Source organism: Rosa chinensis, chromosome 1 (assembly GCF_002994745.2).
Source record: "Rosa chinensis cultivar Old Blush chromosome 1, RchiOBHm-V2, whole genome shotgun sequence".
NCBI lineage: Eukaryota > Viridiplantae > Streptophyta > Magnoliopsida > Rosales > Rosaceae > Rosa > Rosa chinensis.
The window spans coordinates 40,929,792-41,001,880 of NC_037088.1; the positions used below are offsets into that span (position 1 = coordinate 40,929,792).

The following is a 72,089-nucleotide window of genomic DNA, read 5'->3' on the forward strand; positions in this document are numbered from 1 at the left end:
GCTCGGCAAACACTAGGCGGTCCCGGCACTGGGGCATTAACCCCAAAATTGAAAATTTTCAAATCTCAGACAAACTGGAATTCAAGTGTGTACAGAGGTAGAGCTCAAGAAGGAGATGAAATTTCCTACCTTGTAGTCGATAGTGGCCAGAGTTGCTAGAAAATACTATGATACTACTAGAACTCATCGAAGTGTCTGTCCTTCGATTCTCTTTCTCAAGTTGATGGTTGAACAAGGCAACACCATAAAATGTTTCAACTCATCAAGATGAAGCTACTGCTACCCGTCTCGCCTGCAATCATGGCTGGAGTAAAAAAGTTCAATAGTAAACCGCCACCCACAACTAAAGCTTTTGAGCTTCAATTATCCTTCTTCAAAGCTTGTTTGAGGAAAAAAAAAATATCACAAGTACGACAATGGTGGCGAGATAAAGCCTCAACCACTAGACCGACTATGTGTAGTGGCTGAAACGTAGAGATAAGGTTGGGTCAAGACGTAGGTTTCCAGGTTTGTGACAAAGCTGTCATGTTTGTGTTTGGATCTAACCCATCTGGAATTTATCCAACACAAATATATAATCTCCACCGACGGTTCAAATTAAATGGTGTTTAAAATCAACGATCTGGATCTCCCCTCTCTAATCTATTTTTAGTTAAATTTTTGGATAACACCCACTTCCAAAAATAATTAAAATAGCTCGGTGTCCGAAAAATCTTCCAAAACCTCATATGAACACATAATGACATCTAGTTTAAACAAATGGCCTTAAAAGACAATTTGAGAATGATATGGAGAAGAAGAGTTAGAGGCATATAGCAAGCGTTTTCTTTTTCTTTTTCTTTTCTAAGTACTAATTATCTCATTGTATGTTGATCATTTTCTCTCTATTTTGAGTATTTTGAATACTTTCTAGTAATTATTGTACTTTTTGCATTTTTATTATACAACTATATGGTATAAAATTAAAGGTAAAATTGAAAAAATAAAAACCGCCTAGGCTCGTGCTACCGCCCGACTAGCGCCTAGTATTTTTTATAACATTTATTTTCATTCGTTCCATTTGTGATTTGCCTCATGATTAGCAACATGAAATATTGTTAGTGACACGATTAGCAACTTGAGACATGGTTAGTGACATGATTGGGTTCAAATGATGTGATGTCGCGTCAGGCCCATGGTTAGTGACATGATTAGTAACATCAGCTGACAAGGTTCTATAGTGACATGATTAGCAACTTGAGCCATGATTAGTGATATGATTGGGTTCAATTGTTGTAATGTCCTTTCAGGCCCATGGTTAGTGACATGATTTGCGACATGAGACATAATTAGTGACTTAAGACATGGTTATTGACATTATTCAGTTCGATTACTGTGATGTCGTCTCAGGCCCATGATTAGTGATATAAATCATAGTTAGTAACATGATTACCGACTTGAGACATGGTTGTAATGTGATTGGGTTCAATTGTTGTGATGTCATCTCAAGCTCATGGTTAGTGACATGGTTAATGACTAGTTAGTACAACAAAACCCGACCCGGATTTCATCTTGAAACTTGAAACGGGCCAGCGAGGCCCACCTTAGGAAAAGTTTTACAAAAAATTTGGCTGAACTTCCCTAATAGTGGACTACCGAAATAACAAATCTGGACAACAAAACTTAAACCAACATCACAATAACTGCTTTTTACATTCCATATATACATTCAAACTATTCATTCTGGCTAATGCCACATCTCAGCACGATCATAGCCTTTAGAATCCTAAGTACTTAACTTAACAACATACTTAAACAGTTTGGTTATCAGCTCAAGTATAAAGTATTCAATGACTAGAGGGTACAGCCAACTAGTCATCTCGTGCCATCTGGATGGTACTACCAACCAGATGACTCATCAAATGGAATTGCTTACCAGAATATTAGGAGGCGATGGTTAGTGGGTACTGTCGACTAATCATCTCTTGCCATCTAAAAGGTACCGCCAAACAGATGACTTATCAGAGTGTACTGCCGATCAGAATTTATATTCTGGAGGGTACTGCCAACTATACTATTACCTGGAGAATACTGCCGACCAAGTAAAGCATGCATGCAACAACACAACATTCACAATATACCTCTTACTTACATCGTGCTTATAAAACTCAATATCTCGATTAACCATAAAATCATGAAATCTCAAAGATTTAAATCATACTTAAATCTCATGATAATTCAATGCTCGAAAATAATACTACAAGTATAATTTATTTTTAAAATCAAAAGTCCACTCATAGGTAAGCCTCACAGCTATGCGTGTTGCCTGGCGGGATCCTCCTCAATCGAGGGCTCACTAAGTCTTGTACAAGTTGGCAGCGTATAAATAATAAAAGAAAAAAAAATTAAAAATCAATAATTAATTTTCATGTTAATAAAATCAATTAACTTCATAATTTCTCCTAAATTCGGCATTTCCAATCACTTAGGAATATTATAAGTATTCTAAGCTTCACATCGATTTAACATTTCAATCATATAACGATATCAACCAACTCTCAATTTCATAGCATCGCAATTAAATAACCGAAATTTTCATAACAAAAATTCTTCGATCAATATCCATATAATCGAATTTCATAAAACAAAGTGTGGCTAAGGACTTCTAATCATGAACTAGAATTTTTAAACCAAAATAGGAAATTCAAAGTAGTTGCATGCGCCATCCCACCAAACCCCAATTCAGGCCATACCACATACATCATTCTAATCCTTAAGACATGGGAAGAATCTTTCTTACCTGCAACAAAAACCAACGTAACATTGATAGGAGCATTTTATACGACATTTATATGGTTAGTTTTTGGGCCTAGCCTTAGCTGACTTTCAATTTATGTTGGTAAATTTATTTTTCATAGTTGGTTAGTTTTGTCTCACCTTTGGCGTATAATAAGTTTTTGCAGGAATCTTGCAGGTCTGGTCGGGCTATATGCCTGTATCTGTATTCTAAGTGTCCTGTCTGGCCTGGTGAGGCGACGCTCCATGATTAAGTGGTCGCAACCTCTTAGTGGCAGGGTGAAACTCATTGTCGTCTGATTACTTCTCTAGTGGCAACATAGTAGGAAAGCTGTGATTTTGGTAATTATGCTTCGTTGTAATCTAGTTATCTTTCTGGTATGTCCCTACTATGTCAAAGCAATTAGAGTAACTAGTCGTGCACTCTTTGCTAATTAGTGCCTGTTTGAATACATGTATGTTGTAGAGACTCCTGATATCATTTCAAGATATACTCTAGATGGTTATTGTAATCAGGGTTTCAGGCTCAATGTCCCCCATAGTATTCAAAAGTTTCATTAATCAAGGCTTAAGGGTAGTCGCACCAGCCCTTTATTCAAAAAAAAAAAATGATGCAAGAGATAAAAAGATTAGCTTATTAAACAAAGGTCTTTCTCATCAATGTAACAAGCTCAAGAAATGAGGGATAGAAAACCCTCATGTAAACTAAACAAAATAAGTTGTGAACCAATATATAAGAAAAATTTAAATAAAAAAAATAAAAGAATGAGTAAATTTAGTTCTGCAACCTTAGCTAAAATGTTAGCAACCAAATGGCATGAAAATTAAGTCAAGAAAACTATTAGTTAAGCATGGTACATCAGGCTTGATTTTTTTTTTTAATTAGTTACAAGTTTTTATCAGTTCAATAATTATCTCCATCTTTTTTGTAAATAAATAATGATAACCTTATTGCTTATATTTAATACTCGGAAGCATTCCCTTATATGAATAAGGCTAAATTGGGTATCTAAGAGCAACTCCAACAGATTCCCTATATTTTGATTTTTCTCTATTTTAGAAAAAATTATCCTCTTTTGCTCCAACTTATTCCCTATAATTGACTATCCTCATTTTAGGGAGAGTGAGGAAAGAGAAAACTAAATTCCCTAAATTTACAGCAATCTCTAAAATTTTATGGAAGAATTATGCATATTTTAGAGATTTGTTACGTAATTGGCCAAGTATCCGATGTGGGTCTTGGATTGTTACATAATTGGCCAAATCTCCAATGTGGGACTTGTGCCCCAATTTCCAATGTGGGAATTGGATTTTGTCAATTGATTTCACGTGCATACCTAGAATTAGGTTGCACGGGAGAGGGTGTGTTGGAGTGAGAAAATCTCACATTAGAAAAATATAACTTATAGGTGGGTGGCTCACACCAAATTGTACCAAGACATTTGTGATTTAAACCCAACTTGTAATGGGTGGTTCAGTTTGGATAATATATGTACAATGGTAGATCATAGATCACACTTATCTTTGTTTAACAATGTTCCACTGTGCCGTGCAAGAAAAGAATAGGTGATCAATAGTTTTAATAGCTAATTAAAAAATGAATTTAAATTTGTCACTATCTCTTAAATGAAGGACCATTTTAATAACTATGGTATAGAACTTGAGGGATCAACTATCTCATCCATACTATAGCAACATAATTCACTATTGAAGATAGGGATCTAAAAAGTTATATAGAAGATAGGGATCTACAAAGTTATATAGCAATCTTGCTTCCGTGCTAACATTAATTACATGATTCCTTCATCAATTCATGACAAAGACTCCACCCACCATCTTTTACTATTTTGTTTCTCATCTTCAACAAAAGCTGCTCCGTCCTATAACTCTAATATGGAGTTGTATCCTTCTTCAATTAATGGGTCAACAAAGCTCTATTTCCGGGGGTGGATTTAGGGGGTGGCGAGTTTAGGCAGCTACCCAACCTCAAAAATTTGAGATGCCATCGTTGGTTAAGCTTGTACTTACAAGGTTTTGGATAAACATTGTAAAAAAAATGCAAAAAGGATGAAGGTTGTTTAAACTTTCTTTTAAATGATCTTAGAAAAAAAAAATTATTTTTAATGATCTACCTTAAACGAGGTAGGATTGGTCAATTTCTTTAAAAGTCAATCATTGAATTAATGCATGACGAAGTGGTGTTAACTCAGTGGTTAGAGCACCCACTGCCTAAGATCAAGGTCATGGGTTCGAGTCACCATAGGGGTAGGAGTGAAATCCTTTGATCCTCTTTTGAAAAGGAAAAAAAAAATTAATGATCAGTTTTTCCATTAGTTTGTATGTTTTCCTTCGTATTTTTAAGGGAAAATTAGTGTCTTCAAGAATGATGAAAAAAAAAAAAAACTGGTATGTTATTGCTATAAACACCCACACCCGGTATGCAAATTAATCATCTCCTCCACCATCACAGAACCCATATGCTCCACCATTGTCACAAGTATCACAGAACCTGCTCTAGAAATATTGGCCATAAAAATCCGTACCCTGCACCAAAATCCGGCCGACTCCGAAATTGGTGATCTTGACCTGATTCCAGGCATTGATCAAGAGATTAGAAGACTTGATATTGTGGCATATCTATAGCTAGACTGGCTCATTGTGGTGTTCTCCTTCGTCTTCCAATCAATCCTTTGGCGAAAGGGTAGAGATGTGCTCAAACCCAAAAACTGAAGGAAACACCTCCATTCTATTGGCTCCATCGCGGAATCACGCTGTATATTGTTTTGCTGAACCCAACTGCTTAGAATTTAGACTTCCAATTCACCAACTTTTTAGTCAGTTTCTCCCCGATGTACTGGAATTTAGTTGTCTTTGATTTACCCACTCTCAAAGGCAAACTCAAATAGTGGTCATGCTCCTCCACACACTACACCTCAAGAATAGCAGCCAGATCATTCTACAATTCTACAGGTACATTTTTACTACACACCATACTACTTTTTTGAAAGTTGACCCTTTGTCCAGAAGCTTTTGCATAAGTATCAAGGATTGCACGCACATGAAGGCATTCTTGCACTGTTGCCTCACCAAATAAGAAGCTATCATCTGCAAAAAAGAGGTGATGCAAATTAGGGGCCTGTGGACACATTTTTAAACCCTTGATAAAACCAGAGTCTACAGCCTGAGATAATAATGCTGACAATCCCTCTGTGTTGAGAATAAATAGATATGGTGAGAGTGGATCACCTTGCCAGATACCATGAGTTGGAGTAATCCTTGTGGCATGTTCCCCATGGACCAAAATAGCAGGTTTGACACAACTCATAACAATGTCAATCCATTTGGAATCAAAACCAAGCTTTGTCAACACAGCATGGAGAAGGCGCCATTCAAGTCGATCATATGCTTTACTAATATCCAATTTGAGAGAGAAAAAACCTTCTTCCTGATTTCTTAATTTATGCATGAAGTGGGCAGCCTCAGTAGCTAGCAAGGTGTCGTCAGAAATTAAACGACTCAGTAAATATGCACTTTGCAATGAGAAATAATTTGCAAAAGCCATTTCTTCAATCTATTTGCAACAACTTTTGAACTGATTATGTATTCAACATTGTAAAGAGCTATAGAGCGAAAGTGAGAAGCATTAGTAAGGTTAGGGATTTTTGGGATAAGGCACGAGAGAGTAAAGTTGGACCAGTCCAAATATCACCATGATCAAGAAAGTTTTGAATACATAGACATCCATAGCTGCAATGCTCCAATATTTCTAAAAGAACAAGGGAGACATCCCATCAGATCCAGGACCTTTGGAAGGGTGCATTTGGAATAGAGTTGTTTTAATTTCCTCATCAGAATAGGGCTACAATAGTTTCGAGTTCATAAGCGGTGTAACTTTCATTGGAGTGTGTACATACCTCCAACAATATGGAGGATTTGCTACATCACCAAGCATAAGTAACACCCTCTTGGGGGGGGGGGCCACAAGCCATGGTGGGACCCAACCGAGACATGTATCCGGTAGCCCGATGTCCAAGCTACGTCACGGTAGTCGGAAGCGGTCAATACCTCACCGGGAAGCACATTCCCGGCCTTGCCAACATGCCTCCACAATATGGCTTTCTAGACTAGAATAGTGGTTTCTTATCCCACATTGGAAAACATGTAAAGGAAGGAGCCTCTCTCCCCTATAAAAGGAGACTCCTTCCCACTTACTCAACATCCCATTACATCTCATATAATCTTCTTGGGTCGCAAGGCCCAACACATATAGTTAAGCTTTCAAGTGGACGTAGTTGAACCATTATACTTCTCGTCTCGTCTCTCTCTCTCTCTCTCTCTTTATTTATCTTTAATTAGAGACCCCTCGGTCACATACATTAACATTGGCGCCATCTGTGGGAAGCCAACACAAAAGCTTCGTCACGTACCATGAACTTCGGTAAACATCAAATTACGACTGGTCAACTCTGGTCAACACCCATTGGGGCTGGTCAACGCCGGTCAGCGCCCATAAGGCTAAGGTCAGCAAGGTTAACACTAATTAGTCTTGGTCAACCTTGGTCAGCAGAAGTCAATGCTGCACCACAAAAAAAAAAAAAAAACACAATCGTGCCAAAGTACTCTGAACACCCATAGATCTCCTCTGGACAACCATTCCATCTTCAATCATCACCTTCGCTCCGCTGAGCTTCTACGCTGGGCATCAGCGCCGAGCTTTCTCCTCCGCTGGTTCACTGCTGAGCTTTCTCCTCTGCTGACCAACCAAGAGCACCGCTGACCAAAACCTTCACGGACAAGCTCCGGTGACCAGAGCTTCACAGAAAAACCCCGCCGACCATGAGCACCGCTGGGCAACCTCACTGGCATCCTCCTCTGGACAGCATCACCGCTGGGTATAGCATTACCGCTGGGCACGGCTTCGCTGATGTCCCAAGGCTACCACAGGCCAAATCACCACTGAGCTTCGCCGCTGGCCAACATCAGTTAACTCTCTCGCTCTCCATTCGCCGGTTGAACACCGGTCTCCTCACACGTATCTTCACCGCCAAGCTTCAGTCATTCAATCTCACCTCGAGGATGAACAGATACGCAAACGATTATGAAGTCTGAACAAAGCCTTGGGCATATGACTTCCGATCACCAAGCTTCAATCAGCAGCACCGCCGAACTCCAATCACATAAGCCTCAGCAACCAGCTGCCATCTCCCGCCTAGCGGTAAACCCCAGCACAGCCTCCGCCTAGCGAGGCTACACTATGCCAAAAATGTCATCAGACGACAGACATCAGACAACAGAAAGCTGATTTTCTGTTGTCTGAGTTTTTCAGACGATAAATAAATTAAATCTGTTGTCTGAATACACAGAAAAACAATACTTGTTTCATTTTCAATATATGATCATATTCAGACAACATATATATGTTGTTGTAAAAAATTGAAATTTTTCATATCAAACCCAAAGTAATTCCCTCCAAGAAGTTGAAGTACTTTCCCTCTCAAAGTTTCAAAACCCAGGCTGACTAGTCACTGGGGGTGATATTTAGACAACACAATTTCTTAATTGTGTTGTCTGAGTAAGCTGTGTTTGACTTTTTTATGTTAACTCTCCCTTTCTCTCTCTCCCAATTGTAGTCCCATTCTCTCTCTCTCTGTCTCCATCTCTTTCTTTTGCTTTCCCAAACCTTCAAAAACCAACAACTTCCCCAACAGACCACTGCAATCAGCCTTATCTCTACGATGCCTCCGCCTTTTCCTCTTCTCGCTCAACCCTCCATTCAGATCCAGTCCTCGGAAGGAGACGATGGTTTTTCAATTTGGGCGTTTAGGGTTCTTCCAGTTTTGGGGTTTGCCTGGTTTTAGGGTTCTTTTGGTTTCAGAGGGGAGAGAGTCCACCTGATCCACTTTCTCTCTCCCTATCATCCACTCATTCTCTCACGCCTTCTCTGCTCAAAAACCCAGATCTGTCTTCAAACCAAACCCTTGTTGGACTGCCTCCCCTACTCATCGAACTCTTCTTACTCCGATTCCAGCCAAAGAGAGGTCGTCGAAGCTTCTCGCTTTTGGTCGCGTGCTGCACTTCATTGTCGCCGCTATGGTAAGCTTCTCTCTCTGCTCTGAGTTCGTCTGCTTAATTCATTTCTAGACGTGATTTATTAGTTTTTCCATCTGAATACCATCTGTGATTGTTGGCAAGAAGTTGATTACAAAATATGCCAATCGAAAATTCCCACTAGTTTCTCGCCAACCAAATAACAATTCAATCAACTCTCACGTTATACATAGGTTTCATCTTTAGTAGTCAGATTGGAATGGAATTGAACTATACTGTTAACTGTTAAGATTTTTAGATTTTTTACCATGTGGTAATTGGATTTATACACTCTTAGTTTCTCTGCGAACTAGTAGTGCAATAAGCTTTGGTAGTTTGTATGTTCTGTTACCAAATTTAAAAGGAATCTATTGCTTATATATGTAGTATTTTAATTGTGGGTTCTTCTTGTGGGTTCTTCATGATTGCTGATTATTGCAATTTGTCTATTGGATTTTGTTTATAGTTCAAGAGGAAGCTCAGAGAGCCCAAGGGGGAGAATGTCACTCTTGGACCTGCTGTCCGTGATGGAGAGTATGTACGTTTTTGGTGTTGCTCACATCTTTGCCTCGTCAATGATACCTTCATTGTAAGTTGTGCATCTTCTTGAATCTAACTGTCATTGACTTACAGAGTTTGGAGTTGTAAATGAGTTTTGTGTATTTTAATTACAGCATGGGGATGTTCTCTTCATAATGCTATTGTTTGGATGGCTGGTACAACTCTATTTGTAGGTATTATTTTTTACTTTGACAATAGAATCTTATTTGGGTTTTGATTGTTGTCGTGATATATTGGTTTAATGCATGTGAGAAGCTTCCTCCTTGTTGGAAAGAGAAGGCAGTAGAGATTTAATTCATGAACATAGGTTTTGTTGGTAATGAATTGCTTGATTTATGTCTTTGAGTTTCTGTCTCACCTCCCACTCCACACAACTGATCAACGGTGTTTATTCGAGTGTTGTGATTCATCTCGAGTTTTTTTAACAGAAATGTTTCTGGAAAGTTTCATATATGTAGTATGCTTTGAATTAAGTTTTTCTTTAGAGACCGCGTGTTTACTTCGGTACATATTTTCTTTAGAGACCATGTGTTTACTTCGGTACATATATGTAGTATCTCTTCCACTGTTTTGCCTTTCACTTTTTTTTTTTTTGGCTTTTCTTTCCTATTGAGAAACTTATCTGGGAATGGTACATAGCTTTATTTCTTTTCTTTGAGACTAGGGATTGAAGAGAGAACAAGGAGAAGAATTTAGACATATGGGTTGTGAAAGAAGGTGCAAACTAAGTTTGATTCTAGATTGGGTATTAAGAAACTCGGGTACTGAGTCAAGGGTGAGGGTTTCAAGTTTCTGTTAGTTGTAAAATCAGTAGGTATATGAATTGTGAATTTGTTGGTTCTATTGTGCGGCAATTGTTTATGGTTCATGATTCAAGATTGCAATATCCAAAAGGCAACAAATTGGAAAACTGTAGTATTGATATGGTTGAGAAACTGTGAATACCCTGTGTACTCATTTTAATCATGTAATTTTTTTGACTCTTTGAGTGGTATATGTTTCAGGTGGTTTTGGCTAGCCATTTCGTCTACATATTGTGGGCATTCTTCGTGATAAAGGACTGCTGATGAGTTCTCCTTTAGTATTAGCATTTGCTGTTAGAAACAAAAGCAAGCTAAATGTTTTTAGGTAGTTTTTTTTATCATACAAATGATTATGGGTGCTTTTTATTTTGGTTTTGATAACAATGCATGATTGATAATAGGGAAGCAGTGATCTTGACCAATAAAGATTCTCTACTTGGTAAATATTGTTATTGCCTTGTGATCTATGCAAGTACCAAATAGTGGTTTTTGTTATATTGTCCTTTATGAAGTTGATTGATTTTTTTTTCGTTTCTTGTGATGCAAATTTGATTTTTATTAATTTTGTTGGTTACTTGATCATCTACATCCAACAGTCCACTTTCATGTCTGAACTCGGAACCCAAGTCCCCATCTACTTTTGGTAAGGCTCTCTTCCTTTAAGCCAATACATATAGATGAAATGGTTGATTAGAGCACAGTTATGTAATGCATGTGTACCTGGCTGGTTTGTGTTATGTGCATGCAGATTAGTAGTTTATTGTCAACTGAGTTCTTTGCTTGCCCAAATGATAGCTTTCAATATATGTTAATGTCAAGTTGATGTGTTAGTGATATGAAAAACAAAAAGTTCTGGTTTTAGTCACTATGTTAGTGTTCTGGATTTAATGATGTTCTCTTATTGTTTTATATCTCTATGTAAGTAGTTGGTGGTTGGTCACTTGATACAGAAATAACGTAATTACCAGTCTTTGCTTCTGCTTGCTGCTATTGTGAATATGCCTGTTGGAAGAAACATTGCTGGAGGTAACCTTCATGAGCATTCTCTCTCTCTCTCTCTCTCTCTCTCTCTCTCTCTCTCTCTCTCTCTCTCGTACGTTGATTTTCATTGCTGAGGAGTATTGAAGATGTCCAATAGGATGTTCATACTTCTCTAATGGACTATAGGTAGTTCCTCAATGCATGATATTGTGGATGGTAGATGTAGAGATGTTTCGCTTTATTACGTACCTCCTGACTAATGGCTTATATGCTAACCTACTGCAATGAACTTAAACATGTACTTGAAGGTTTGAAGCACGACCTGTACACAAACATTTCTTCTAATCTAGTTCTCATGCTCTGGGTCTAGGGACAAAAATCTGAGAAGTGAGAGGTAGAGGGATAAGTAGGGATAAAAAGATAGTGAATGAAAACTTGACTTATTATTAGTTGAGTAGCTTTGTAATCTTATCTATCTTTTTTTTTTTTTTTTGCTGCTGTTTTATTATCTTTTAAATTATTCTGAGCTGTTTTTGTGGTGCAATTTAACTCTTAATGTAAATTCAGTTTGAATTTAAGGTGTGGTTTTTTTTTCTTTCTTTAAAAAAAAAAAAGAGGATCAAAGGATATCACTCCTACCCCCATGGTGACTCGAACCCATGACTTCGTCATTAAGTAGTGGGTGCTCTAACCACTGAACTACTTCGTCATTAAATTGGGTATATCTCTGTTTAACATCTATTTGGATTATGCTTTGTGTTTGATGCTTATATGTGGGCCTTGTTTTTACGTTACTTGTTTTTGAAGTCGCATTTTGTATAAACCCATTGTGCTTCCTCTTCCTTTGTTCTTTCTATATATCCTTACTCTTGTGTAGGGTCGCCCTCTGGGTCTTCTTTTTGTATTAAAACTATGTATGGAAGTTATGGTACTTTAAGTCTAGTTTAATTTTCAAACTTTCATTGCAGGAGTATGTAATTGTCTTTTAAAGAATGTCAGGCGTAAGGAAAGTGTCTTGCTTCTTGAATTAAGAGCAGGGAAAAGGAAAAAGGAAGCTCGTCGATTGTGTCTGTACTAAGTTTCGCTCTTGAAATATGTCATCTTCGCTAAATTTCTGTGTTTGTGTTGTCTGCAGATTGCAAGAATTATATGGAACAATGGCATTCTTCTCTTCAAAATTTTGATGCCTCAATTAGCTAATATCTCTGGAGGATTATCTGCTTGAAGAATTAGAGCTGTTAGATAATTGACTAAATTAAAGCTTCTGCAACTTGGTCGCTCTAGATTAGTATAGTTGCTCTAGATGGTGTTTTTTTGCCTTACGAGTTTATTGAGCTGATGCTAATTAGGTCTATGTATGAAACAATTGTGGATGTATTTGTTGGCTGTAATGACAGATTGAATAATATATGCCATTTGTGTAGTTTTCAGCTTACATCATTATAGGAATACAAATGTGACATCTGAAATACCATGCAAACACTAAATTAAAGCCAAAATATGTTGTTGGAGCTACTTAAGAACAACAAATTCAGAAAAAATCTGTTGTTATTTTCTCACTCAAACAATAGAAAATTGTGGCCTTAAAATAAAAACAAAGACAAAAATATATAAACTTTTGTTGACTCGAAACGAAAACAACGACATATAATTGTATCTTAAATGAATGTACAACAACAAATAATTGTCTTGTGTTAGTAGTTTAACTAACAGTTAACTATTAGTTATTTTCCCACTCAAACAACAGAAAATTGTGGCCTTACAATAAAAACAAAGACAAAAATATATAAACTTTTGTCGACTCAAAATAAAAACAACAACATATAATTGTATCTTAAATGAATGTACAACGACAAATAATTGTCTTGTGTTGATAGTTTAAATAACAGTTAACTGTTATTATAATACAAAACAAACAGCAGAAAACTGTTATTGTAAGTCATTACAAACAACAGATAACTGTCGTCTGAACTCATCGAACAAATGTCTTAGGTTTAATCAGACAACAAACGACTTGAAAATCTTCTGTCGTCTGATAAATTAGACGATAGAGGAAATCTGTCGTCTGATACCCCCAAGAGACGGCACCGTACTAGACAACAGAATTTTTTTTGATCAGACGACAAATCTCCTCTGTTGTCTGATTGCTTTTGTGGCATAGTACTAGCGGACAGTACCAAGCAACAATAGCCAGCGCTAAGCTTCCGCTTATCCGTCATCGATCTGTTCAACGCTCACACATCACCAATCATCCTCAATAGCGACAATTCTCTTGGCGGTCATCATGCTCCAGCTGCAGTCAGACAAATGAATCATTGCTTATCTTCATCTTCTATCAACATCAACACCCACCGCAGAGTCTTCTGCTTGGCTCAATTACATGCCCAGAAGCAAGAAATTGAATTCATGGCAGCTGTAAATTAGACGTCAATTACCATCACATCATCTCCATTCTTGACGTTGCTTTCAATCTCAATAGGGGAACGGCAATGACCAAATAAAATGGCGACCTCGCTCTTGACTCTGTTCAATCACAGAACACAAGCGGTCACCACTCTAGATATTCAGCAATCACAAAACGCGGCGTTCAATCACAAAAGCTAAGTCCCAATGCTCTCTTTGGTCTTATATACTAAGCAATCATATCATAACACATGTGCTTTACATTACATGTCGCACATAACCATGATTCTATATATAAGCTATCCATCGGATACCTTGGCAGACATGTATATACTCATGCATGAATGTATGTGCTCCATGGTTTAGCAGCATGAATCCACCATATTTTCCTCTTACTGGATATGAGCACCACGTGCCCATATGTTTGCTTAAATGCCACTTAGTCTTACGATAGGGCATGATCACACACATACTACACACGTATGCATCTCGGTGTATTGTGATTTTTACAGCTAGCCATGGACATGTAATGTATATTCATTGCTATACTAAGACAATGATTCATTGGTCACGTGCACCATCACATGTAGTAAAGGGACAGGCGCACCGTGCACATAGTTCTAAATATTGCTACACATGTGTAGCTTCTTTAGCTAACTCAAAAGCTGCCACCTACGTCCTAAAGAAATAGCCCAAACTGGTCCATGCTTATTTTTTACTTCCATTTTTCCATATGCTCACCGCATTGCTCATAGACTAAGCACAAAAGCATCAATACCATTGTTTTGTCCTCTTTGAGAAATTAGTTTACATATATAAGCTACTGCATATATATATATATATATATATATATATCAAAATGATTGTCTCACTTGTGCCATATGACTAATGCATTTACATATAAATGATGCCGTCACGGCTATATATGTCTCAATTATCGTTGCACCTAATGAGTTCGGTAAAACACAAATTTGATATTCAAAATAGATGTATATGCAAGTTATTGTCAACCACTACATTGCTTATACACTTTGCTTACAATTTTGTCAAAGTACATATGCAAATTATTGATATTGATTTTACAAATCCACATATTAATCATCTATTTTGTTTCAAGTAAATTCAACTATTTCTATCAAGCATTCAACCGCAACTACGAGTTATAGGAACACTTTATCCTCCAAAGCAATGGAGCGTCATGTTTGGACAACTCCATCATGATTTGGGTACTTACATCAATTCCAACTCCAACTCGCTCCAAATTGGCATAAGATAAGTCACTATATCTTATCTCTTACACTCTTGCAATTAGAGCCTTTGCCATAACTATACATGTCTCCATGACCCTTAAGCATGCCTACAAAATGTTATTAGCAACTTTACTACAAGTACATGCTACACACATACATGCTTAAATTCACTTTCATGTGACATTCATCTAGAAGCTTGTGACACTTATGACTTAGTTAAACATGCTCGGATAAACGACTTGCTCGGGTTACGACTCGCTTGGGTATCGAGTATGGCCACGACTTACGCTTGGGCCACGCCCCGCATGTTCGCACAGCGCCTACACACTCAACTACACCCAACTTGCTCGATCATGTCCAACATGCTTTATTTAAGCCCCAAGTTCACAAACGCTTCCTACTATGTCACCGGGACTACTCCCACAATTTTTCTTTGGACACCCATTACACTTGCCACTATCTATTGTGCGTGTTATATGGCCATAAGATCCACATATACAAATACCAATATTTTACATGTTCATACACATTAATGGAATATTGAATTCTTCTACCATTTGTCGCTTGCAACAAATCGAATTCTTTTCGCATTCCATTAATACGAGCGGTAACCAATACAACCAGCATTCTACATATGCGCGTTTTTCGTCTTATTGTGTAGGTTAGACCAGTCCCTTCTTGCTTAAGGAGTTCGGGGACTTGTAGGGGCTAGGCGCCTCTCGGACATTGTTTATGCTTGATGACTTCATGATTATAACTCCCCAACCAAGAAGCTCCTCTTAGTCGGGGACTTCGGGGACTTGTACATACCTCCAACAATATGGAGGATTTGCTATATCACCAAGCATAAGTAACACCCTCTTGGGGGGGGGGGCAACAGCCATGGTGGGGCCCAACCGAGACATGCATCCGGTAACCCGATGTCCAAGCTACGTCACGGTAGTCGGAAACGGTCAATACCTCGCCAGGAAGCTACCTTCCCGGCTTTGCCAACATGCCTCCACAATATGGCTTTCTAGACTAAAATAGTGGTTTCTTATCCCACATTGGAAAACATGTAAAGGAAGGAGCCTCCCTCCCCTATAAAAGGAGACTCCTTCCTACTTTCTCAACATCCCATTACATCTCATGTAATCCTCTTGGGTCACAAGGCCCAACACACATAGTTAAGCTTTCAAGTGGACGTAGTCTCCCACTAAGGCGGGAGACGAACCACTATACTTCTCGTGTGTGTGTGTGTGTCTCTCTCTCTCTCTCTCTTTATTTATCGTTAATTAGAGACCCCTCGGTCACATACATTAACAGAGTGGTTCTAAAGATCTCCGAAATAGCTGCAGCATCAGTGCCCTCAGTGGCAATGATGTTCTTGTAATAATCAAGCAGTATATGCTTCACTTCTTCAGGGTCAGTTGTCCATTCCCCATTTCCATTTTTCAAACCCTTGATTGTATTTCTGCTGCGTCTATTGGAAGCTTTACAATGAAAGACAGTAGAATTCCTGTTCCCATCTTTTAACCAAATAGCTCTTGATCTTTGTCTCCAGTATTTTTCCTGTCGTGCAAGGATTTGATTGTGTTGCACATATAGGAGGCATTGCTCTTCATATTGTGCAGGTGAGAATGGTTGCTTCATAATGTTGTTCATTTTGGCTTGCAAATTGTAAAGCTCATTCTTTTGTTGTTGAAACTCTATAGTGTACCATGCCATAAGCTGGTGACCAATGTTAAGCAATTTTTTGCCCTATCTGATCTAACACATTCCCAATAGTAGGTTAGGCTCAATGCCACTGAATGAGAGCAGTGCACCTCTCATCACCATGCCACATTTCTTTAAATCGAAAATGCTTGCTCTGCTTGCATTTGGAATTCCTTTCAGCTTGAACTTCTATAAGAATGGGACAATGATTTGACTTACTTGGGTGTAGCGTGAGAACCCTACTATATGGGCACAAAGTTTGCCACCTCTGTGATTGAAGGCCTCTATCAAGATGCTCTTTTATGAATTTATTGGACCATGTAAAACAGCTACCAAAGAATCCCATATCTAGAAGACCATAGTCTATTAATGTTTGCCGGAACCTTGACATTGGCATGGCAACATGAGGAGGCCCGCTGGATTTGTCTGCCTAACACAAAATCTCATTGAAATCCCCAACAAAGCCAAGCTAAGGGAAATTATTCAGCTACCAAATCCCGCATCAGATTCCATGTCCTAGTCCTATCAGTTCTTGCTGCAAAACCATAAATTCCTGTGAAGCAATACTGCGCAGGGTTTCCCAGTTCACCAATGCTAACATCAATATGATGTGGGGATGAGCGTAGATCAACGCTCATATAAGTGATACTCAAGCATTATTTTGTAGTATTACTTTGTTTTCTTCATTTGTAGAAAATTATGGTCAAGAGAGGAAAAAGATGAAAGAAGTGTCGAATTCAAGCAAAAAGTCAACTTCTGACTAAAGGATGAAAAGTCAACTAGTTGACCATCAGGTCTACTAAGTCAACTTGGCCCAATAGCAAGAAGTCTAAGGCCCAAGATCAAAGATTCCCACAAGTGAAAACCCAAGCCTATTTGTATTATATCTTTGAATTCAAATGTCAAATTCAAAATGGATATAATGACAACAATAATTAGTAGACAACACACCTCACACACATCACACATGTGGATGGAGATATTTATTTGTGTTCACACTAGGCACACACTCACTTACATTTTTACCCTCCGGTTTTCTTTATATTTTCCAAAATGTTTTCTAAACTTCTAATTCTCTACATTTTTATTAGGTTGTTTTAGTTTTTTTTCCCCTTGTTCTTGAGCCCTTAGATCTAGGGTACAAGTCCAATCGTGACCCTAGAACCCAAGAGGGGTATTTAAACACGTTTGCACACACATTGCACAAGCTGAAGACCCGTTTTTCAAGCCCTTAGGCCTTATGCCGAATTTAGGGAGATCTCTTCCCTTCTCACCTCTTCTTATCTTCTTCATCTCCCATTCTTCACATGTAAGATTGCACAAGGAGGAGGCACACACATTTCCGGTATCTAGGCCACCATCTCTACACCATGGCTTGCTAAGGGTAGCAAGAGAAGCCATGAAGTTATGACAATAGCTAGTGACATGCTTTGCCTTGACTTTCATGGATTTCTCCTCTCTTTCCCTCTTCCTTCTCTCTCTTATTTCTTGCTTATGGTGTTGTTTGATGTGTGTTGATAAATACTTGTGTGTGACCTCTCATGGTAGGGTTTTGAAACCTAAGTTTAGTTTTGTATGGTTTTGTTGAGGAATTAATAAAATTTATGTTTATTCATATGATTTGTATACTCTTCCTTTAATTTCTTCACTGTAGATTTATGGTTTAGGTTTCCCCTCCTTAATCTATGTTTGGTGTGTTGGTATTGGAATATTGAATTGGAGAATTTATATTTCAATTTAAATTATGGCATGAGTATGGTGGAATTTGCCCATTGCAAATCTCTATTTCCATTTGTATCTCTTTAGATTGTGGTTCTCCAATCACCTAATTTTGAGTATTATCATTCTTGATTGTCGGAATAATATTATGAATTGTTGGGTAGGGTAATTGTTATCACAAGTACTCTTTTCGAACTTATTATTTGTGGTAATGGTTGCTAGAGTATCTTACAATCGATTGTCGAAACCTAAAGCATTTAATTCTGAGCACTTATGGCCCTAATTAACAAGGTATAAGGTTTAAGACTAGTATAGGGTAGCCAAAATCTTAAGTATTCTCTCTTCTTCTTCTTTTTGCTTAGGGTTTGACTACGTACTAATTCATGACAATCAATTTAGCTTTCTTTTCGATCTCTTAATGCTAAATGGAAATCCGACAAAATATTTGAAGCACCTTTTGAATTAATCATCATCATTCCATATGATTTTGGATTTGGGTTGAGGACCTTGAATTCCATGGTGACCCTTGATGCGATGCACCCCATCTTTCTATCTATCTTCTTTTTATGTCGTAGTTAGTTAGTTTATTTTTCAAATAATGAAAATCCAAAAACATTGTGACTTTCCCATGCAACCACCATTCATTTGTAAATCCATGCGGGGGTGAGCATTATAAGCACTTTTGTGTGTTTCACAGCCCTGTCTAGGCCTTACATGGTGCAAGGCCGTCTATGTGACTTTGTGTGATGCAAAGTCAAGCTCAAATGAGGCTCGGTGCCTTATTTAGCATTTTTTTTTTCTATTCTTGTTTATTTACGCAAATGATTTTCGGTTATCTAGAACTATAAGATTCTTAACTAGCTCGTAATCCTTGAGGTATGATAAACAGGGACATAAATACTTCCCATCTTTGATGATCGTGTTGATTGTTACGCAATAGGCGAATAAAAAACACTCAAATCAATCAGCCTTCCAATTCATAGGAAGCCCCTGCGATTCATCTTCATGAGAATAACAAATGTTCCCAGCAAAACCAAGTATGTGTGTGATGGCATCAATGTGATTTGGCTTTGCTAGGGTTTCTCTAGGAAAATTAAACTAGGTTTCTTCAATTGCACAAGATCAATAAGTGCCCCTTGGGTTTCGTTGCACACAATACCACGATAGTTCCACACAAGGATATTGTCTTGAATGGCTGGAAGAAGGGGTTATCGGCTGGTTTGGGCAGCACTAGGGTTAGCGGTGCTAGGGTGACTCTAGAATCTTTTACGCCTTCAAATATAGCAGAGTTGACACGCGATCTAAGGATTTAATTGATGAGAGTTTTTATTGGGACCTCCTAATTTTGCTCACTAGACTTCCCTTATTTTTTTTCATTATTGAATGACTTATGTGTCCTCATATTAAATTATTGTCATAGTCATAGACAACAAATTATTGAGAATTTTTTCTCTCTCCAAAACTTAACAATAATAGAAATGCTGTTCAAGGAAAACCTAATTTGTGTTTAGCCCAAACTCTAGGTTACTTGACCTAGTGGTAATAGGATTTAATTAGAATGATCTAGAATCCTAATCAATGTAGAATTACTTTCCTTGTATGATTGAGATTCTATGCATTGTAATCCTCTATATAAAGAGGCCCCTATTATCAATGAGAATACACAGCGATTATCTCTCAATTTCTGATTCCCTAAAACACGTTATCAGCACGAGCTCTAACCCTAGCCCTAAAAACAAAAAACCCGAAAACTCTTCTCACCAAAACTGCCGCAAGCTCCTAGCCCTTGTTAGCTATGCCCTATGCTGCCCCTGCAGCCCATGCGCACCCTTGTGCCACCTACTGCCCCTGCAGCATTGCCGCACGCCTGCTGCCCCCTGCAACACAGCAGCACGCTCGTTTCTGTGCAGATCAGTCTGCTTTCACGCGCCGAAACGTCTTGTTCGGAACCTCTGATGAAAATACTTTCTTCATCAAAGTTGCTCATCTATGTCTCTTCTATCTGACCTCCAAATTTCAGCCCTATTGGAGTCGTTTTGAGACATGTACACTATTCGAGGTGGGAGCTGTTCAGCATACTCGTTCCTGTGCATATCAGTCAGTTTGCAGGCCCCGAAACGCCGAGTTCAGAACTTCAGATCAAAATTCTTCCTTCATCAAAGTTGTTCAAGTCTGTCTCTTCTATCTAACCTCAAAATTTAAGCCCTATTGGAGTCGTTTTGAGACCTGTACACTAATCGGAGTGGGAGCTGTTCAGAAGCGAATTTGCTCCGAATTTCAACAAGTTTGATTCGCCTAGGACTGAAGCTCGTCTGCAATCCTACAATAAGGATCGAATACGCTCTGCAATCCTAAGAGGTATGGTTTACCAAAAGTTCCCGTTTTTGAAGTTTTTTTTATTCTTTTTCGCTTCTTTTTCTCGGGGACTTGCAACCTCCCTTCTTCTACCCCCCTTTCTTCATTATAGGGGAGACCAAATTAAGCCTAACTGTGGGGGTTCGTGCTCACTCCAAGCTTAGAGCTTGTTGAGATCTCCAAACTTAGAGTTTGTAGAGAATTTATGATCGACCACTTACATCATTGTTTCGATCTAATCCAATATCTCTTGGAATCAAATTTCTTGGAAGTGACTACGCTCGGAAATTCCTAATTTCTTGGAAGCGATTACGCTTAGAAATTTCATATGTTTTCGTGGTAGTCTATTTCGCTCCGAAACTAACCCTAATTTCTTGTTCTCTTTCAGGATGAGTAACCTGAACAAATTGGACTTTGCTCCATTGGGAACAACTGGCTCTGGATATCACAGGTGGGTTCGTGATATCAGCCAGCATCTCAAGGCTGATGGAATCTTGGATATGATTCTCGAGCCTAGCCAGGACGTGATAACTGTTGAGCAAGCTCAAGCTTTGGAAGCAAATAGAGCAGCCTTAGAGGCAAATAAGGTGAAAGCCATCATCCTAATGACTCGTTATATGGATGATTTGCTCCAGTACGAGTGTATGAATGAAGAAGACCCCAGAAGGCTGTGGGTCTCACTCGAAGAAAGATTTGGCAACGTCCGTGACTCCTTGCTTCCTGACCTAGAAGTGAGATGGCATAGCCTCCACTTCTGTGATTCCAAGTCAGTTCTTGACTATAACTCGGAAGCACTTCGCATTAAATCCTTAATGGAATTCTGTGGTAAAGAGATCACAGATGCGATGTTGATTGAGAAGACTCTCTCTACCTTCCCCGTCTCTGTATTGATGGTTGCTAAGAACTATCGAATCGATGTTAATGCAAGACGGATCACAAGGTTTCATGAGCTCATTGGAGCTATGAATGTCGCTGAAAAGAATGACAATATCCTTGTGAAGAACTATAATTCGAGATCCGTGGAGACAGAGCATATTCCGGAATCCAATTATAGTCGCACCTCTAAGAGAGGGCGCCAAGAGCGAAACCCTAATATTAGGTATACTTTTGGACATTCTGATCCATATAATCGCTCTACTTGGGAAGGTAACCGCCAAAATAGGCGAACACGGAACCGAAGAGGTAAACATGGAAAGAGAGAGGGAGGCAACGCCTCTGGCCATGTTGGTGGCGCCACCAACACTAAGAGCCATCTAAATGACGCTTTCAAAGCGCCTCAATCAATGGAGTTCGAGCAAAGAGATGTATGTTCTCGATGTGGAGTGTCTGATCATTGGGCACACATTTGTAGAGCACGTGAAGAACTTGTCACCGCCTACAAAGCATATTGTGAAGCAAGAGAAGCTCACTATGTGGAACAAGATGATCAAGAAGATGATCTAAAGTGAAGGGTTGGAGACTACAAATCTGGCTGGGATCAATAGATCGCCAATTCTGTTTAAGTCTTTATTTTTCCAAGAGATGTAATAGGCAATTGCCATATACTTTGTAGTAAATGCCAATGGTTTAGTCTTTCTTCAAAGTAGGCTCACCCACAGTAAGTGTGATGTCTAGGAAGGTTTTAAGATTAGTGGTACTTAAGTGAGCCTTGCTCCACCGACATCTCTCTACTCACCTGGTCACATTTATTTTGGAATTACCGAAAGAAGTTAGACGACTACCATTGTTTTGCATTAGCTAGTATTTGGATTAGATTCTCCTAATGGTTAAGAGACAATGATGTACTCTGTTGGCTTATGAATAAAATTTCGAGTTCTTTTCATTATGACTTCATTTTGATTCTGAGCATATGACTTTGTGACTACGATGGCTGGGCCATTAGTATTAATTCAAGGACATGGAATAGTCCAAGTTCCACTTGCCAAATGGCACCTTGATTACAGCTGTCACAGAAACTCTCTACACTCTTAGGGCAAATCGTACCCTATGAATAGCCAACGAATTCCATGCGAAAATGCATGTAGAGAACGGAAATGAGTTCCTTTGCAATACCTCTAATGATTGCGAACAAAGACGCATCTTAAAGAAGTTTATGTGTCTCTCTAGTGGACTCTATGTCACTATTCGAGCTATTAATCCAATAAAAGTTATGAGAGAAGATCTCTTGGATTTAGACACATATTGGCTTTGTCACGACAGGATAGGTCATCCTGGTCATGATATGATGATCCGTCTACTAAAGACTTCACATGGACATCTTTTCTCTCGAGCGAAATGAAGCATGAATCAAAAGTTGATTCCTGGACTAAGTGTGACCGACGCTGCTGCCTAGGGCATTGCCTCCGTCCACCACCAGCCTAGGGCTGGCGTAGTCCCTATCCATGATGCCATGGATGGCGTTCCATGGTGTCCATCATGGTGATGGCGCCGCAGGTGATGCTGCAATCACCAACTTGCTTCAAATAGCGTTTTAGACGCTCAGGCCCAACCAAAATCCTCATTGGTTGCTTCTAAAGCCTCTCGCTCGTTTTTACAAAGCCCGTTCCTTAGGGAACTTAGGACTGAGACTGTCCTCTGCAAAGGTTATGAAAATACTCATTATGTTTCTTACATAGAATCCTTAGGGATTCTGTGGACTAGTTCAACCAACTTGCGGACGTTTAAATATCTCATGATGTTGGTTAACACGCAAACACGCTGGTCACGTGTTGTGCCATTGACCACTTGAAATGCTGCTTATGCTACACTCCTAGCACATATCATATGACAACGGGCTCACTCCCCAGATCATCCTATTCAGTCAATTGGATTTGACTATGCTAGAGAGTTTACATCAAAAGACTTTCGATGGATATTGCAATGGGCTTGATGTTGGACATCACATTCCCATGTACACACCCAATTGGTCTCGCGGAAACTACTACGATGGTAGTCCGAACATTGGTAATGCGCACCAATCTTCTTACATCCGCTTGGGGTGATGCGATATCGCATGCAGCTATGCTAATTCGTCTACGACCTACCGCCACTCAATGTACCTCTGCGTTACAGCTAGTGACTGGGTACACGTCTTTTGTACTTACGCACATTTGAGTGAGCCATTTTTGTGCCAATTGCGCCGCCACAGTGCTCTATGATGGGTCCTTACAGACGAATGGGCAACTACGTTGGATTTGAGACTCCAACAATCGTCTGCCACTTACTGCCCTTGCAAGGCGATCTCTTTACCGCTAGATTTGCGGGTTGTCACTTTGATGAGACAGTCTTCCCATCGTTCGGGGGAGATAAGAACACAGATGTTCAACAGGAACGACAGGAATTGCCGTGGTCTGTCCCCACTATGTCTCATCTTGATCCCTATTAAAGTGACGAGATCACACAAATATGCTGCAAACATGCCTGTAAGGAAGGACGTCCCTATGAGAGGACGTAGCGCCACCCTACATGGAGGTAGGCATGGCGCCAATGCCAAAGAGAGTGGTACTCTGGCGTTACAGGCCATGGCCCCAACTAGGATGCGTGGGAGGCCCGTGGGTTCGAAGGATACATTGGCACAAACCAATCCTTGGCTCATCGACACTCAAAATCCGCCTCATGAGAATCTTCCAGGTTATAGTTATCGTTGGGGGACGCCTCAACGTCAGAACCTATTCCTGAGAATATAGAGCTCTATGAAACTTACACTAGTGTACATGAGACGTGGGATAGAAACTCCATCATAATTGATGATGTAGTTGCGTATTTCGTTGAGCATGGGTTCGTTGAGTCAGATGATATCGAACCATGCTCCGTTGATGAATGAATGCCAACGTAGAGAGTTTTGGCCTAAATGGAAAGATGCGATCCAGGTTAAGATGGATTCTCTAACGAAGAGGAAGGTTTTCGAGCTAGAGATGCCAACACCTCCTAACATAGAACCTGTTGACTAATGGGTCTTCGTTAGAAAGCGTAGTGAGAAAAAGAGATGGTAATCTCGCCTTATGGCGCAAGGCTTCTCACAAAACGCCCTAGAATCGACTACGATGAGACATATTCTCTCGTAATGGATGTCATTGCACTCCACTACCTTGTCAGTTTGGTAGTTTCCAAATAACTGAACATGCAGCTTACAAATGTGGTCACTACGTATCTATATAGGGATCTAGATACGGAATATACATGAAGGTTCATGGCGAACTTCATTTACCCAAGTCAAGAGGTTCTAGACCACGGAGCGCGTTTACAATAAGGTTGAAACGCTCACTAATGTGACTGCTTGATTGGGAAGGGATATGCCCACGCATTTCTATGACAAGTTTCGGATTCTATCGGTTCATGTTGGACATGATCTTCATTAGAAGCCCTTAAAGAGTTAAGGGAAACCGCTGAACACTTGAAATCCGTAGTTTGAGATGAAGGATTTTGGGAGAACACGATTATGTCTCGGTTTAGAACTTAAGCATCGTGTCAATAGATGCTTAGGCATTTTGATAAGGTCAAGCCTTCAAGCACCCCCATGATCGTCCATAGTCTTGATCCTGAAAAGAATCCTCTTCGTCGAAAGGATGATGACGAAGATGTGCTAGAGGCAGAAGTGCCTTACTTAGTACAATAGGCGCATTATTGTACTTATCCCAATGCACAAGACCGGACATCTCATATGTTGTGAACTTGTTAGCTAGATATAGCTCTGCGCCAACGCGACGCCATTGGATTGGTGTAAAAGATATCTTTCGATACTTGAGATGTATGAGTGATATGGGCTTGTTCTATCCCTACAAAGAGATGATGGATTCAGACCCATCACACACCAGGTACGCCGCCAACACTGGCCTGCGTCCACTATCCCCATTCCAAAACGACATGTGTTTTGGAAGGTTTTGCTGATGTTGGGTATCTCTCTGACCCACACAAAGGTCATTCCCAATCCGGTTAAGTGTTCACCATGGGAAAAGACCGTGACATCTTGGAGGTCTACAGAATAGACCCTAGTCGCTATATCTTCGAACAATGCAGAGATCATTGCTCTTCATGAAGTGGTTCGTGAATGTATATGGATTGGATCCATCATTACGCATGTTCGAAGCAATTGTGGTTTGAAGTCTACCACAGATGAGCCTACGAGTATTTAGGATAATGTTGCTTGTTTTGAACAAATGAGGCAAGGCTACATCAAAAGCGACAAAACCAAGCTTAATCAGCAACAACAGGCTCTCCTCGAGATCAAAGTGAATTAGGTTCGATCTGAGGACAGTGAGGCAGACTTGTTTACTAAGTCATTGCTCAAATCCACGTTCGAGAAACATGTGGCAAGAATTGACTTGCGGAAATTATCTGAACTCCCATGATCGTAGTCATCAGGGGGAGGCGCAGACATCAGGGAGAGATGTCTACATGTTCGTCTCGAATCGTGAAGGGTGTGTTGTGCTCTTTTTCCCCTTCGACCGATGTTATTTTTGTCCCACTGGGTTTTTGTTACTCGGCAAGGTTTTTAACGAGGCAACGAGAGAAGCACCGCGTTTGGGCAACACAAGGGGGAGTGTTCAAGGAAAACCTAATTTGTGTTTAGCCCAAACTCTAGGTTACTTGACCTAGTGGTAATAGGATTTAATTAGAATGATCTAGAATCCTAATCAATGTAGAATTACTTTCCTTGTATGATTGAGATTCTATGCATTGTAATCCTCTATATAAAGAGGCCCCTATTATCAATGAGAATACACAGCGATTATCTCTCAATTTCTGATTCCCTAAAACAAATGCAATATAATTATTTTCACATCCTTTTTCAAATCTCATTTCACACGTCTCATTTATTTTTTCATGTAAATTTTTTGAAGAAAGAAAAAAAAAATGTTTTCAAAACTATTTGGTAAATTATACAAGAACAAAATTATGATGCAAGAGATAAAAAGATTAAACAAAGATCTTTCTCATCAATGCAACAAGCTCAAGAATGAGGGATAGAAAACCCTCATGTAAAATAAACAAAATAAGTTATGAACTGATATATAAGATATATCTGAATGAAAAACAAAAGAATGGGCAAATTTAGTTCTACAACCTTAGTTGAAATGTCAGCAGGCATAAGGCATGAAAATTAAGGCAAGAAAACTCCTAGTTAATTAAGCATGATACATTAGGCTTGAAATAGCCTTTATGATTTTTTTAATTAGTTACAAGTTTTTATCATTTTTCAATTATTATCTCAATATTTTTTGTTAGTAAATAATTCTAGTTGCATTAAAGTTCATCTTTAATGCTCATATTTAATACTCGAGAACATTTCCTTATATGTATAAGGCTAAATTGGTTATCTGAAAGAGGTTTAGTTAGCAAATTTTACTTTTCAAAAGTAAATAGAAGGTGTAAAGAGCATGAGAGGTCTGATGAGCAAATATAGAGGTCCCAATAAGAACTCTTAATCGATCTAGTAAAGAAATATGACTCAAATTATAACTAAAAATTGAAAAATGACAATGAGTTTTTCTTGATTTCTTTTAGTAGAACCGAAATTTTTTTCCCCACTCCACCCATTATATGATGCCAATGCATGTAATCTCTAAGGTGCCGATTATTCCAAATCAACAACATGCCACAATTCATCCGCTTTGAGTCTGTCGCTTTTATTGTCTACTTGTAGCAGATATACCTCCACAACCAGCTACCCCATGGCAAATATAGTTAAGACGAAGTGGTTCTATAGTTCTTGTTGCTATTGTATTTGAATGTATGAGATAGCTAGTAAACAAGTTACATGTTTGTTGGAGAGGAAATATCTCACATTAGAAAAATATAACTTATAATTAAGTAGTTGGCTCACACTCAATTGTACAGAGACTTTTTGTGATTAAAATCCAACACCGAATGAGTGGTTAAGCTAGGACAATATCGGTATAATGGTGAGCCACATGCCATGCTTGTCGCTGTTTAACATAGTTTCAAAGCGGGTGTCTCTCCAATCAGGTCTCTAGTTGTCATGGACCCGATATGAGTTCATTAAATTGACCATCAAAAAGATTCCAATTGAATTATTACCAACTGTCCAATGTGGGCCTTGGATTGTTACGTGATTGGCCAAGTCTCCAATGTGAGACTCGTGCCCTAATTTCCAATGTGAGAATTGGATTTGTTATTGATTACACATGCTAACCTAGAGTTAGGTTGCACGTGAGATGGTGTGTTGGAGCAGGAAAATCCCACATTAGAAAAATATAACTTATATGTGGGTAACTCAACCGAGACCTTTTATGTTAAAAATCCAACACCTATATTACGCCCCGATTTTTCAATCACAATTAATAATATAACTTCATCAATCACAAATACTCCGTGCATGATAGTTCGGACACCAACACTTAATACTTAGAAAGTTTTTCTTTTAACAAAGCAACCGATGATATCTCCAACCCACAATGTTAATACAGACTCGTTCTTTAGAGTCACATATTACATTATACCAAGTTTACAAATTAAACTGAAATAACAATTCAATAAGTAAACTCACACACTATGCTCATTACACAACGGAAGAGTGCGTTAGAGTGTCCGCTTTTTCTAGAGTGTGTTTTGTTCTTGATCTTCCATAATGCTAAAGGAAAGAATTACGCATTTCTAAGATCCAAGTTTGCAAGTGTTCGCTTATAAAGATTAACGGTTGTTGTACCTTACAGGGTAGAGCTCCACTAATCTGCTACCTCGAGACATTGTCTCCAAAGAGCGAAATCTACTCTTAAGGTAGTGTTTACATGCCTCAACCTTAAATATTTGTCAAATCAAGTGTTCTCCGCAAGCCTCATCAATCAAAGATAAGTCTTTATATTGTATTATTTTCATCTTATTTTGGCATCATTATAAGTAACATTAGTAATATTATATATTTGTGTGATTTTGTAGGAGAATCAAAATTTGATATACACGTAGCATCTATTGACCAAATTTTCCAACACCTTTTAAATGCAAGATTGAAGTGTTCATCGATTTTTCCAACGCAATTATGTAATGAGGTTCAGGATTCATTAATTAGGGGTTCCTTCAGAACTTTCCGGAATTCATGTGGGGTTGAGATGCGAGATGTTCTACGCCTTTACAGTAATTCTAGTTGATCGACCATATCTATGGCTGGCTTTTGGCTCGCAATTATGTAATGAGGTTCAGGATTCATTAATTAGGGGTTCCTTCAGAACTTTCCGGAATTCATGTGGGGTTGAGATGCGAGATGTTCTACGCCTTTACAGTAATTCTAGTTGATCGACCATATCTATGGCTGGCTTTTAGTAGCTGGATTCTCGAAGTAAACTAATATCAAAGTCTCTACAAAGTACTGAAACTATGCTATATACATTGTAAAGATATTTAGTTTATCGATATTTTTCAATTTTAATTAGTTGATAAGTGTTTCTAAACTTATTTTTCAATCTCCAATGAACATGATATTTCTGATCCATTGTTTTCTTCAAATATTCTTCTTTCAGTTCCAATTCATTGTGCTAATTAAATTTGTTTTCAGCCTTTGCCTTCGTATTTAACTGAATTGGATTTCTAAACGTAGGAAAGAAAAAATATGTATATGATTTTTGGCAAACATTATATACGTCCTACCCTTTGAAATCCAATTTAGTTATTTATTATCACAAAAACGATTGATGGAAATCGTTGTACAGCTTCAAATGTGGTTTGGACCAGTAATAGAGACCCTAGTAATTAATATCAGGGATATTGTAAGGAAAAAACAAGAAAACGTTGGCCTAAGGCTAATTACCTATACTAAAATTGGCTAATTACCTATACTAAAATTGGCTAATTACCTATACAAAAACGTTGGCCCCAAGGCTAATTACCTATACTAAAACATTGGCCCCAAGGCTAATTACCTATACTAAAGCGTTATTAATATGAACTGTAACATTCATATTGATTTAATTATTTGTCCCTGTTTGTTCGCTTATTATGAAGTTGCTATCAGCTCTAGGCGATTTACTATTTTGTCCCTAATGTTGTGTTTATTACTATTCTAGTCCTCATGCCTATTTTGTCTCGCTCCCTCCGCTTCGTTGAGAGAGAGTTTTTTTTTTTTTTTTAAATAATAATAATAACTCAAAGGCACTTCTAGTCAGAATAAAAGGTATGGTACAACAAATATATGGTATAGTATATTAGTATATCTGTGCAAAACAGAAAAGAAGAAGAAGAAGGTAAATCGTAGGTGCTGGGAATCTTTAACAAATACTGAATGGAAGTGATGAGACTATACTCTTCCCAGCCAGTCATTCCCCAAACCAAGTCGCCTTGCTTAAACTTTGCACCCAAAGATTCCAAAAATTTAGCCACGCCGAAACCGCTGATAGGCTGCACATATGTAATGCTATATGAAAAATGATTTCAAAAATATTGTCAACAATTACGTAATTGATCTAAATCTCATAACAAAGGAAGGTTCTTTTTACTCATTTCATACACCCAAATCGTATGTATAATAGTAGCAACAATTGCGATGACCCAAGAAGCTTAAAGGTTTGGAATCTCAATTGAATAGAGAATAAGGGCAAAGGTGACCTTGCCGGGGACTCTTATTGCAATTCACTCGGAGAACGTCCCCTCCTCTGGTAATCGGTGACCTCGATTTGGACTTCTTCTGAAAGGCCATGTTTCATTTCTCAGGCCCGGTATCTTCTCCTTCTTCAGCGCCGCCTGCTACACAAACAATCGCATAGAAATTGACCGGGGCTTCAGCAGATCTGCAGTCGGAAATGGAGGGGGATGCAGTGGCCGCCGATCCATATCCGGCCGACCCTAGACAATTGCCTTTTTCTATCAATCTTCTCGATTTCCATGGTCATTCGTCAAGCTCAATAGCTGTTCCTCCTTTAACACCAACAGTCGGATCGAATTTGACCGGCGCTGTTGCAAATCTACTGTTTCCGAATGGAAATCTTCTATCGCAATGGACTCCGATGAATTTTGGAAATCTGTTCTGTCAGCGTGTGGGCTGTTAACAAATAGAAAGTGTCAGCGCTCACCTGGTGGATAGCAGAAGCTCCGCTTCCATTATACCTGCAATAACAGGATCCGTTTAAAAAATCAATGCTCTAGATTGGATGGCAAATTCTTGTTAGCCCGAGCCAATACAACATGAGTGAGGTGCCATTTAATCTCCAAATTCCCAACAATACCTGCGATTGCAATTCTACAGTGGATGGCAAATCCGTAAATTTAACAAACTATTATGGGCAGATTGTCGTGCACCCTTAACTTGGCTCTATATATGCTGCTATACCATTAGCGACTATACCTCCAAAAAGACTAAAACTTTCAAAACCACAAAATGCAAGCCAATCCCTTCCGATTCACTGCCAAATCAATATTCCCGTCACTGATAAACATACCTACAGTGCACCGACAGCACCGTTCTCCTTCTCTGCCACCCCTCCTCAAACCGCCACGTGCCATCTCCGCTTCTAATCCCAATGACGCCGAGAGTTCTACTCCAATTACCATGTCAACCCTAGAAGTTGTCGATGACTCCGTGGCTGCGTTCCGGGACTACCAGTTTCTCTTTGTCTCGCAACGCTCGGAAACAAACGAGCCAGTGACTCTACAAGTTGTTGAAGGTGCAGTCCCGCCAGAGTTTCCTTCCGGAACATATTACTTGACGGGACCGGGGCTCTTCAGGGACGACCACGGCTCGACGATGCACCCTTTGGATGGTCACGGCTACCTTAGGGCTTTCACTTTCCATGGGGTCAGTGGGAAAGAGGTCAATGTCATGTTCATGGCCAAGTATGTGAAAACTGAGGCGCAGTTGGAAGAGCACGACCCCGTGACCGGTACGTGGCGGTTCACGCATAGGGGAGCGTTCTCGGTGTTGAAGGGAGGACAGAAAGTCGGGAAAACTAAGTTCATCAAAAACGTGGCGAATACTTGTGTGTTGAGCTGGGGTGGGAGGCTGATGTGCTTGTGGGAAGGAGGTGGGGAACCTTACGAAATTGAAAAGGAGACCTTGGAAACTGTCGGGAAGGTCAAGCTCATGGAAGATTGCGATCCGGTGGTGGAGAGTGGGAGTGATGGCCGTGGTGTTTGGGATGTTGCTGCAAGATTGTTGAAGCCGATTTTGTATGGTATGTAATCATAGCAAAGTGATTTGCTGTGTGTTTTGAGTGAAAACTAGCTTATATGATACACGTTCAGTCTTTTGCTGATGGCTTTTCTTTTAAACATATTGGTTAGTTGTACTTGTATCAATGATTAAAGTCTGTTAAAGTCGCTCTCCATTTTACTTTAAAAAGCACATGCATAATTTTATGGTTTGATAGTCCGAAATATGTATATAACATGCAGGAGTGTTTAAGAAGCCAGCAAAGCGACTGTTAGCTCATTACAAGCTCGACACTCACAAAGATCGACTTCTTATGATGTCATGTAATGCAGAAGATATACTATTGCCACACAACACTTTTACATTTTATGGTACGTGTTTAGATAGTTATGATAATCAAATATTTTGATTTTCAAAGGGGTTAAGCAAAAAGTAACCTCTTGTCTTTTGTCCTATTGCAGAGTTTGATTCAAATTTTAAGGAGGTGGGAAAGAAAGAGTTCATCATCCCAGATCACTTGTTGATTCATGATTGGGCTTTCACAACCAGTTATTATATACTATTTGCTAACCGCGTTAAACTTAATGTTTCTGGTAATTATGTCAGGATAAACACTGTTCTTCATTAAGAATCATTAATCTACGCCATATTTGTCTTGAATTCGTGTTTACCCATAAATTAATCGTTAGACTAAACAATTAACTCAAAATTCATGTTAGACTTAACTGTCAAGTCATCTACTATATCTTAGTATTAGTAAGATAACTTTATCCAACAAAATCGACCTGTTATAAAATTTAGTGAAGTCTTGATGAGTACTATGATATAGATAATAAATTAACAGTGCATATATATATATATATATATATATATATATATATATATATAAGGCCCTTCTATTAAGGGATTCCTTGTGAGACCCATTTTTGTTATCTCATTTCGGCATCTCGACCGTTCAGTTTTTTTGTCCTAATGTATAGATTAAGTCTGCAAATTTTCAGCCAAATTGATAATCGGTAAGGTATCAAACTAGTGTAAATTAATGGAAGAACTGAATCTATCCAACCTAAACCATTCATGTTTATAATTTTAAATCTCTGTTTTGGATGCCTTAATGATTATCAATTTAGCTGAAAATTTGTAGGGGTGATCTACTTATATAGACCGTTTTAACGATGAAAATGTGGATATGTGATCGAAAATTAGGTCTAATAAGCTATCCCTTAAAATGACCAAAAAAAAAGAAGGGATCCCTCACTAGAAGGGCCCTATATCTATGTGTGTGTGTGTGTGTGCGTGCGTGTGTAGACACACAATATAACGCCAAGTGCTTAAGTTTCACCAAAATATAAATTGTCCAAATTGTCTTTGGTATAGAAATTCATAATGAAATTATCTACAATATTATTTTAGGAAAGAAAAAAATACAAACTATTCTGTTAGAAGCATATAAAAGGGTCTTCAACAATCACACTGGTATGAGACTAGTCGGTTCTTAATACTCTTTTATATTAAAGGTTATCTATCTTATATTTAAGAGAAGTGGTGTTGTCAGCCATAACTCTTTTTTTTTTTTTTTTTTGACTTTTATACCCCTTAACATTAAATAACTTATATATCTATGCACAAAATTCTATAGGTAAACATTCTATAAGATTGTTTTATATGAGGCTAGTCTTAGATTGATCACAAAAGTAAAATGGCTTCTTTTTGTTTTTTGTTTTTAAATAAAATGAACTCAAATAGGGGAAGGAATGCATATCAAAGAGCTAGTGCTACTGCAGATAATGCGAATGATTAAAATGCAGGTGCAATGACTTCAGTTTGTGGAATCACTCCAGCGGTGACAGCATTATCTGTGAATCCTACCAAGGACACATCTCCAATATATTTGCTTCCTAGGTTTCCTAATGATCTGAATTGTAGTCGAGATTGGAGAGTACCTATTGAAGCTCCTTCACGATTTTGGCTGCAACATGTAGGCAATGCCTATGATTATTTGGATGAAAATGGGAATTCGGAGATCCAGATACATGCTTCTGTTTGCTCTTACGAGTGGTTCACTTTGCAAAAGTTGTTTGGTATTTAACATATCCCGTCTATGTATTGATAATAGTACTCCTTTACTGTAGCTTTAAGTTGTACTAATTTAATATTGCTTCTGTGGTCGACAGGATATGATTGGCGAAGTGGTAAACTCGACCCTTCGATTATGAACTTGGGTAGAAACCACTGCAAAACATTGCCTCACCTTGTTCAGGTTTCTCTCTTAACATACGATGATGTATATATACTAGCTAGAGTTGACAGTTCCCCCGTTTCATTGTTGCTCTGTTTAATTTGTTTTCTTTGGTAACGACTAACGAGTGAAACCCTAACCACCCACGCCCCTCTTCGAGTGGAGAGGGTGTCAACATAGGCCTATATTTTAGAGATATGAAGTCTTTACGTATGTGATTCTAGCTTACCTCAAACAAGCCATAGTGAGTAAGGTGCCTTTTTAACTTCAGGGTTTAAATCTTGTCAAAAAAAAAAAAAAAATTAAAATATTCAGGGAATAAACTTCACAATCTTCTTTTTTACAAATAATACAATAGTAACTTTTGCATTATAAATTGGACATTTGGGTGCGTAATAAATTTAAGTATGAGGTTGCCACGTTTGTTTAGGCTACTGTTTATATATAATTGAGTTGGGATGTTAAATTAGGAGAGGCTTAATTATTAGAGAAGCCTAATCAAGTAGTAAAGGGAAGATACACTCCCGTTTATCATTTTGGTACATTAATCTCAAATTCTATCATATTGATTCCTTAACATTAGACTTCGACACATTTTTCATGCCTTTTGTCTATAACAACGTCAACCCTATTGTCACTTGAGCTTTTTTCCTATAGGTAATTTTTTCTCAATCTCCATATTTTCTCACCACTTCCGCTTGAACACAATCCTCTCTCTCCTTGGGCAAGTAAAGATTTTTGAGAACAAAAATAGGAGGTTGCCATACCTTCCACCTCCTGTTTTTGTCCCCATTCTCATCTCCCTTATCCATGCTTTCTTCATTGTTTCTCTCTTATAATCATGCACACCCCATCCACTTCTCTTCTTACCTTCAATTGCTCTATTCCACTTTTCTTCCTTTCTGTTTCGGCTCACTTCTTCTTTACTTTTCGCCTATTTCTATCAATTTTGCACAAGGTTTGGAGAAGATAAGATGAGATTGCAGCTATATATGTTTAATGGGAGGGAATAAAAAAGGGTTAAACGAAGAGATAAAATACCCATGAAAAATTACGATGTCACATGTCACATGTGGGTTGACGCCATCATGGATGAATGTGCTAAGATTATAACGGGATTGAGTGTTGAAGTATCAATTTTATAATTTTTAAGTTTGAGATACCAAAGTGATGAATGCCCGTTATTTGGGATAATGATGTGATGAGCTATATAAGAATAAGCTTAATGAATGCAGGTTTCCATCAACTTGGATGTCCATGGGATTTGTCAAAGATGTGATGTGGAGCCTTTGAACGAGTGGAACAAGTCATCAGATTTTCCTGTTATCAATCCAGCTTTTTCAGGCTGCAAAAATAATTACGTATATGCACCAAGTACTTCAGGTTCTCGTAGTGAATTGCCAAACTTTCCATTTGACATGGTGGCAAAGCTCAATCTTTCAACTAAATCTGTGGACACATGGTCTGCTGGTAGTAGAAGATTTGTTGGCGAACCAACATTCGTTGCTAAAGGTTCTGAAGAAGATGACGGTTACATTCTAGTAGTCGAGGTAATTCAACTAGCAAATTATCAACCACTCGATTATCAATTTCATAGTTTTAGCACCAACTCCGAACACACACACACACACTAATATACAAGTTCATTCTGAGACGGACGTTTGCATTGCCCCAAAAGTGTGGACGTCGATGTTTCTACTCGGTTCAAGTGCCGACAGCGGCGCAGGTCTTGCCGGACGGAGGTCAGGAGTCGATCTTGACCTTCTTCTTGCTGTTGGACTCGCCGGCCATCAGTTTGCAGTTGCTACCCAGAACCTTGAAGTTTCAGGTGAGGCCGCTGCCCAAAACCTTTGAGCTCGAGCTCCTTTGACCTTGATCTCCATGGTGAAGCGGTCTGGGATGCCCCTGGCCTCCGTCCGACAAGATGCCGGTCGCCATCGGCGCCTGAACAGAGCAGAAGCATCGACGTCCGCACTTTTGGGGTAGTGCGGACGTCCGTCTCTGATCCTCTGTGTGTGTGTGTATATATATATATATATATGATATGATATGATATGATATGATACATATCATATGACAAATATGTTCCTTATATATATATGATATGTTGCTTTTATTGATTGCAGTATGCAGCTGTAGTTCAAAGGTGCTATCTGGTTATCTTGGATTCAAAAAAGATTGGAGCGGCTGACGCACTTGTGGCAAGACTTGAAGTCCCCAAGGACCTAAATTTTCCTTTTGGTTTTCATGGATGCTGGGCCAACAACGAATAGTTTTCTTTTGCCTTGTGGTTTTTTCAGGACACAAGATCCACATGTCTACACCATGCTGATTTGGTGACACAATATGTTGTTTATATATGGGTTAGGTTTATGCCCCCATAATGCTTTTTTATTTTTCAATAAATTTATAAATAGAGAGACGGGCGGTGGGCTCCTGGTTTTATTTGCATAGGTTAGTACATAGGTATTGTGTAAATGGATCCAGGTACCCCAAACACATAAAATAAAACCTCAATATAGTGATACTTTATATAAGATTAAGCTAGGGGGTGTATTGTATTTGGATTTGTGCAGACTTTTTTTAAATGACAGACTTTTTGAAAAGTTCACAGATTCTTTAAAAAGTTGATAAACTGTTATGGATTTCTTAAAACCATTGATTTTAGCAACAGACTTTTATTGATTCATGAAAATCTATATACTTTATTATGAATGACTTCTACAGATTTCCTAGGATGTACAAATATAAAAACAAAAAACAAAAAACAAAAAACAAAAAACAAAAAACAAAGCAAATGCAGCCCAAAGACAGTAATAACTCGTTGCCTCCTTAATGCTCAAGTATCTTCTAATAGAAATTGACTCAAATGAATGATTGTTAGTCTGTCTAGCGAGTTTGTTCTCATTTCTAATCTCCCAACAACATAAATATACAATATAGATCACTTGATGTTTATGGTTAATTATTCTTATCAATTTTGTTTTTGCCGATTAACACATATTATAGCAATATTGGTCAATGTCTTGATCTATAATCAATCAATTGAAATTCAATTGTTTAACTTTTCTTTGAACCATAATATAAATTCAAATTAATGAGAATAATTAATTAATAAGAAAAAATTTAGTATGCCATAGTAACACTGTTCAAGGTCTTAGGGGTAGACCACTATATTTGGGTATTAGGGTTTCATAAATCATTTTTATTGTTATTAGGGTTCGAAGTATCACAATTGAGAAAAAAAAAAAATCACATTCAACAACTATAATGAACATGTTGGGTATCAAAAAACGTTGATATCATAAAAGATTAGAGAAAAGACAAAAAATTAAAGAAAGATAGATGATGAAGGACCAACTTCTTCATGCATAGAGAGAAACTTTGATAGACTTTTTCAAATCTTTGGTCTAGAGGCTAGAAAATTATTGGAGTTTGGTATGTATAGTTAACACTACAAAGTCCATGATTATCCATGATTTTCTAATTCCATAAGTATGAATGATATTTTGAATACCTCTGTACTTTTATTCATTTTTAAAAATCCTAATTGAATACCCCTAGATTTTGGTGGAATTCATGAACTCTTTAAAAATCCTAATTGAATACCTCAAGACTTTCATGGACTGCTAAAAGTCTATATTGAATACACCCAGACTTTTAAATTCTATAGATTTCTTTAAAAGTTCTACTAATTCCATATACGATACACCCCCCTTAGTGATAAAAAATTCTGGTCCCAACTTGGGCAAGTTATAAATAGGAAAAAAAATAAAAATAAATAAACCCTTCAAAAAAAATAAAAAAGGAAAAAAAATCCTCATTTTAACGAGTCATTATATTTTTCGGTCCTGTTTTAAAATTGGGTTTTTGTCCATTTACCCCATTTTTAAAGATTTTTTTCTCACTTACTCCATTAAGTTTTTTTAATTCCCTCTTACCCAAAACACTCTAAGGAGTTATTCCTTAATACCCCATTAAGATTTTTTTTTTGTTTTTATTTTTTTTTAATACCATTTTACCCTCACCTTTGTTACCTAGAGAGAGAGAAACCATAGGGGACTTCGCCGGAACCCGGTCACCGGCCACAGGAATCCGGCCAACTTTCGCCAAATTCCGGTCACAGGATTTTGGTCACCGGCCGCCGCCCATAGGATTTTTCTGAAAACCTCACCGAAAAGGTTTATTGCCCGCAATAGACGTCTATTGCCCTCCAATAGAGGGGCAATAGAGGTCTATTGCCCCCCAATGGACGTGTATTGCCTCAATAAAGAGGTATTGAGGCAATAGAGGTCTACTGCCCCCCAATAGACGTCTATTGGCCCTCTATTGGGGGGGGGGGGCAATAGACGTTTCAATTACCGAAATGAGAACTAATCTTCTTAAAATTAGACAAATAAAACTTTGATTAAACAAAAAAAAAGAGGAAATTACATCAATTCAAAACGTATATTGCCCCTCAATAGACGTCTATTGCCCCCAAATAGACGCCTATTGCTCCCCAGTAGAACTTTTAGTAGCCAAAATAGGAACTAATATTTCTAAAATTAGACAAATAAAACTTTTATTAAAGAAAAAAATGAAGAGATTATATCAATTTTAAAACGTCTATTGCCCTTCAATAGACGTCTATTGCCCCCCAATAGACGTTCAAAACTACTTCTGTCCCATTACTTCAAAAAAAAAAAAAGAAGAAGAAGAAGAAGAAAACATTTGGTAGAGTAACCACGTAGAGTAACGTCCTTGTAAATCAAGCTACCCCATTCTGCATCAAATCGAAACATCTGGTACCCACCTTCACTAGCATCCCAAGACAGACGAAGTGTACGTAAGGTGCCTGACATTGACGGATAACTTATCTGGCATTGTTTCACAGTGGTAAATCAAGTAAAACTGACCCAGCAAAATAAGAGGTTATACTCCTCCGGCGAGATAGAACCAACCGGTGGCGAGAGAGTTGCGTTGAGCGGTCAGACGACGACGTCGAGGCTGCTACGAACTGCGAACTTGGAGCTAGTGGGATTCTGTCCTTGATGTTGACTCTGGTCAGTCGGCGTCCTCCGCCATGGGCCAGACAAGAAACTTCTCTCGATCAGACCCGACCCGGAGATCCCCTCTCCGAACCTGAATTGATCAGAGTTTGACGACTCGAAAGCCTTGAGTACGCCGGAGCCACGGTGCTTGAACTTCCTCTGCCGGTGAAACCTTCTCTGCTGCCTTTGCCGTACAATGGATTAAATTGAGCGTCAGAATAATGCTTGGCTTAGCCGTCCCAGTCCTTCACCGGGGAGAGAGAGAGAGAGAGAGAGCAGATCGGAGAATGGAGGATGAGAGAGAGTGCTGCAGATAGGGGAGAGAGGAGAGAGAGAGAGAGAGAGAGAAAAATGGCCACATGTAATTAATTAATGGGCAAAATACTGTTTAGTCCCTGTAGTTATAGGGTTTCAACATTTCAGTCTCTGACGTTTCAATTTCACCTAAAAGCTCCCTAAACTCTTAAATTTCACTCAATTGGTCATTGCTGTCAACTTTCCGTAAAAAACTATGTCATTTTGTTGACGTGGCACTCCTTCTACAGTAAAATGACTATTTTACCCTCACTGACCAATTTTTTTTTTTTGTTCTTTTTTTTTTACTCTCTTTTCATTTATTTTTTACTCTCTTTTCTCTCTCTTTTTTTTTAACTCTCTTTTTTTTCTATTTGTCCTCTCTCTTTTTTTTTTTTTTAACTCTCTTTTCTCTATTTTTTTAAAATTTGTTCTCTTTTTTTTTCCTACTATTTTTGTTAACTCTTTTTTCAAAACTTTCTTTTCTCTCTCTTTCTTTTTTTGGTTTTCTCTTTTTTTTTTGCCTACACTTTTTTTTTAAACTCTCCTTTCTCTCTCTCTCTCTCTTTTTTAACTCTCTTTTCTCTTTCTTTTTTTTTACCTCTTTTTTATTTTTTATTTTTTTTTTAACTCTCTTTTCTCTCTCTCTTTTTTTTTACCTACTCTCTTTTCTTTTAACCTCTTCTTTTTCCCCTCTCTCATCTCCATCCTCGTCTTCACTGCAAACCCAAGCTAAGAGCGCAGACTATTGTGATCTTCCCGCTACCATCTCGCAAGCCAAAACCTTGCCGGCCCACCACCGTTGGCATGCCTGCCGCTCCGAGCAGGTGCTGGCCATTCCACCATCCATCCATCATCTCCGTCATGCCAGCAAGCACCACCACCCCTCCTAATCACCCTTTTTTAAAGTTGTTTTAATATTTTATTAATATCTTATGAGGTATCATGATATAAATTTAATATTACTATAAAAATTTTAAAACATTTGAAATTAATAAACGGGTCGAATTAGCAGATCGGGTATCCGTTAATCTAGCGGATACGGATTTGGATCGAGCTATCAATGATCCACTGGGTTAACCAAGCGGGTTTGGATTCAATTTTTTTTTAAGTAAACGGATTTGGATTTAGGTCGATCCGATCCAAATCCGGTCCATTTACAGGTCTACAGAAGAGGAGAGAGGTGGAAGAGGTAAAAAGAAAAGGGAAAGAAATATAATAAAAAAAAAAAAAAGAAAGTTTAGAAAAAAGAGTTAACAAAAATAGTAGGGAAAAAAAAAGAGAGAACAAATTAAAAAATTGAGAAAAAAGAGTTAAAAAAAAGAGAGAACAAATTTTAAAAATAGAGAAAAGAAAGTTAAAAAAAAAAAAAAAAAAGAGAAAATAGAGTAAAAAAAAAAAAGAACAAAAAAAAAAGAATTTTTTTTTTGCTCAGTGAGGGCAAAATAGTCATTTTACTGTAGAAGGAGTGTCACGTCAGCAAGATGACGGAGTTTTTGACGGAAAGTTGACCACAATGACCAATTGGGTGAAATTTAAGAGTTTAGGGAGTTTTTCGGTGAAATTGAAACGTCAGGAACTGAAACGTTGAGACCCTATAACTACAAGGACTAAACAGTATTTTGCCCTTAATTAATTAAGTTAAGGGCAAAACTGTCATTTTTCTTTAAACAGGGTGAATGGGAACAAAAATCTGTTGTTGGAGTAAGTGGGATAGTTTTTGTTAATTTTGGTGCCTTTGGTCAAGGACCCTTTAAAATTTGTTTTCTTTAATAATATTTGTTATAGATAGATGACCTTATTTGCATGTATGTTATATATGTTAAACTAGGTTATGCATTATGATTTATAGCAAACTACTTACAAGTGTCTTTTTTAAACATAAGGGCTAATTGTTGTTTAGTATCCTGTGATTTGAGTCCAACATCAATTCAGTCTCTCGACTTTTAATTTCATCAAAAACACCCCTGCATTATCAAATCTCATCTAATAGGTCTTCCGTCAATAAATATGTCAATTGGAGCCGTTAACTCACTGACGAGGCATGCCATTTCAGATCATGTGGGCCCCACCTATCAAGCAAAATTCCAAAATTGCCCCTGCCTGTCTCCCAGCTCCAGATGAACTTGGCTTGTCCCTGCCCTTGCCCAGGCCCAGGTCATAGAGAGAGAACCACCACCTCTTCTGCAATGGCCGCCCCTCGATCTCCGACCTCCAGCTATCCCAAGACACCAGACGTTCTCTACGCCTCCACCTCCAGTCTCACACCATCAAACCCAGTTCACCAATAACATTAAACACCAAAATAAACAAAAAAAGGCAAAAAAATTTCACCAGAATTGACCACCCAGAATCAAATTGACAAAAAAGACAAAAAATCTTCTTCTTCCTTCCAAATAAACCAGTCCTTGATTGCTTCTTTGCTCTGTTTCTTCGTCCCCTCTCGCTTCACGACTCCTTTCCAATTCCATCAAAACCCGATCATCTTCAACTCCCAAAACCCGAGCCCGGTTCACTTGGAAAACCCGCCTCTGGTTTGATTTTGGGCGAAATGGCAATGCTTCTGGACGAGATCGTGCAATCGCTGGAGCTCTGGTTGAAGCTGATCAGGAAGCCCCAGCCTTACGTCGACTCGAATCTCGACCAGGTTCTACTGGTGCTCGGCATCGCCGGCTCGGTCTTGAACGCCGGCTCAATGGTCAACTTACTCTCCCCGGCGCCGCCCTCGTCCTCCTCCCTCCTGCCGCACTAGATCTCACCCCTCCAACCACACCACCAGGCTCACCTCGTACTTCCTCATATTCAGCGGTGGCCATGGCTGCCACTTCATCATCTTCACCACCATTCTGATTCAATTGAATCAAATCAGAAAAAGCCAACCCAAATTTTGTCTGAAGATTTGGTTTTGATTTGAGAAGAAGGCCGTTATTTGGGTATTTAGAGAGAGAGAGAGAGAGAGAGAGAGAGAGAGAGAGCGTGTGGGTGTGGGTGTGGGAGCTGGGAGAGAGGAGGGGCAATTTTGGAATTTTTCCTGATAGGTGGGGCCCACATGATCTGACATGGCATGCCTCATCAGCGAGTTAACGGCTCCAATTGACGGAATGACCTATTAGATGAGATTTGATAATGCAGGGAAGTTTTTGATGAAATTGAAAGTCGAGGGACTGAATCGATGTTGGACTCAAACCACAGGGTACTAAACAGTAATTAGCCCTAAACATAATTATATTACCAATTACTACTACAAAAATTGAATCAGACGACGGTGAAAAACTGTCGTCTGATATGGAGGCTAAATGTCGTATATCGAGGCGCTGTCTGATGAAGGTAGATTGTAGGGAACCGTTGTGTGTAGGGCTCGGCAGCATGCCAACAGCCTGCCGGTAGCCTTTCGACAGCATTAGCTGTGTGTGACTGTTCTTCAGATAACGGGCGACTTTAGAAACTATTGTGTGATTACGATTCAAAGGTCGCTTTATTTTATGGCCGTTGTGTGAGTTTTATTCACACAACTGTTTTTTCATAACATCTATTATCTGTTTTGAGTTCATACGACATTTTGTCGTAGAGAATTGGAAAAATGTATTGTATTCATCTCACCATGAGGTTTATATAGGGTTACATCATGTATACAAAAGGCAATACATAATAGCTATACTAATTAATCGCACATTACAAGTATGTCAATCACATACATTACGAGTCTGTCAATTGCATACATTAAGCAATACCTATTGCATGAATAGTCATTATCATTTACAACACTCCCCCTTGGATATTCCATGTCAATAGTGTTGCCTCTGCTATGCGCTACTAAGTTGCCTCGTCAAAAACCTTGCCAAGTAATAAAAACCCTGTGGAAAAAAACAACCTTGGTCGAAGGAGAAAAAGAGCACAACGCGCGTGAATGTAGAGTAGTCGACATCCTTCAACACTCCCCCTTGTGCTGCTCAAACTCGGTGATGACGCTTTGATCGTTGCCTCACTAAAAACCTTGCCAGGTAACAAAAACCCTGTGGGACAAAAATAACTCTGGTCGAAGGGCAAAAAGAGCACAACACGTCCTTCACTCTTCGAGATCGAACATGTAGACATCATACCTCCCCCTGATGTCAAGGTCTCCTCCTGATTTCTACAATTATAGGAGTTCGGATAACTTTCTTAATCCGATGTTCTTCACATGTTTCTCGAAGGTGGATTTAGGTAACGACTTGGTAAACAAGTCCGCTACATTATCCTCTGAACGGATTTGATTCACTTCAATATTTAGAAGTGTTTGTTGTTGCTGATTGTAAAAGAACTTAGGCGATATATACTTGGTGTTGTCGCCCTTTATGAAACCTAACTTCATTTGCTCAATACAAGCTGCATTATCTTCATAAATGCATGTAGGTTCATCTGTGGTAGACTTCAAACCACAAGTTCCTCGAATGTGTCTAACTACAAACCTTAGCCATATGCATTCTCGCACGGGTTCATGTAGAGCGATAATCTCTGCATGATTTGAGGAAGTAGCAACAAGGGTCTGCTTTGTAGACCTCCAAGATATCGCAGTGCTTCCCATGGTAAAGACATAACCCGTTTGGGAGCGACCTTTGTGAGGGTCAGAGAGATACCCTACATCAGCAAAACCCATCAAGATATCGTTGTCATTTTGATGGAAGGGAGGAGGAGCACGGAAGGTGGCGTTTTGCATTGTGGAGTCCGATCCCACACTTCCGTTATTTCTTTTCTCTCTGTAGGGATAGAACAAGCCCATATCAATCGTACCTCTTAAGTATCGAAAGATTGTCTTTATGCCAATCCAATGGCGGCGTGTTGGCGCAGAATTGTGTTATGCTAACAAGTTCACTGCGAATAAGATGTCCGGTCTTGTGCATTGAGCTAAGTACAATAATTTGCACTTAGATAGGGCACTTCAGCCTCTAATAAGTCTTCGCCCTCATCCCTTGGATGAAACGGATCTTTATCAAGCTCAAGACTATGACCGATCATGGGAGTACTCACAGACTTTGCTTTATCTTCATTAAAGCGCCTTAATAATTTTTGAGTATATGCTGACTGATGGATCATAATCCCATCACTACGGTGCTCGAGTTCTAGTCCGAGGTAAAACCGTGTTTTCCCAAGAGCTTTCATCTCAAATTCGGATTTCAAGTACTTAGCAGTTTCCTTGAACTCATCTAAAGTTCCAATTAGGTTCATGTCATCGACATAAACTACTACAATTGCAAATCCGAAACTTGTCCTCTTTATAAACACGCATGGGCATATTTCATTGTTGACATATCCCTTCCCAATCAAGTAGTCACTTAGACGGTTATACCATATCCATCCGGATTGTTTCAATCCATATAGTGAGCGTCTCAATCTTATTGAAAACGCGCTCCGTGGTTTACAGCCACTTGACTTGGGTAATTGAAGTCCATCTGGAACCTTCATATATATATATATATATATATATAAATCTAGATCCTCATAGAGATATGCTGTAACCACATCCATAAGCTGCATGTCAAGGTTTTCGGAAACTACCAAACTGACAAGGTAGCGGAACGTTATAACGTCCATTACAGGAGAATATGTCTCTTCGTAGTCGATTTCAGGGCGTTGTGAGAAACCTTGCGCCATAAGACGGGCTTTGTATCTAACAACCTCATTTTTCTCATTACGCTTTCTAACAAAAATCCATTTATGGCCAACAAGCTTTATACTTGGGGGTGTCAGCGTTATAGGCCCAAACACCTGTCTCTTTGTTAGTGAATCCAATTCAACCTGGATCGCATCTTTCCATTTAGGCCAGTCTGCTTTTCGTTGACATTGTTCAACGGAGCGAGGTTCGATATCATCGTGTTCTATCATTCCTTGAGCAATAGAATATGCAAACACATCATCAAGGATAATAGAATCTCGATTCAACGTCTCATGTACACTAGTGTAATTCATGGAGATCTCCCTATTCCCTGTAATTGGTTCTAACATTGGAGCGTCCCCCAATGATGTCTCTTGGATATAACCATAATCTGGAATATCTTCATGAGACGGGTTATTTATGTCGATGATTAATGGATCTTTCTGTGCCAAACTCACGTTCTTTCTTGGGCGAGAATCCATCGAACCTTTGGGCTCCCACGTTTCCTTGCTGGGAGCCTGGCTTGAGCCACATTGCCATCACTATTAGTGGTGGCGGCGCCATGTCCATGATTTTTAGGGACATCAATCCTTGCAGGCACGTTTGCAGCAGGTATATGTGATCTTGTCACTTTAGCGATATCAGAAAACGCATCAGGCATAGAGTGTGCTACGTTATGAAGATCGAGAATTCTCGGCACTTCAATTTCGAACTGTGCGATTTGGGGATCAAGATGAGATAAAGTGGGGACATACCACGACAATTCCTGTCGTTCCTGTTGAACATTATTGTTCCTATCTCCCTCTAACGATGGGAAGACTGTCTCATCAAAGTGACAATCCGCAAATTTAGCGGTAAATAGATCGCCTGTCAAGGGTTCTAAGTAGCGGATAATGGTTGGAGAGTCATATCCAACATAAATGCCTAATTGTCTTTGAGGACCCATTTTAGTGCGCTGTGGCGGTGCAATTGGCACATAAACTGTACACCCAAATATGCGTAAGTGTGAGACATTAGGCTCATATCTAGTAACCATCTAGGACGCAGAAAAGGGTTGAGTGCCAGTAGGTCTCAGATGAATGATCACAGTTGCATGCAATATTGCATAGCCCCAAGTAGAAACAGGGAGATTGGTGTGCATAACCAATGCTCTATCGACCATTTGAAGTCTTTTAATGGCAGCTTCTGCGAGACCATTTTGGGTGTGAAGATGAGGAACAGGGTGTTCAACCTCAATCCCAATGGACATGCAATAGTCATCAAATGTTTTTGATGTAAACTCTCCAGCATTGTCAAGACGAATTGACTTAATGAGATGATCAGGGTGGTGAGCCCTTAATTTAATGATTTGTGATAGGAGTTTAGCAAATGCAGCATTTCTTGTGGACAATAAGATGACATGTGACCATTGTGTCGATGCATCAACCAACACCATAAAATATCTAAATGGTCCGCAAGTTGGTTGAATAGGTCCACAAATATCACCTTGGATTCTTTGTAAGAATGGAATATTTTCCTTAGTGTCCTTTGCATAGGATGGTCTCGATCCTAATTTTGCTAAAGAGCAGGCTTTGCAAAACGAAATATGGGCTTTAGAAGCAACCAAGGAAGTGTCCGGATGAGCCACGAAGTCACAGTTAACTTTAGAAGTAGAAAAAGGAACCAAGGAGGTATTGGTGGCGTCAATACCACTTTTGGGCTGCAGGGGGTAGGCGGCACCAGCCCTACCTTGGATCGAATTTTTGTTCTGATTTCTTTTCGTTTTGAAAAATGGATGTCCGTGTGAAGTCTTTAATAAACGGATCATCATATCACGACTTGGGTGTCCCAAACGGTCATGCCAAAGCCTATATGTGTTAGAATCCCATAAGTCATCTCTCATGACATGGTTGGATTCAATAATTCGAATAGTGGTTGCATACAACCCACTAGAGCGACACATAAGTTTCTCTAATACTCGTTTATGTCCGTAGTCATTAGAGGTGATGCAAAGGAACTCTTGTCCATTCTCACAATGTGTTTCCACATGAAAACCATTGGCTCTTATATCTTTAAAACTCAATAGGGTTCTTCCAGCCCTAGGAGCATATAGCGCTTCGGTGACATTAATACTTGTGCCATTTGGCAACATAAATTGAGTTGGTCCTCGACCATGAATCAATTGTGATGGTCTAGCCATCGTTGTCACAGAAGATCGACTAGGCATCATACATAGAAATAGTTGCCTATGTCGCAATATAGTATGTGTGGTGCCACTATCAACAAGGCATTCCAACTCTCCAGGAAACATACTGAAAAATAATAAAGTTCGGAATTAAAACATGTCCATGACATCGAATAATAATACGATACTTTATTAATAAAGATAGCCAATGATTACATAAAAGGTCCCAAAAAGTCTAATCCAAAATAAAATCAAACTAAGACACATTGTAGTCACTCTATCCGTTTGGTAACTCCAATCAAATATGACCAGGAAAGTAGAGAGAGATGTTGGTGGAGCGAGGCTCTCTTAAGTACCATTAATCTCAATGACTTTCCTAGACATCATATTTCATTGGGTGTACCACATAAGAAAGAGTTTAATACAATTGTCATTTATTGACTAAGGCATATTGCCATTACAAAAATTCTTGGAAAATAAAAGGACTATTTGACTTGATATACATTTACACAAGCGTACGTATCATTGTCAAGATAGGGAAATATTATGCCCAAAGTATATCGTACCACGGGGATTAGTGGCTAACCCACAATCCTTCGGTAATCGGAAATAAAGACACTTAGCAAACAAAGAAAATAAATAAAAATGTTAATCTAAGGCACCAAGCCTAAGCAATGCTCGGCTTTGATTTTCACTAAAGCCTAATCAAAACTAAGAACCTAGTGGTGGATATGCACAAATGAGTGGAAGAGTTCAAAATTTGGGAGTTGATTTCAACTTAACAAAAAGATAATGAATGTAAAGCAATAAAAATAAAAATGAAATGTAAACAATAAAAATGAGAATGTTGGGTGCTAGGGAGGTTCCTTCACCCAATCTCATGTGTCAGAAGCTAATCTAATGTAGATGCATATTTCCTATTTTGGCGGTAGTCGTATCCAAGACGGTTCAAGGCTCAAGGCTCAAGGACCGAAATTCCCTTTCATGGTATTCCTACTCCGGTTCAAGGGTCGTAGGAACTCACTTGACATGAATTAGAGCAGGTTTAAGGGTCACTAATTCACATCAAGAGGCGTAGAGATCGAGGAATTACGAGGAGAGAAAGTCCTTGGCTCTTCAATTTCTTGACTATCACAAAGTATTGAAGGACTCTCTTCCTCCTTGGGAACATCGACCTCAATGAATAAAGGATTATGGTATATGACTTGAAGCTCCGCATCCTCCTCGATGAATAAGGGATTATGGTGTATAATTTCAAGCTCCGCATCCTCCTCACTAGACAAATCATCTTCCTCTTCGGAATCATCTTCAAGCATTTCCCCTCCATTAGGAAGCTTAGATTTCCAATATTGTACCCATTCCTCCGAAGTGTAGTCTCTTACTCCACTTGCATTGGAACTTTCATAACCAAGCTCACTTTCTTGTACATCAACATCACTATCATCATTTTCAACTTGCATAAAGGACTTTTGCTGAAGATGCTCGATATACACTTCTTCTCTTGAAATAGGCTCCACTTGGTCAAAGAAAGATTCATGGTCATAAATGGTGAAGGGTGGCTCTTGTGCAAGACTTGCCTCAAGTTGCTCATTTGAATGTATAAGCATTTCTTGAGAAGCTTGCAATCAAGCTTGGGACGCTTGCAATTGAGCTAGCAATTCTTCAAGAGAAGGCTTCCTAGACTCATACACTTGCTCATGAGGATATGCTTTGGGAACCATGGTCTTTTGTGAAATCCTAGCTTGAGAGGCATATAAAAGATCTTGGGAGGCTTGCAATTGAGCTAGTAGTCCTTCAACGAATTTCTTCCTAGGCTCATAAGCTTCATTTTGTGGATATGCGTCAGGTACAAATGTCTCTTGATATATGTACTCATGCTCTTGCATAAAATTTGGGCATTCAAATCTCATAGAGCACTCAAAACGTGAATGCCACGGAGAATTACACAAAGCACAAGTTTCATTGCAAGAGGACATAGAACCCACCGCATGAGAATTCCACTCTTGATGACCACCACCATAGAAACTTTCTTGCTCATATCCCCATGGGTTTTCCCATCCATAGCTCCATTGATCCATAACTCAATATAATAAGAAATAAGCACCTATGAGTTCCCAAAAGTAAGATTAGTAACCAAAATTTACAAAGAAAATAGAAAAATAAGCTCACAAAACAGAAATAACTAAATTAAAATAACAACAATTTTTTTTTTTTAATAACAAAGAAACAAAAATATGCCAAAGTGACCTAGAACCGATTTACCAAGGGATTAAAGCTATTAAACCCTAATCCCCGGCAACGGCGCCATTGACTTGATACACATTTACGCAAGTGTACGTATCATTGTCAAGATAGGGAAATATTATGCCCAAAGTTTATTGTACCACGGGGATTAGTGGATAACCCACAATCCTTCGGTAATCGGAAATAAAGACACTTAGCAAACAAAGAAAATAAATAAAAATGTTAATCTAAGGCACTAAGCCTTAGAAATGCTCGGCTTTGATTTTCACTAAAACCTAATCAAAACTAAGAACCTAGTGGTAGATATGCACAAATGAGTGGAAGAGTTCAATATATGGGAGTTGATTTCAACTTAACAAAAAGATAATGAATGTAAAGCAATAAAAATAAAAATGAAATGTAAACAATAAAAATGAGAATGTTGGGTGCTAGGGAGGTTCCTTCACCCAATCTCATGTGTCAGAAGCTAATCTAATGTAGATGCATATTTCCTATTTTGGCGGTAGTCGTATCCAAAGCGGTTCAAGGCTCAAGGACCGAAATTCCCTTTCATGGTATTCCTACTCCGGTTCAAGGGTCGTAGGAACTCACTTGACATGAATTAGAGCCGGTTCAAGGGTCACTAATTCACATCAAGAGGCGTAGAGATCGAGGAATTAGACTACTAAGCGACCCGCCCGCGCAATCATGCAACGGATGTAAATCACCATGCTTATAACCCCTCGAATACGAAATTGAAGGTTTCTAGCTTAGGAATTAGAGGGGGTCAAGTCTCTAACTCCGTCCTAGACATGCTCAAAATACACACCCTAGAGTTGACTAGGCTCTTAGACATGCATTTTAACCCAACAAAAGTAGATATAAACATCCATCATATGAAAATTGCATCATTACATTAAATTAAACATCTTTTACACAAAATTTGAGCTAGGGCACACAACCCTACCCCCCAACAAGAAAATTACTCACTACCCATAATTATGAACATCAAAGATACAAAATTCAAAGAGAAAAGAGTATAGAAGTATAGGAGAAAATAAGAATAGTCACAATTAGCTAAAAAGCTAGCATGACTAGTCTTAATTTACAACTCCCACAATTACCCAAGTCTTGAATCTTGAAGAGGAGAAATCTTTGATGAATCCTTGAAGTTTTGGGAGAGTAAATCCTTCAAATCCCTAAAATAAAACTACAGAAAATTGATAGGAGTCTTTTAATGCGACGTTTTAATAATTATTTCCCCGTATTTTTCTTAGTTATTTCCTTTACTTAATCATTTTTAATTTAGTTTCTATTTTTTAGGTCTCATGGAGAAAATGGAGCAGAAATGAGCTGAAATGAAGAAATTGAGCTATCCTGGTCCAACGTGGAATCCCAGTCAACGTAGGAATCCTGATGAGGCTAGGAAACCTGAAGGCATTAGGAGACCACATGGCTTGAAGATGACGTTGGAGATATTTTGGGAGAAGAAATCTTTAATTGTCGTGAATTATCAAGAGAAGATTATGGAGACAACGTGAAAATCAAGGGAGAGTCATAAGAAGATTACGTTGGAGATATTATTGGGGAATTACATCTGATTTTGCCATGGGAAATTATGGAGTTAATGTCAAAAATCAAGAGAGGATCAAGGATAATGATGCCATGAAAATCAAGGATATTATTGGGAAACCTCATGATCCGTCCAGCATTGACTTTAGTGCGGTATTGCTTTGATACCACAATAGCTGAAACAGGGAAGGTGGAGAGAGTTTTCTCAATTAGCTCTTGCTCTGTGACAGGTTGTCCACAAAACCTCAACATGGGCTGTAGGAGAAGAGCTTCTGAATTATATTCAGCAACAGACTTGAAATCAGCAAAGCGCAGATTGTTCCATTGAACCTTCAAGTCAGGGAGGAGGGAATCTTGGAAATTGCCAAAGCGCTCTTCTAGCTCTACCCATAGCTCTCTTGCATCCTTGATCGACATATACTCCAATCTGAGTACCTTGTCCATATAGCGTCGCATCAAGATAACTGCTTGAGCATGCTTTGTAGGTGTTCGCATGAACACACGATCTGGGTTAGGTGCTTGGATTATAGGTAATATTCATCGGTTACCCAACTGTGGTAATCTGAGTCTATTGAGTCAAGCATGGGAAAGTCGAGTCTAGGTTCATTCGACATCCTGAAAATAAGAAGAGAAGATATATTAGTTTCGAAGATAAACTTCCACGAAAACTAAAATAATAAGATTTCCGAGCTATGCTACCAAGAAAACAATTTCCAAGAATCTCTTTTGGATTAAACCAAACAATAATGTTTTAATATGGTCACAATTTGATGCTTACGGATGCTCTTAGTCCGAGCATTATGAACACTCTTAGTTCATACGAAGAGTCTTAGTTCGTTAAGCGTGAATCCCCACAATTCCGCTTTATTAAATAATCGAACCCATGTTCGTATATTGAAAATCTTGCAGAAAATAAAGGAATTTAAAAGACAAGAAAGCATGAACTTTAATCTTTAAAAGTTGTTGAAATTCGGAGCAGATTCGCTTATGTACAGCTCCCACTTCGAATGGTGTACAGATCTCAAAATGACTCCAATAGGACTGAAATTTGGAGGTCAGATAGAAGAGGCAGAGACAAACAACTTTGATGAAGGAAGGATTTTGATCTGAGGTCCCGATAAAGACGTTTCGGGGAGTGCAAACAGGCTGATCTGCACAGGAACGAGCGTGCTGTTATGCTACAGGGGCAGCAGGCATGCGACAATGCTGCAGGGGCAGTAGGAGGCACACGGGTGCTCAAGGGCTGCAGGAGCAGCGCACGGTATGGCTAGCAAGGGCTAGGAGCTTGCGGCAGTTTTTGGTGAAAGAAATTTCGGGTGTTAGAGTTTTTTTTTCCTGGCTAGGGCTTGGGTTAGAGTATTATGCTGATAACATGTTGTAGAGAATTGGAAAAATGTATTGTATTCATTTCACCATGAGGTTTATATAGGGTACATCATGTATACAAAAGGCAGTACATAATAGCTATACTAATCAACCGCACATTACAAGTATGTCAATCGCATACATTATGAGTGTGTCAATCGCATACATTACGAATGTGTTAATCACATACATTAGGAGTCTGTCAATCGCATACATTAAGCAATACATAGTGCATGAATAGTAATTATCATTCACTACACATTTGTTATTTTCATATTATTGTGAATATTGTGTACATACTGCAGTTTTTTGTGTGGTTATTGTTGTCCTAATAGAATGATTTAATGCATTATATTTGCTGGATGTGAAATCAAAAATGACCAAATTAACAGTAACTGATCAATATATATATATATATATATATATATATATATATATATATATAGAATAAATTGTTATAATCCACATCATGCACTAAAATGGATTGTGCAAAGATAATCTTTTGTCCAAAAAAGGAGTACATCTAATAGTACTCTCCTAGCAAAATACATCGAGAAATTTACTTAAGAGTGTCTAGCTTTGCAAGCTTTGCTACTCTCATGGCCTCATTGGAGTCTAAGGAGCTTGAGGTTTGAGGAGCTCCACAGTCTCAATATCTTCTGGAGTTTCTTCAAAAGCATCAGCACTAATATAGGAGGGTCATTTGTACATTTGTCTTCTCTGTCTCTGTCAACTTTGGCTGTTTTCTATATCATACAGTGGCCGGGTACTTTACAGCTCCTTAATATAGTCAGTTGTTCATTGCTTGCTACAGTCACCTCCTTAATATAATCACAGTGTGTTCATTGCCTGATATAGTCAGTTGGAACCAAGAACCAAATCAATTTAATAACACAAATTCACACAAAAATGAGAAGAATGTTAGCAATTAGAGAGAACACCATGAAAACGTAAACAAGCTGAGAAGTGGGTCAGAAGGTGTATAAACCATGTAATGCGCACCATCCTGCAGTAAAGAACCATAAATTAACCATCAACACAACAATGGTTAAGTACTTGCAACATATACAACATTACAACTTCTTGTACTTGATCTCATGAAATGAAATTTTAAAACTGTTTACATTCAATTGATCCACTCCAAAAGGTACTAAACCAAAAGAATGTATACTGGAGACTCTGCAGTAACATGTAAGTGAAAAAGGAGATGGGAAGTTCTATTTCTCCAGACTAGAAGAAAATAACCTTAAATCAAGATCACTTTATTAAGCAGTGAATAACCTCTCCTAAAATGACAACACCTCAGGTTTGAATAGACTTTGTTTAGTGACTTTGTTATACTTACATAATATATTTCCAAGTCCACACACATTTCTTTCTCTTTACTATTATCATCCATCTTTAACCGTTTGACCTCATGACTAAGGACAAATATATAATATGAAAATTCATATATTGTTGAGACTCACCAGCAGTGTCAATCATATCATCTACCATCACAGAAACTTTTCCTTTTACATCGCCAATCAAGTTCATCACCTGCGAAGGTAAATATTAAATGTGCAACAAATCTTTGCTTGCCATTTTTCTAAACTAGTACTCAGACAAAAAAGAATATTCAAGATTTCTATCAGCTAGTAACATTACTGTGACCATAATGTTGAGACCCATGTTGATATGCAGCTGCCCCCAACAGTCCTAACATAATATAATCCCAAAGAAACTAATACGTAGTACAAATTGGAAGAGTAATGAAAGGCATTAACACTGCCGAAACTATTTCTAAGAGGATGGATTAAAATTTGTGGAAAGACAAGGCATTAACAGAGACATGTGAAAATTGGTTTGACATTGACATAAAACTTCTTGATATCACTAGCTAGCTGACCTTTCAAACTCATTATTAACTGTCATAAAACTTCCCAATTTAATAGTTACCAATAGTTTAACAATATCCAAGTTACTTTGTCTATGTTCTATGGAATTGTAAAGTTAGTCAATTCTTTAGTTTTTTTCATATGGATCTCTACATGAAACAGAAACAAACATATAAGAAAGAATCAGACCAAATAACAAAACATTACAAGTATGCAACCTTTCTCCCTTATTCTGAAATTTCTTGTTCTGGCACTTGTAGTAGCTGTATAGCCTTGGCCATAAGAATCACAAATAGAAAAAAAGGGAAAAATTATAATCAGTACCATAAGAATCTTCCAGCATATCTGGTGATAAATTTATCTTTTCCTCATCACTGGTTCCACCACTTCCACATGTGATTTGTAGAGTTCAGTACATTTGCTAGCTAGTACTCACAGAGAGATTGCAAATTACGACCACCAAAAGAAAAAGATGGATAGGAACTTACCTAGTACGTTTCCTTCAAGTAGCAAGCAGCAAGCAGTGAAAATATACAGGACCTCCGCTTTGATATGCACCACTAAAACCAAAATTTAGTATGGCCGGCCATTTATATGCTCCACACTGCACTACTAAAACCAAAATTTAGTATTAAACTCACATTCACATTTGTGTACTGTGGTAACCAAAGTGAAAGAAATAAATACGAGATTTATTTTTCTACACTCAAGGAGCACAACTTGTAACATCCGTTGTTGAATTCATGTTAAGCTTCATAAACTAAATTTCACTGTACGTATGGCAATTAGTAAGTCTCTTGATGAACAAACAATACCAAAAACAGATTTCTACATCAGAAATAATGTATGATCAATGTATCTAACTAGGTAGTAAATGAAACACTAGATGATTGGCAACTTCTATATATTTTCCAAGACATTTCAGTCTTTAGTGTCTAGAACTAACACACAAACAGAATCTTCTCCACCCCACAATAACTCATATCATTTCTTGTTTTGTGATCATAAACAACATTCAATGCGTTCAACTGGCAAATCATTGTCAAATGAGGCCAGTCCATATGGTGCATGCTATAATGGAAAGATGAGAAACAATTCCTTAAAGCTCAAGATCAAGTCTTGACAATGTAAACTCTTAAAGAACACAACTTTATCAATAACCCACTAATAAAATGCAGAAGCAGGCATACCCACATTTCGAGAATCCATATACGATAGTTTTGAAGCAATGCTAATAGCATCAAACCGGGAATCAGTGAAAGCCATGAGCTCAAGGTTTCTGGCTTTATAAACTCTCTCCCTGCAATAATCAAATTGAACATTAACATGAGTTTGTTTATGTTACACAACAGAGACAAAGAAACAAAAGTGAAGCGTTGTCTTACAAAAGTTCACTCTCAAATTCAGAAGCAATGCTGAGGAGCCCAGAATTCTTGAACCAAGATAGTAGATGAGGAGTTGTTGCATAGTTTGAGAGCTCTGCAGTCTCCAAGTTGTGATTTTTTTTCTCTGTATCTTTGTTTTGGGCTCGGCTTGAGACCCCCTAAACCCCCATAAACCGGTCTCCATCTGAAATCAGTGAGGTAATCACTACAGTTTATCAACGTAAATATGTAAATCCACGGAATTTCGTTCATAAAAATGTATATAGAGGAAATTTTGTTGGCCAAATATCTACACAAAACCAAAAAATCTACACAGATATGAAATTGCACAAAACCAAAAAATTGATTTGATATGAAATTTCGTTTGGAATGCAGATTTCAGAGAAAAATTAATGAGGAAACAGATAGAGGAGAGAGAAATCAAATGGGTGTTAAGGATTTCATACCTCGGCTCTGAAATCAAATGGGAAGAGCGAGCTCTCGTCGTCCACGTGAGAGAGAGAGAGAGATTGAGTTTGCTTTCTCAAAATTTCTAGGTTTTTACTAGACTTGAGGGGTTTTGAATCAACTCCGAGTTCTGAGTCTTCGCTCCAATAAGCTCACCGGTTCACCAACAGTGCTTCAGAATCTCTGTCTCCAAAGGAATGAGTTATCCGGTCAGTTTCCGCCCAGGTTAACTCGGTTGGAGAGGCTGAATCGACTCGATGATTTTTCCGGTGGAGAGATGAGATTTTGGTTAGAGAGAAGAGTGAGGGTTTGGGAGTAGGTTTTGTCGACAGAGTGAGGGTTTCGGTTTTGGTTTTGGTTTCGGTTTCGGTTTCGGTTTTGGGTGTGTCGAGAGTGAGGCGAGTGTTTGGTTTTGGGTCTGGGTGTGTTGAGAGTGAGGCGAGTCAAAATGAGGCGCTGTCGAGAGAGTTTTGGATTTGGATCTGTTTTGTTATTTTTGTTATATTTTTGCTCAAGTGTTAGGTTTCAAGCTCGGCCCTATTAATTTGGACAAGCACTCATACAACAGATTTTTGTAACAATGTGGTCTGAATGCAGCCATTTTAAATTTGGGATTGTCTCCTATTAATTTGACTTCCCTCCTTGGAGAGTTGGAGGAAAATAGTGGTGGGAAATCTCCCTCCTTTCTATCAAACATATTAATCAGACCGCAGTTTTATTTTTTGTCATCGTATGATTAACACATATGTTGGGGGAAAATTTGGGGTTTGGCACCACATACATGGTGGGAAACTTGCCGCTCAATTTTTTTAGGGTCATACAACAGTTCTGTCCTTAAACATCTTATGAACTAATTCATAATTCCATATCAAACGACGGATTTTATAAAAATGACGTCCAAAAAAATAAAAATCAATCAGACTATGGAAAACTATAATGCGTCGTCTGAGAGACGTCATCTGATTCAATTTTTGTAGTAGTGAATTAAGTCACACCATATATTTTTATTCCTCATAAAACCACCAAAATATAAGAAATATCAATATTTTACAAAAATATCACCACATTTTTACTCCTATTATTTACTAAAGTTACCATTGCATCTAAACAACTATTATCATTAATTTAAAAGCTACCACCGATGCATGAATGTTACCGTCATTCTTAAAAAAAAAAACAAGTGACATTCACGATAATATTTTGAAAAGCTATTGCCTCACATAGAAAAGCTATCACCGACAAATTGAAATGTTACTGTCATTCTCCAAAAAAGCAACTGACATTCACGATAATATTTTGAAAAGCTATTGGCATCTTTCGAAAAGTTATTATCGACGAACCAAAAAGCTAGTTACAGCAAATTACTTATAGTGTTATTTTAATATTTATATTATTAATTATGTCACCATATATTTTTATCTAAGTGTTGACGAAGGACAATAACTTTTTTGAAAAATGATAGTAGCTTTTTGATTCATTGATAGTTGCTTTTAGGTTAGTCGACGATAGGGTTTTTTTTGTTTTTTTTGTAGTAGCTTTTCAATTGATGACAACAGCTGTTTTAACACAGTGAAATTTCCTAAAATAATCAGACCTAAAAATGTGGTGGTGTTTTTGTAAATATTGATATTTCTTCTATTTAAGGGATACTCTTTCTTGCTTCTAATACATTATATATATACTCTCTCTCTCTCTCTCTCTCTCACACACACACACACACACACACACTCGAGAAAGCAGTGGACTAAAGAACGCAGGGGCCACATACCAAAGGTTAGTAAATGCCATGTTTGTAAACAATATCGGCAAAATCATGGAAGTTTACGTGGACAACATGCTGGTAAAAAGCGTCACCGTCGAGGACCACATTAAGAACTTGAGTATTGTCTTCGACATCTTACTCCATTATGGCATGTGAGTCAATCCTGACAACTGTGTATTCGGCGTTTTAGGAGGTAAATTCTTGGGTTTTGTGTTCAGCGAGAAAGGCATCGAGGCAAACCCGAGAAGGTCCAAGCCATCCTCTACATGGCACCACCAAAGACAAGAAACGAGGTCCAATCCCTAACAGGTAAAGTAGTTGCCCTTGCTAGGTTCATATCTCGCCTGACAGACAAATGTGCACTATTCTTCAAGCTACTGAAGACCCAACACACTGAAAAGTTCATTTGGTGGTCAGAACACGAAAAGGCATTCAATGGACTCCGGGACTATCTCGCTTTAGTCCCCGTCCTCTCTAAACCCATCCCGGGAGTGGTCCTCTTCATCTACCTTGCCGTATGGGTATTAGCTGTCAGTTCTGCTCTCGTCATGAGAGAGGATACCAATGAGCTACCAGTGTACTACACAGTGAAAGGCTTCAATGATGCAAAGACCAGATACTCCGATATTGAGAAATCTACCCTCGTACTCCTTACCGCCGCTAGGCGATTAAGACAGTACTTCCAGGCACACACCATCCATGTACTCACCAATCAGCCCCTAAAGTAAGTTCTTTAGAAACCAAAATCTTCTGGCAGATTAGTGAAATGGTCAATTGAGCTTGGCGAGTTCGATATCTAGTACATGCCAAGAACTGCTATTAAGGGACATGCCGTTGCAGACTTCATTGCAAAATTCATTCCCCTGGAAACAGAGGAGCCCCTAAGCGACACAACTGTAGAGCCCACCCCGCTCTAATATGGATAGTGCACGTTGATGGCTCCTCCAATAGCAAGGTTAGCAGAGAAGAAGTCGTAATCGCGGTCATGAATACGAGTACACCTTGAGATTCAACTTCAAAACATCCAACAGTGCCACCGAGTATGAAGCAATGATCGTAGAGGTCCAACTGGCAAAAAAGTTGGGGCCAGGGACTTGCACATTTTTGGCGACTTGCAACTTGTTGTACAACAAATTGGCGATGGCTTCCAGGCTAAGGAGCCTCACTTGTTCAACTACTAATCTCTTGTTACAACCTTACTCAAGTATTGTCTCGCCTTATACAAGATCGAGCTGATACCCAGGGCATAATCGCCAAAATGCAATAGCAGGCACAATCGCCAAACTGGCAATCTCGCCACTCAAAAATGATATTGGGACCCTACAGATAGAGGTACTAACTAAACATACCAAGCATTGACAAGTTGTTCTCTGAGATTCGCGACCGAGGAACAAAGACAACCCTCATGGAAGGACCCATTCATTGACTACCTCTCCAAGGGTATCGAGCTAACTGATAAAGCAATCACTACTAACTTAAGGAGAAAGGCCACCCTAGACATTCTCTGCGAGGACAAACTGTACAGGAAAGGCAAGTCCTTCCCCATTTTAAAGTGCATCTCACTTGAGGACGGATAACGAGTGTTGCTATAGCTACATAGCGGTATCTATGGCAACCAATCGAGAGCCAAAAACTTGGCTTTCAAAGCACTTTAGATAGGGTACAGCTGGCCAACTATCGAGTATGACGCAAAACAAATCGTGAGCGTCTATCTGAAATGCCACAATTTTGCAAACTCACCACTTGCCTACTCGGTACCACTATTGATAGTAATCGCTCCCTGGGCTTACTGCCAGTGGGGTCTGGACTTTAACGGAAATTTTTTCACTGTTCTTGTACAACTGAAGTTCGTCATCGTCGCTGTAGACTAAAACACAAAATGGGTTGAGGCAGAGGCTCTCACCGCTATCATTGTGGCTAAGGTGATCAACTTTCTCTAGAAAAACATCTTCTGCCGCTTTGGAATTCCTGAGACAATCATCACCGATAATGGTGGCCAGTTCGACAACGCTACCCTCAGGTAATTCGTTGACAAGTATGGCACGAAGATTATATATGCATCACCCACCATCCTCAAACAAACGGCCAAGTAGAGGCTGTAAACAAGGTCATAAAACAGAACCTAAAAAAGAGACTTGATGTCTCTAAGGGCCTCTGGGCCGCCAAATTACCTGAAGTCCTTTGGGCTATCCAGATGACACCTATTGAGGAAAATGGTGATCGAGTCCCCCTTCCTCATGTCCTTCAGCACAGCGGTTGTGATCCCTGTCGAGCAGGAGGTCCAAAGTCGTAGAGTCTCCTATTTCGATACTGCCACAATCTCAGAAGGCCTAAACCTCAATCATGACCTCCTAGAATAAAGCTGAGAGTGAGCACATCTATGCAATGTCAACAACAAGCAACGTATCATCCACCAGTACAATGCCAGGGTTATCTCTTGTCCTCTGAAGGTGGGAGACTAGGTGACGAAGGAGGATATACCAGTCCTAACAGGACTCAAGCTCATATGGGAAGGCCCACATGAGACAGTTAAAGCAACAGGGCCTGCCACATTCTATCTGCATGACAACGAGGGCAACATATTGCCACACCCATGGAATGCCTAGCACCTTCGCTACTACCCAAAGTAGGAAGGACCAATCAACTCAAGGCTCCCAAGGCTCAATCTCGCCAAACAAGTTCTGTGTCATCCTCCTCCTACATACTCAAAAGACAATACTCCTATCTATTATGTAATTTTGTCCTTGCCTTTGAGCAACAACTAATGAAATTATTTAGTTATCGCCATGATATTTTCCTGCTATCACCATATGAAATCACTTTGTTATCGCGACACGCCATTATCAACTCACATCGCTATTACATTTAATATTATCGCTAGCGGCTAGTACTGCTGATATAGTCACCGCTATCCCTCGCACACCCTCATATCACCTATCACGATCAAGCCAAAATAATGACCGAGAAGGCATGGGCTAATCAAATAATGACCTAATCAAATAATGACCGAGAAGGCATGGGCACGTTGTATAGCAACCCCAAACAACTGCCATAAGCAACCAAGCCAAAACGGCTCAAATAATATCTCTAAAGGCTATCAGCCTAAAATAATATCACTAAAGGCTATCAGCCTAACCAATATCGCTAAAGGCTATTAGCCTAAAATAATATTGCTAAAGGCTATAGGCCCAACCAATATCGCTGAAGGGTATCGACCTAACCAATATCGCTAAGGCTATCAGCCTATAACACTCACTAATGGCTGGTTGTGCCGACATCTCTATAAGTGCTATCACTCACAAACCCTTACATCGCCTAGCGTAACCATGCCAAGTACAGCTCACCAAGTACTATAAGGCCATAAGCCTAAAACCAATGTTATCTTTCACAGCTCTCGGCCCAAACACAAACAATATCGCTAAGGGCAATAGGCCTAAAACAACAATATCGCTCATACTCCTTAAAAATCTACATAATCGATCCCAACCTAGAAAAATACAATAACCTATCACGCCAAAGCGTGGCATATCGCTCTCAATCGATACCTACCAAGATCAGTCAATCAATATTACAAAAACGAAAAACAAAATCTGCCTATTTATTAATTACAAAGCTTTGCGGGCAATAACAATGCATCAATACATCTCGCTACAAAGAAAAGAACAAACTCCAATGCTGAAAGCTACGTATGTCACCACAGCGAAATCACTCCACCAACTCTGATGCTTTGGAATTTGAGGAGATCCTCAATACGGATCATTTCTCCAAACTAAAGGTGCTACCTTGACGGGCTGGTCAAAGTACCAAAAGGAAAAACTAGGGGACAAAATGACTCTTTGCCTTATTGCCGCCTGGTCTCCATCATTGTACCGCCGCCGAACCACCAGCAGTCGGTGCCCTTAGGTTTCTCACTTGAGAAATCTTCGACTCCCCAGGAGCATCGACTGCTCAACCCCTTAAGTGATGGAAGGGTTAAGACTATATGAGATTAGGCTATAAAACCCATAACCCAAGAGTGAGATTAAGCTATAAAGCCCAAAATCAAGAACAATGCAAAGCATTTCTGGAGACTGGATTTCAAAAAAGAGAAGAAGAATTAGAAACAGAGGGGGAGACATGTTTCTTACTCTAAGTTGCACTATGAACTCCAACTCTATGGCTATTTATAGAGCCAAGTCGGTCACCAAAAGGCCTCAAGCAACACAACAGTTTCATCACTTTAACGCCCTACAATTATAACACCATCAAAAACACGCACAAACATTTAATAAATACAACGCATGGAGGACTATCGGTTACCAAGACGCCATTTTCCAATAAAAACTCTCCATATTTCCCAAATAAAAGCAAAACCCAATATCCAATCAAAAGCTATCGTTCCAACAAAAACACTTAGTCACGACAAGAGGCTATTGCCAACAAAAAAGAAGAAGAAAAAAGCAGGAAACAAAGCTAGGTCTCGCCCTCTGCACTACATGCTCGCTCGCCCCTGCATCTCGCCCACCAACACTATCACCTCCTTGCGCACCATTGACCTCCCCACGTTGAACATCTGCAACCTCGCCTGCACGCACATCAGCACCATCTCCAGCTCCCCGATTCACACTTTGGCCCATACTCCTCTCTTGAGCATCCTTAGACTCCCTGATTACGATACCCCCAGCTCGATCACTCCCAACATCGGTCTGTGCTCTCATTGCCTACATATCGCGAACTATCTTATTATGATTAAGCCAACTGCTAGCACGGCCTTCTCGGATCCAATGTAAAGCACCCTTCGAGAAAGCACTATCAATCTTCACTTGAAAGTGAGCCGACAACAGATAATTATCAACAGCGCAATAGGCACCCTCCCTCTTCGCCTTCTTAATCTGATCCACATGTGCCTTTACCTATTAGAGCAGATGAAGGCAATCATCAGCAAATTTTCTTACCCGAGATCGCTCATCAACAAGCTCCTTCCGCAACCGCTCTAACTCAGCATCCTTCTCTACCACCTGCTGCTCAAAAAAATAAAATAAAATAAAATAACTTACCCTCATCAACCTCTCATGGGCATCCCAATACCCTGGTCTTGGATCAGCAGTATTCAACAAGTCGCGATCACGATGACAGTTGCGCAAGTCCGCCATCATATGCAAGACAGCACCATCGTGGACTCCAATCTCACCAAGGGTACGAGCAAGACCCCCTACCACCTCATCTCGAGAATGTCGAGATCAATCACTATTGGACAGCGATCACGCATGTCCTCAACTGGAGATCGCTTAGCTCCCCGAGAATAGATGGACACTCCCACCGAGGGACTCCTAAGACAAAGCTGGGACATGGTCCTCTTTCATTGGTTGCCCCTAACTCCATCAGTGCGTGCGCAAGTCCTAATATGCCGAGACTCATCTTCCTCGTCTGGCTGAACCCTAACTACAACCTCAGCCTCCTGTGCCCCAGCAACACCCTCAACACCACCAGGTTCACCTACAACACTTTGTCAAACCCTATTACCAACAACCATATCCTCCCTACTTGTTGGCTGGTCACCTCTGCCTCTCCTCTATCGATAGTAATAACTGCACTCTATCCTGGCCCCTCAATATAGGCACCCAAAATATTTTCAAGCTCTTCCAGCACAGCGTCCTCCACCAAATGCATCCTCGTGCCGGCTTCACTCTGCCGCCTCTCCCCTTCCTCAAACAGTTCCTCAACAGAGACATCCACCTCAACACGATCACTAGAGGCGCCCTCACCACCAAAGAGCGGACCTTCCTCCACTTGAACTTGGGGGCACTATGTCGCCTCCTCCTCCACTCGGACCTCAAGAACCTGTCTCAGAGGACTACCTTGCGCCCGCCATAAGGACCACCGCCACCTTTTTGTTCGACTCTTGGTGATTAAGGAATTCCAAATCCCTATCAGAGAATGTCTCATAAACCTTGCGGGGCAAATGCAGAGCCACCCGGTGCCCAGTATTGTAAACCTGCCTGGTTTGTAAATTCATATCCGCCCGCCTAGCAACCTCAGCATTGCGAACCAACCCCTCAATGACAGCTTCCGAATCAGCACCAGCATAAGGCACATCACTCTTACTTGCACTCTCGACCAGCATATTAGCTGTAACAAGCAAACAAGAATATCAGTATACAGCGATACCACCATCACATCATCAACACATCAATGAAACCTCACCAGCCATCCTCCCAATTACCACCTTTGGTACACCTCTAACCATGGTTCTAAAAATCGCTAAGCGCTAGTCGGGCGGTGGCTAGTGCGCCTAGGCGGTTTTACCCTTTTTAATTTTAAATTAGTTTTATAGCATATAAAAATATAAATAAGAGTATATATGGACATTTATATACAAAAAATTATTATAATCTATCAATTAGAATAATAAAAAAAATTACTTCTATAAGAATATGTTTTATATTTTTATTCCCCGATTCCAATGCTTGTCAGTCACATGACCTGTGGGTTCTTTATTCATTTTTTTGATCTAAATGGGTTCTTTATTCAACACAAACCCTTGGAGTCAGCTTCTCAACTTTGTACTTCTCTCTCTCTCGTTCTTTACTATCTCTAGTTTGAGCAGCAGTGTAGAGGATCCGAGTTAGCACCATGCGACGTAGATCTTAGATCAAGTCGGGTTCTCATGCTGGAGTTTCTAGATATAATATTTCAAGTTCTCTGATTTTTTTTTTTTTTTTGTGCTGGTGTACATGTAATCTACACTTCAATAGAATGTAATCGTAAGCGGCTTTGATCTGGTGGAGAATGGAGTCTCTGATATATTGGTGGCCGCTTTTGTGTTCGGGTCATCAAGTCAGAAAAAAGGCGTTCAAGTGCAGGTTCGGCAAGCATTCAAATTTGAAGGAGCTCGAACATGTCGTCGTCGTGAATTGGAGTGGTCCAAAGACTTTTGAACCCTCCTAATGCCTAACCGCTCCCAGGCACCTAGTCGCTCGTCTAGGCTACCTAACTCCAGCCCGCCCAGCCCTCCCAATTTGGCATTAATCAAGTCTGACAACTGCGGCGCAGCGCTTAAGCGGCCTGGGCAGCCGATTTTTAGAACACTCCCTCCAACTTACATAAGCGGTAAAACCCCTCTTCCCCAAAGGGAACTTGCCCAACACTCGCATTATGCTCTTCCGCACTATCTGGCTAAGGTTAGAATATTGCCTAACTAAGACAAAAACAGTGCTATTAACACACACCGATAATGCAATCGCACCAAAAACACTTGAACAAATATTCACCAATAGGTTGAAACTATGTGAGAGCCCGATGTACCATATCAAGGTTCTGCAAGCGGCCACCAACCAACAAAGGCTTAGTCCTCTACCGAGTATAAATGTTAGAGGGAAGATCCTCAATAATCACATGACCACGCCCCCTAAAGTTCACACAACCACTATAGCCAGTCTTCGTCGAGTACCGCATCTTAAACACATAATTAAACTCGTTTATGCTGGGACAATGTTGGTGGGCAAGTTTCTACAACACCAGCACCCCCAAAATCTGCCTCAATTAGTTATGCGATAACTAGCAAACGAACATATTCAAATAGCATAGCAAATACTGCATCTCCTCGGGTATCGGAAACGATAACCCACACTTAAGCTAATATTCATAAACCCAAGCCCACCCCAGCTTGGATGACTAAAAAACTCCCCTGCCCTTAGGGGGAGCAACAATACAACGCCCGGAATATCCCAGGTCGCCCTCATCTCATCAATTTGCTCATGCATCCTGCTCGAGCCAGGTTGATCAGTGGGCATTTCATCAGGAACAAGTAGCAATCACCCATGTGGGGATTGTGGGATCTCCAATAATTCATACTCCTCAAACTCAGCATCCTCATTACCTACCTCCTCCATGGGAGACCTAACCTTGCCAGGCCCCGCCTCGGAAGGCCCAGCATCACCAGTAGCGCCATGAGAACAACCTTTTCCACTCCCCTACTACGAGCACATCGCTCCTAAGCCATGCCATGAATGGTACACCTAAGGTCAGTCACCTAGTCAACATTCCTTATCACCTTCTTCACCTAGCTCCAAAACAAAATTTTCAAAATCCCAAAAGACAGCCCTCTGGAGCCACAATAACCAGACAAATCCAAAACCAAAAACTCACATTCCCAAAACTCGCCACCACAATAAAAAGGCCATAAAAACTCCCCAACCAAAATCAACACAAACCCGTTCAAACCCACATTCTCCAGAATTAAACCAAGAAAAACACAAAACCTAAAAAAAGGAAGAGAAATCAATACCTTCCTGTACTTCTTGACGGACTCTATCGAAAGAAATGGCCGCCACGAGTACAGGGAGGTTTCTTCAACACTTCGAAGCACTTGCACAAGGAAAGACTTAAACTTTCGGATATTTCAAAACCAAAAACTTGAAACCAGCCTTACTTCCAAAACATTTGGTTAGAATATCGAACAGTAGCCATCTCCATCTCTCTCCTCAGCTTATATAGGAAAGTGCACAGGAATCGTCGGACATGAAAGGATGACATCACCAGATCTCGCCACATGTCAGACACGACTGACATAACTGTAGACATGTGTCGTCACCTCAATGACCACCATCGCAACATTATTACCAGTTATGGAATCCAGTATGCAAGACTTCCCACACATGAAATATGAATGACAGCAAAACATGTGTCGCCACGACATAGAGAATATGATAAAAAGACACATGAAACCCTACTCCATCATCTCGATAGCGATACACTAAAAAAAAAAAAAACTCTCTTTCCCCTTCAGCCCAGTTAAGACTCCTCTTAGTCGGGGACTTGGGGGACTGGGGGATAGTATATAATAGGCAATTTCTATACACCTATATAGATGCACAAAAATGTCTATAATTCAACCCTACAAGAATGTCGAAAATAGTATAGGTAAGTAGGGATCGTTTCCGCAAGAGATTGTGGTCTAATCACTTGTTAATGCTCAAGTCCGGCGGTAGCCGATTCCTTGTTTAACGCGGGTCCGGTGGGCGGACCGCTACTCCGAAGATTGGATGGTTCCTGTTTGCTGCAACACGATAGACAGGGCGTCAGAGGGAGACCGCGTTGGGCGGTCTTCACTCCTCCGATGCCTAAGTCAGTCACTGTATATGGACAGCATAACAATAAATGAGTAGTAATTGCGTAATTAATGAGGAGAGAGGAGAGAACCTTCTATAGTTGAGGAAGAGGCTGATCTTCCTCTTGTTTCCGATGTGGGATTGATGTGCTTCGATTCCCAGCGTCTGGAGCTTCTGATGCTATCTTGACGCAGCGCGTGGCGGCGCGTCAGAGGTGATCTGGGGGCGGCCCAGGGCTTAAGCGGTAGCCTGCCTGGCCGTGCCTTCGCAGGTCATCCCTTTGGTGGGAGTTGGTACCTTTGGCGGTACAATGAGCGTGGCTCATTTCAGCTAATTATGCTCGTTCTGGCACATGTAGGTACATCACTAATCTAAAGACTCAAAATAAAATAAACCTAAACTGTCCAGTTATAAAGATCTGACTGGTGGACGACTCTAAACTATTCTAAATGTCACGAAAATTTACAGACAGACTCTAGACATGATAAACTGACAAAGTTTTGATAATTTTTTAAGGTGTTTTGGTTGACGAACTAATTAAATAAAAACGAAACACTAAATGACTCTGAAAATAAAAAGACTTGATTTAGGGTTTTGAAAATTAAAGATAAAACAAGTTAGAAGAATTGCATGCACCACCAATCAATCAAGTGAACTAATCATGTTCAACCTAATTTCATTTATCTATGGATGAAGATGCTCAAGTTAACCCAACGCCTGAATTAACCTATTGTTTTTCCTTACTTGTATGCTAGGTGAGAGTCGCTCTACACCTAACCTATGTTCTAAAATTCAACCTAGGTTGACACAACTCTAGATTTAACACAAAGAAATCATTACGCAATAGAAAAACGAGACATCACAAGGCATCTTGAGTACGACGTGTCTCAATTAACCTAGAAACCTAATCACTTTCCTTATATATAGACAATGTACTACTCTAGAACTCTCAACGGAACCCTCGAAGCAAGGTACATGCAATGATCATTCATAGCAATAGAATCCTAAACATGCAATCTAAGTTGCGCACCAAAGAAAACATGCAAAGGAATCATCAATGTGAAGATAGAAATTAGGTTCTCATCCAATAGATAAACAAAACTAATTGAAAGTCATAATAAGTTTACAATCATGATTTGGGGCTTCAAGCAGCCCCCTAACTAATAAAAACTAGTTAAACATAGAAAAAAACAAAACAAAGAAGGGGAGGAAGAGAGAGAGAGAGAGAGAGCTGCTGCAGATTGATCTCCTTTTATATGCTTAGAGGTTGCCTTCATCTTTCTTGTTGTGTAGGAAATCCAAAACCTAAAAGCAGAATTAGGGTTCACTGCTTAGGTGGAGTTTTCCTATTAGCTCTTGAACTTGATGACTTATTCCAACCATTCACATCATGCCAATTGTCCATCATAAGTTGGAATATGAAGCTGAAACTCGTCCTCTGGTTTCTTGGTGTGATTTGGGCCTCAAAACATAAATTCTCATCCAACCTCAGATTCATGCGTAGCCTGACCTTCTTGTACTAAATCGGCCATAACTCTTCTAGAAAAATGATATCGACGAGCCGTAAAAAGATCTGGAAACTACATGTCCGAACTTTCCATCAATATAAAGATCATCCTATGAATCGTTCTGAGATGGTCTCAGTGATCTGTCAAAGTTGACTGATCTGCACATGCAAATTTGTCGATTTTACCTTTCAGTCCCTCTTTTACTTCTTTTCTCCTTCTTTGCTCCAAGATACCTATAAAACATAAAAACAACTAAATTAACCATAAAATAAGTTAAACTAACAAGGTAAATATGGGAATTAACAATAATAACATCGCATCATTAGGCTCCAATCAGTATATGTATGGAAGTCACGTGCCAAAGAGACCCGCCTTTCACTTCCGATATTTTTACTATGACAAACTACCGCACCTAAGAGAACTCTTGATCGGGGACTTAGGGACTTATTGGTATATATACCTCCTAAGCATAAATACCGGAAGCACAAAACTCATCCAACCATAAAGAATAGCAAAAATGCTCCCATACAAGGGTCGCGATACCCCCCCCCCCCTTGGGCAGTATCGGGAACCCAAAACTTCTCACACCGGAAGCAAGGGAACCGCATCTCCCCAAAATTCACTACAAATGGGTCATCTCTGACATCCTAGAAAGGTAACTGTTCACTATAGCTCTCTACTTTCCATATCTTATAACAAAACTGACTTAAGCATTGGAGCGTTGAAGGCCGGAACACGGGGTCTTCTCTCTGATCTTTGTTTGTCTTGCATATAAGTAAGAGCAAGGATGGCGATAGTGAACCCCAACATCCTATGATTCTACTGGATTAGACTACCCCTCTACTCTAAAAAAGATAATATTAGATCAGTTTCAGCTGTATCGAGAGGTGTTCGGTCCAGCTAAATTATGTGGTGTCTCGACTTGCCACTATCCTTATCGGTCACGCTTATCTGTAAAACAAACGAAGGTCAAAGGGAAGACCGGGTGTGCCGGCCTTCAACGCTCCTAAGCGTAAGTCAGTATTATTATGAGATAATGATAATGGAAAGCGATAGTAAATAGTTACCTCTTTCGAGTATTGGAGATGATCCTTATGTAACGGATTTGGGGGAGACTGGTTTCATTTCATTCGGTGTGGGATGATTGGGATCCCGATCCCGTCTCAAAGTGGTATCTGGATCCTTAACAGGGGGTTCCTTTGTCACATTTGGAGGCTAGATGAACCTTCTGCTTCCGGTACTTGTGCCTGAGAAGTATATATATACCAACAAGTCCCCTAGTCCCCAGTCAAGAGTTCTCTTGGGTAAGGAGTTTGTCCTTGGTAAAAGTATCAGAAGTTCAAGGCAAGGCATTGGCCATGTGGCTTCCATACGACCATTACCTCCCCAGTCCCACAAGTCCCCATCTAAGAGGAGGATTGGCTAGGGTGAAGGGATCATTTCATGCCTTTGTCGTTGTATCGCTATAGTGTACCCATGGTAGGGTTTCATGCGTCCCTTGGCATATTTGATATGCCCTAGCGACACGTGTGCTGTTACCATACATGTTTCGTGTGCGGGAAGTCCAGTGTACTGGATTCCGTAACAAGTAATAATGGCGTAGTGGTAAGGAGTCGATGCAACGACGCATGACTTTTGTAACGCTCAGACATGTCGAACACTTGGTGGGATGGTGTTGTTGTCCTTGCACGTCCAACGGTCCCTGTACTCTCATGGACCCTATATATATACGGAGAAGGGAGATGGGGGCAGCTACTATTCCCCGTGTTCTGACTGGGTTATGAAGGAGAAAAGTGGATAAAGTTAGAGCCATTGTTATCTAGAAAGTTTCAATTTTTCGTCTGGTGTTTGAAATTCCGGTTTCAGAAGAGGTTTTGGCATTTTTGTTTGCGGTATTCATCTGAAGGATTGAGCAGGTATGTTGGCCTTTTTCTTTTTCTGAGTTTCGTTCTTGGTAATTTGTTGGTGATGGAATGTGGGATTGCTTAGGGCTCATTGTTTGGAGTTAAGAGTGGCCGGGAAAATTTGGGTCTTTGTGTTTTTGGGTTAGGTTTTAGGGCTGTGAATTTTCAGTTTGGTCGGTGCTTGTGTTGTGGCTCTTAACTGGTGCATGTTGGATTTTGAAATTTTGTCATGGGGCGGGTCAGGGAAGGTGATAAAGGAGTCAATTGACTTACTTTGGGTGTCGTTCAAAGTATGGCTCATGAGCATTGTGGCCATGGCAGGCGAGAGGGTTGTGCTCGTAGTGGTGGCGGTGAGGGTTCTTCTCGTGGTGGAGGTGGCAAGGGCTCTTCTCGCGGTGGGGGTAGTGAGGGTTCTTCTCGTGGTGGAGGTAGTGAGGGCTCCTCTTGTGGAGGTGATGAGGGTTCGTCTTACAGTAGCCCGAGTGAGGTTGAACTTCTAGCAAAAAGTGTGGGTCCCGAGGTTCCAGAGGAGGAGTTCGAGCTGTTGGAGGATCCCCAATCGCCGCGTAGTCAATTGCGCGTTGCTCCTGATGTATCCATAGATTAGCCGGGACTGAGCATGATGGAGGAGTAGATTGCCAATATGAGGGTGGCTTGGGGCATCGCGGATAATGTATTATTCCGTCCCTTGAAGGGTAACAAGTTTTTTAGCCATCCCGAGATGGGATGGGCGTGCTTCTACGAGTATTGGCTGAAGTGTGGGCTATCGTTTCTGATACCGGAGGAAATGCAACATCTATTTTCTTGCCTTAATATTTCCATGGGGCAGCTATCACTTAACGCGCTGAGGTAGATGATGGGGTTCTTGGTGTTGTGGAAGCTTAGTTTACAGCGTGCCCGAGTATCAACGAGTTTAGCTCCATGTTCAAAATGTAGTATTCCACGAAGACTAATGATAGCAAGTGCGTGAACTTCAGGTTGCGTGGGGGAGTGATCATTGAAGATCTATCTTCCAACATTTACACTCGATGGAGAGGGATACCCTGTCTCGTTGGTGGTCTTTGGCAGATCCCCGACATGGTGCATCGGGTGTCCACTCGGTTTCAGCCCATTTGTGAGTATTGTGATCACGTCTTTAGTGCCTTTGTGTTTCTAGCGTTAACGGCGTTTCTTTATATCGTAGTGAGACAGAATATCAGGCTGTTCCCGAAGGAGAAGAGGGGGTTTTATCACCTCTGTACACTAGCGATATATTAGAGATTTGAGTTGGGAATATGCCCTGGAGAGGGGTTGTTTTCGTTTTTTTTTTTTTGGTATTGCTTTAATTTTTTTTTTTGTCCTGTTTTTTCTTCGTTTTGCTGATATGGTTCATTTTCATCGAGGAGTTGCTGAAAGACTCGAAGGAGGTGAGGCGCTGTAATGTGAATTTGGTGGACAAGAAAGTGTCGAGACCGAGCATCGGGTAAGATTGCAATTGCTCGATGTCGTGTACCAGAGGTTTCCCGATACCGTGCTGGAGTATCATAATAGCCGGACCATAAATGCTAAGGCTCCGGCGGGTGTTAATGAAGGTGCTGCACAAGGTCAACAGAGTCAGCCGGGCGAAGCGAGGTCTCGCTCCTGAGACAAGGCTGCGCTCTAGGGAGCTAGCGGGAAAGACGAGGCAGCGTTCTCAAGCCCCAGTGGCGCGAGAGGGGCAGTAGCTCGAATAATAGGAGAGCGGTGCCTGCGGTGGAAGTTCCGATAGAGGAAAATGTGCCTACTGATGTCCGAGTCGAGGGGTAGTCCCCCGGTACTTGTGTGGAGGGAGGTGGCCGCGATATCGATTAGAGTGTCGGAGATGCTGTGGGGTAGCTGGCGTTGCCTCTGGAAGTGGAGATCTCTGTAGAGTA

General features: G+C 39.6%; 1 protein-coding gene and 1 long non-coding RNA gene across 2 annotated transcripts; one reads left to right on the plus strand and one right to left on the minus strand.

Moving 5' to 3' along the window:
- The first annotated feature begins 30,932 nt into the window (after positions 1–30,932).
- Positions 30,933–36,482, plus strand: LOC112188552 (carotenoid cleavage dioxygenase 7, chloroplastic). The gene is made up of 7 exons (XM_024327694.2): positions 30,933–31,725; positions 31,946–32,074; positions 32,165–32,296; positions 33,512–33,784; positions 33,878–33,963; positions 35,178–35,492; positions 36,069–36,482. Exons 1-7 carry the CDS (start codon positions 30,933–30,935, stop codon positions 36,213–36,215), a joined length of 1,875 nt encoding a protein of 624 aa, XP_024183462.1. The 3' UTR covers positions 36,216–36,482.
- A 16,303-nt stretch (positions 36,483–52,785) lies between these two features.
- On the minus strand, positions 52,786–55,656 carry LOC121051490. Its single transcript, XR_005805875.1, has 5 exons — positions 55,488–55,656; positions 55,297–55,402; positions 54,591–54,706; positions 53,695–53,764; positions 52,786–53,231 (listed from the first exon to the last, which is right to left on the minus strand). It is a non-coding gene; the product is annotated as an uncharacterized LOC121051490 (long non-coding RNA).
- Positions 55,657–72,089: the final 16,433 nt, after the last annotated feature.

Bases quoted from the DNA above. Each gene is read 5' to 3' on its own strand.
- LOC112188552 (XM_024327694.2), top strand. From the start codon at position 30,933: ATGCAAGCCAATCCCTTCCGATTCACTGCCAAATCAATATTCCCGTCA. The intron at 32,297-33,511 runs GTAATTATGTCA...ATTAAAATGCAG, and splicing joins CGTTAAACTTAATGTTTCTG to GTGCAATGACTTCAGTTTGT. The intron at 33,964-35,177 runs GTTTCTCTCTTA...TAATGAATGCAG, and splicing joins CATTGCCTCACCTTGTTCAG to GTTTCCATCAACTTGGATGT.